The following is a 72,089-nucleotide window of genomic DNA, read 5'->3' as shown; positions in this document are numbered from 1 at the left end:
AAGTAGGCCTGAAAAGTATTTTGTGAACGAGGGCCAGGGAAAGCTTTATTCGGGAACTTCCGAGTCATGGACTAGTATTGAGGGAAAGATCCTGCCATGATTTGAGATCTTCAATGATGTTACCGACTGGGGTAAAGGAAAGGCAAGCTGTTTCATAGAGGAGATCATGATGCTAGATCTGAGTGCTGAGGAGCAGGTCATCACTACAGAGGCAACCGTGGGAGTGGTGGATGAACCAAGCACCTCCAAGGCCCAAGAAAACCCCGAGAAACCCGATGATGACAAGTATATTACCGCTTTGTTTGAATCTGATGATGTACTTGCCAAAACTATCAATGAAATGAATTCTGATTTTGCTTACTTGCTTGATGTTGATTCTGATCATTCCATGCATTCTCATTCATATAACATGTCTACATTTGAAATCAATGCAATAGAAATGTCGAAAATCCTAAACTTATACAAATTGCTCAAGAATTAACTACTGAAGAGAGGAAAGAATTTGAGAGAATAATCAAAAAATACAAAATAGTGTTTGCTTGGACATACGAGGACATGCCAGGAATTGATAAATCCATTGTAGCTCACCGTATTCCCACATACCTCGATGCTAAACCCGTAAAGCAAAAGCTCCGACACATGAGGCCAGAGTGGGCAGATAAGATCGGAGAGGAGGTGAAGAAACAGATAGAGGCAAGTTTCATTGAGGTAATCGACTATCCTCCATGGGTGGAAAATGTAGTGCCAATCGCGAAGAAAGACGACAAGGTGCGGATGTGTGTCGATTATAGAGATCTCAACAAGGCTTGCCCCAAAGATGAGTTTGCATTGCCGCACATCAATGTATTGATTGACAATGCAGCATCGAGCGTCTTACACACGAATGTGGAAGGTTTCATGGGCTACATGCAGGTTCAGATGACCGAGAAGCACAAAGCAAAAACCTCGTTCGCTACTGAATGGGGAACATACTGCTATAGGGTCATGCCATTTGGTTTGAAAAACGCCGGAGCAACTTATCAGCGAATGGCTACGACACTGTTCCACGACATGATACACAAAGAGGTGGAGGTCTATGTGGATGACATGATGGTCAAATCAGATAAAAGAGAGGGGCATTTCGCGGCGCTTGAGAAGTTTTGGCCCGAATCGAAGAGTTCAAGCTAAGGTTGAACCCGAAGAAGTGCTTCTTTGGCGTTTCATCGGGGAAAATCCTAGGCTATGTGAAGGGGATTGAGGTGGATCCCGATAAAGTAAAAGCCATACAGGAAATGCCGGCACTGAAGAATGAGAAAGAAGTGAGAGGGTTCCTGGGGCAGGTTCAGTATATCAGTCAGTTCATAGCACGACTCACCACGATCTGCAAGCCAATCTTTAAACTGTTACGGAAAGATCAACTGACGGTCTGGGACAACAGGTGCCAACAAGCGTTGGAAAGCATCCGGACTTATCTGACTAATCCACTAGTTTTAAGACCACACAAACTCGGAAAACCGCTTCTCCTGTATGTAGTGATCGAGGAGCGATCAATTGGGGAAATATTGGCCCAAGAAGGGGACACAGGGGTAGAGCATGCAGTGTATTATCTGAGTAAAAAGTTCCTGGAATACGAGCTCAAGTATAATATGATCGAAAAGACGTGCGTGGCAGTAGTGTGGCTAACAAAAAAGCTGCGACACTATTTTCAATCTTACAAGGTGATCATCATCTCCTGGATGGACCCCGTGAAATATTTGTACCAAACTCCATCCTTAACCGGAAGCTGGCCCGATGGTTGTTGCTTCTGTCAGAATTCGACATCGAATATGTAACAAAGAAGGTTATCAAAAGGAGAGCCGTAGCAGAATTTCTGGCCAATCAGCCCCTAAGTGCGGAAGAAGAAGAGATAAACAATGATTTCCCCAACGAACACCTGAACGCAATAGAAGTTATACCGTGGAAAATGTTCTTTGATGGAGCGTTTAACTCGAATGGAGCCGGGGTAAGAGTGTTACTTATCTCACCGGAAGGGGAAAGGATCCCCATGGTGAAGAAGTTGTCATTCCCTCTCACCAACAATATGGCCGAGTATGAAGCATGCATCTATGGGTTAGAATCGTTAGCAGCACTTGGAGCATCGTATGTCGAAATCTGGGGCGATTCAAAGTTGATCATCGAACAAGCCCAGGGATATTGGGAAGTAAGAGAAGAAAGGTTGTGCCCATACTTAGACCAGTTAGAAGGGTTGGCACAGAGGTTCAAGGAATGCTGTTTTTATCATATTCCTCGAGTACAGAACCAAGCGGCAGATGCTTTGGCCACTTTAGTGTTGGTATGGGATAATCCTCGGAACCTTGCTTCAAAGCCTCTGGTGTTGAGGAGGTCTCACAAACCATGCTACAAAGATGTGATGTTGTTAGGAGTGGATGAGAAGCCTTGGTACTTCGATATTGTGAATTTCATGAAAAATGGAACTTATTCGGCGAAATCGGAGCTTAGAGATCAGGCCGTGATCAGGAGGTTAGCCCAGCAATTCGTCATCCACAATGACTTGCTCTACAAAAGGCATACTGATCTGTTCACTAAGTTTAATGCAAGAATGTATAGTTTGCTTATTTGTGTGATGTCTCTGATAATGGTATCATTCATGCATTAGAACCACATAATGACATATTTAGCATTCATAACTCATCTTTAATTGAAATAAATCGCGGTATAGAGGACAACCCTAAAAATGTTTCTATATCGAATGACTTAACTTCTAAAGAGGGAGTCGAGATGATCAAGACATTAAAAAAGCATATAAAAGCCTTTGCCCGGTCTTATGATGATATGCCTGGAGTTGATAAAGAGATTACATAACACAGAATTCCAACAGATCCAAAGATCAAGGCAGTTAAACAAAAATTACGACGTCTCCATCCAGAATGGGCTCTAATGGTTATAGAAAAAATTGCCAAGCAGTTTGCAGCCAAGTTCATAGAGGTAGTTCATCAGTCTGATTGGCTAGCCAATATTGTTCCTATAGCAAAGAAGGACGGCAGAGTCCGGATATATGTGAATTTCCGAGATCTAAATAAAGCTTCTCCTAAGGATGACTTCCCTCTACCGTATATTGATGTATTAATTGACACTGCTGCCAGAGCCGCTATGTATTCCTTCATGGATGGATTCTCTGGGTATAATTAGATCCTGATGTACGTCCTAGATATGGTGAAGACGTCTTTCATTACGGAATGGGGGAACTTATTGCTACCGGGTGATGCCTTTCAGTTTAAAGAATGTTGAAGCCACATATCAGCGTGCAGTGACAGCAATCCTCCACAACATGATCCACAAAGAGGTCGAAGTCTACGTCGATGATATGCTCGTTAAGTCCATGGCTAGAGAGGAACATCCAGTCATCTTGGACCAATTTCTAACTCGGATTGAGAAGTAGTTAAACCCAAAGAAATGTGTTTTTGGAGTCACCTCCGGCAAACTGTTAGGGCACATCATCAGCCAGAAGGGTATAGAGATTGATCCAGATAAGATCAAAGCAATCACTAAAATGCCTGCTCCGAACACAAAGAAAGAGGTTCGGTCTTTTCTAGGATCACTTCAGTATGTCAGTAGGTTCATCTCACGCCTCACCATAGTATGTGAGCCTATCTTCAAACTCTTAAAAAAGGAACAACCAGTTGTTTGGAACGAACAGTGTCAGATGGACTTCAAAAAGATTAAGAAGTATCTTACTAATCCTCAAGTGTTGCGACCTCCTATACTGGGCAAACCTCTAATCCTATATGTGGCTGTTGAAGAGACTTCAGTTGGGGCGATGCTAGTCCAAGAACAAGATGACAAGTTCGAACATGCCATTTATTATCTCAGTACGAAGTTGCTTGATTATGAAACCCGCTATAATATAGTAGAAAAGACTTGTGCAGTGATGGTTTGGCTGACGAAGAAGCTTCGCCATTACTTCCAGTCTTACCGAATTCAAGCAGTAGCGAAGATTGATCCAATAAAATACTTGTGTTCAGCTCAAGCTCTAGTTGGGAAATTATCCAGATGGTTACTCTTACTATCTGAGTTCGATATCGAATACCTGACGAGAAAGGCGATAAAAGGAAGAGCAGTAGCAGAATTCCTAACCAATCAACCCATCGAGTCAGATTATGTAGAGAATCTTGATTTTCTAAATGAATAGTTGAACGTCATTGAGATTAAGATATGGACAATGTTCTTCGATGGAGCCGTCAACAAACACGGTGCGGGAATTAGAGTCATTATCGCCACACTTGAAGGAGAAATCATCCCTTTATCCAAGCGTCTAGAATTCTCCATTACCAATAATGGGGCGGGATATGAGGCTTTTCTATTCGGACTGGAGGCATTGATCAAATTAGGTGCACACAATGTCTGTATTATTAGAGATTCCTTACTCATGATCCAGCAAGCCCAAGAGATATGGGAGGTCCGTGAGGAAAGCCTGAAACCATATTCAAAGCTTCTTTGGGATCATAAGGCTATGTTCGGTAGTTGCGAGTTCAACCATATGGCTTGAGAAGACAATCAGATGGCATATGCTTTAGCAACTCTATCCTAGATATGGGAAGGTCTAAGTAAGGCACCAATTGACCCAATCATCACTGGTCATTCTATTGTACCTTGTTTCTCTTTCCTTGAGCTAATGGAGATTACGGCGGAAGAAAAGCCACGGTATTATGACATCTTGAATTTTCTTGAGAAGGGCGAATATCCTAATAATGCAGAATAGACTGATAGGAACACCATACAAAGATTGGTTGTCCAGTTCAGACTTGTAGACGGTCAGTTATACAAACGCACTATTGATGGACTCCTTATATGCTGTTTAAATGAATCAGACGCTAGAAAGGTCATTCAAGAAATTCATTTAGGTCATTGCGGTCCTCACATGAATGGTATGGCTTTATCAAAAAAGATTCTTCGACAGGTTTTCTTCTGGATAACCATGCAGACAGATTGTGTTGAGTGGGTTCGGAAATGTCATGAATGTCAGATTCATGCGGGACATCCTCACTTGCCTCCACTTGAGCTTCAGGATTTAGTCACTCCTTGGCCATTTGCAGTATGGGGGATGGATATCATAGGTGAGATTCGACCACCAGCTTCTAACGGGCACAAGCTCATTATAGTCGCAGTTGATTACTTCTCTAAGTGGGTTGAGGATGAATCATGCGCCAATATCACCGCATAAAAAATGGCCAAGTTCATTAAGAGAAATATTTTTGATAGATATGGCATGCCTCACCGTATCATTTCTGATAATAGAGTCCAATTCCAGGGAGTAAGGAAGGAACTACTTGAACGTCATGGGATAGACCATCACAAGTCTTCCCTTTACCGCCCACAAGCCAATGGGGTTGTAGAAGCAACTAATAAGTCCATCAAGAATATCCTACGGAAAATGGTTGCTACTTACCGTGGCTGGGCCGACAAGTTGCCTTTTGCATTATGGTGTTATCGAACGAGCATTAGGACTCCAACTGGAGACACTCCTTACACCTTAGTATATGGTACGGATGATGTCTTACCAATCGAGGTGGAAGTCAAGTCACTTCGTGTATTGGTGGAAGCTAAACTTCCGGAGGCAAAATGTGTTCGTCTTAGATATGAACAGCTCACAATGATCGATAAGAAACGTTTTCAAGCCTTAGACAGATTGTTGATGTATCAGCAAGGTATGGCCAGGGCCTATAATAAGACAGTTAGACACCAACGTGTTCCCTTGAAAGCCGGTGACTTTATTTTGAAACAGTTGAAACAAACTCACACAGATGTTCGCAAAAAATTCAAACCAGGTTGGGAAGGACCTTATGTCGTTAAACGAGTCTTATCAAAAGGAGTTGTTAAGATTATGGACATGGACAGAATGAGTTCACTTATCCAATCAACCAAGATCATCTGAAGTACTACTATGTATGAGATCTCACTGGCTAGAAGAGCTTCATAGAAGGTCTAAAAAAAGAAATGGTCGTTTCAAAAAAAGAGTCGCCTGTTAGTTCAAAAATCCATATGGACGGGCTAAACAACAGTAGGGCATTGAGTGAAAATCTTCAGTTTGAAAACTTGAAAAGGCAGATTTATAACTAAGGTTCGGTACATTCGATATATTAACAAACCTTTGTACTAAGATCATTTTCATGACAGAGTTATTTTTACTGAATCGCTCATCTAGGTAGCAAACGCATCCATAATACCATATCATATGATGTCATGCATCTATATAAGTTGTGCAATTTCCGGGAATACATGTATCAACATAATAGATGTTTCAGTTTTCTTGCAAATTCGAACAGTTCAAGTCAATAAATCCTAGCTACAAAGTAGATCACGGGTCTTCAGCCGTCGAACTTCAATATCAGCTTCACTCTTCAACATTAAGATCCAAGCCTTGTATCTATCAGTCATTGGAGCGCAGTAGTCCTCCTTAGTGCTCACTGTCAAAGGCTTTAGGTCCTCCACTTCTCAGCTAGATGAGTAGTATATCTATCAGGGATCTATCCAAAACAGAATCCAGTAAGGTATGATGGAATGTCCTGTAGTAAGCCGAACTGTCGACACAGTCGAGTCAGGGAATAGAAGCATGTCTGGTCCAGTCCACATAGTTGTATACAATCAGCATGCATCTTCATCACCATGTGAGTAATCTTCCACCAAGGATACATCCAGCGGATCTACTTATCAGTGATAGTCTTGAACCAGCTATGGAAATCTTCAAGGCTCAATCCAGCAAATGACTTCAAAGATAAGCCTTGGGACAAGAAGTTGTGCGGGCTATACCTTTTTCAAGGGACTTGAGTGTTGAAACACAATTTCCACACTAATTTTGATTATGAAAAAAATATTAGAAGAAATTAATAATCCCATACTTAGTGATACATTAAAATTAAATGTTGATTTATTTGGAATAATGTGTTTGTTGATGATAAGTCCTAAATTTACGTATTTACGCATGGATATTCATGTTTATATTAATGCATTTAGCTTAGTTTTGGATAGGTTTTGGAAAGATTTCACTTGTTTGTTCATGCTTTGTACAGAGATAGGCCTAAAACAGATAAAAACTCAATATGAAGGAATATCAGCAAGAAGCGAGCCAAAGACAAAAGAAATGAGCCAGAATTAAGGCAAAAACATTTGTCACTTTCGTGACCTACCTGTCTCGAATGTGACATGCCCGAAATCAACAATTGACAGAAGAACATCTGTCGCGATCGTGACGCATGTCACGATCGTGACAAACAATCTTGCCAACTTTGCATGGTAAAGCAAAGTCACGAACGTGACACTCCTGTCTCATTCGTGACCAACGTCTTTACTACAAAAAGACATGATTCTTCAGTATAAAGGCATCTCCTTCAACCTGAATCACCATTCTTCTTCACCATGGGTTGTGACTCTCCATAACAACACTTGAAGAGTTATCAACTTGAAAAGGCACAACCCTTCATCCACTATAAAAAGGATGCTCCTCTCTCCAAACAATACAACAAAAAAGAAGATAAAAAGGGAAAAGTACAAAAACAAACCTTGTGGTTACACCTGTTTTCGATGGGCACACTTGTGGTTTAAAAGTTTACAAAATGGTACTTTGAGGTTCATTCCGTTAGCAAACACAGGCCAAATTGACTAACACTGTTAAAAGTCAAAGGGAAAAGAGTTAATTTGGTCCTTATATTTATTTATTTTATAAATTAACCCATTTTATTATCTAATTATCACAACCCCCCCCCAAATAGAAAATAAAAATCAATTACACCATCTCTCTCCTTTCTTCTCTCTTTTATTTTTTTTCTTCTTTCTCTCTCTTCTCTCTCCTCTTTGTTAATTTCTCTCTAGAATCAATTGAATTAACAAGAGAAACTCTTTTTTACCTTTAAGAACAATAATGATACTGCCTGACCTTTTTTAGAATCCTTTCATGGCATTAAGAACTCTTTTTTAGAGTTCTCATAAACAGCTCATCGTTCATATCACTAAGTTGAACTGTTTTGTTATTTCTTTCATGTAGCCTAATCTAATCATATTATTCTTCTTCCCCACTCCAACAATGGGCGATTCCTCTTTTGAAATCGACAACTCTTACTCAGGCCACTCCTCCAGAACCTGCCACCAACAAAACAAGCATACAACTACTCCGACAAGTTCACACTATCCTTCCCAGTCATTCACACACTTCACCTCAACTGAATCATCCCACACTTTCACTCCCTGGAGACCTCGACGTCCTCTCCTTCCAACCACTCCTTTTGCTGCCGATGATGATGTTTCATGGCAGGCTGAGTTATCCTATCAGTTTTAGCCATCTGGGTGGCAAGATAACCGTTATTTAGGTGCAGTTTTTAGCCCATGGACATCCATCATTGTTACTCCGTCGAATAACTCTCGAGTTTTTAGAAGATCGGCGAATGATTTTTATCTAGGGCATACTTATGGAGGATTTAGAAACTTTGTTAATCCATATTTTGACACTTCTAATTCTAGTTTTAGCCGTACAGTTCCTTCTGGCAGGCTTGAGCTTGAAAGCCGAGCTCAAAGAGATAATAATGATCAAAGCTTAGTTGTTCATGTGAAGAACTATGATTCAAATGGTTTTAAAAAGAAATCCCAAATTGGGTTTTCCAAATTGGAAGATAAAAAACAAAGATCCGATCAAAAAATTCCAACCTTTGGCTATATTGGCCTTTGATCATTATAACACAACTGAGGATACTATAAGAGATATTCCAGGAGTGTCTGAAACTGATCATTCTAATCTCCAACAACAATCTCGTTGGCATTCAGTTTCACATGCTTATTCAGATGTTGAGCATGATCATCATCAAAAAAGAGTTTCTTTTGTTAATTAAATTGATTTTAGGGAAAAGTACAAAAATAAACCTTGTGGTTACACCTGTTTTCGAACAACACCCATGTGGTTTAAAAGCTTGCAAAATGGTACCTTGAGATTCATTCCGTTAGCAAACACATACCAAATTGACTAACGGTGTTAAAAGTCAAAGGGAAAAGAGTTAGTTTGGTTAGTTTGGTCCTTATATTTATTTATTTTATAAATTAACCCCCCTTATTATCTAATTATCATAAAAAAAACCCAAAATAAGAAATAAAAATCAATTACACAATCTTCTCCATCTTTCTTTAATTTTTTTATTTTTTTCTTCTTTCTCTCTCCTCTTTGTTAATTTCTCTCTAAAATCATTGAGTTCCACTCATTTTTGCTCCCTTTATGGATATTTCAAGTATCTTAACAAGTGATTAACTAAATTTAGGAAAGGTGGATATACATATAGCTTAAATGATTTTAGAGTTTTAATCAGGTTTAACACCATTTGACTGGAATATTTGGTTCCTACAGGCAGATAAAATAAACTGGAGACCTGTCAATTATGCCCACTGCACCTAAATTTTTGTTTTATGTCCTAGATTCATTGGTTTTACTGACACTGATATATGTCTGAAATGTGTGGAGCCATTTCACTGTCAACAAGTAAACAACAACAAAATCCCTACTTGATCTTCTTCTTTGGCCTCAACAAGAGATTTAAAGTCAAATCAATTGTAAGATATTAAATTCACCAAAAAGAAGTGCACAAATAATAATAGTCATGAATAAAAACAGCTAGCAGATCAAATAAAAAAATCTAATTATAAATGGTACTCTCAATATACAATTAACAAATCTAATAGAGGGAAAGAGAGAAAGAGAATATCATACTTGTGGCATATCAACTTCTCCTGATTGCGATTGTGAGCCAAAGCCATGAGACAAGACAGAGCAAGTGTGGATTCTGAGTAACAAGCAAACCAAGTCCACCTAAGGAACATAATCATAACAGTTTCACTTGTTGAGATACTTGAAATATACAGTGAGTGAAACTCAATGATTTTAGAGAGAAATTAACAAAAAGGAGAGAGGGGAGAGAGAAAGAAGAAAAAAATTAAAGAGAGATGAAGAAGATGATGTAATTGATTTTTATTTTTTATTTTGGTTTTTTTTATGATAATTAGATGATAAGGGGTTTAATTTATAAAATAAATAAATATAAGGACCAAATTAACTCTTTTTCCTTTGACTTTTAACACTTTTAGTCAATTTGGTATGTGTTTGCTAACGGAATGAACCTCAAGATATCATTTTGCAAACTTTTAAACCACATGAGTGTTGTTCGAAAACAGACATAACCACAAGGTTTATTTTTGTACTTTTCCTTTGATTTTAGATAGAGAAATTAACAAAGAGGAGAGATAAGGGAGAGAAAGAAGAAAAAATATAAAAGAGAGAAGAGAGAAGAGAGGAGAGAGATAGTGTAATTGATTTTTATTTTCTATTTTGGGTTTTTTTTGTTATAACTTTTTCCCTTTGACTTTTAGCATCGTTAGTCAATTTGGTCTGTTTTTGCTAACAGAATGAACCTCAAGGTACCATTTTGTAACTTTTAAACCACAAGGATGCCGATTGAAAACAATTGTAACCACAAGGTTTATTTTTGTACTTTTCCCTAAAAACAATATAGATTGATATTCTGCAGAAATTCTCAAGAGAAATTCAAAGATAAATTGAAGATATCAAAATACTATAATTTCTAAAGCTTTTATTTCCAGCATTGAAGGAAGCAAGATCGAGAGATACATTTCCTCGAGATACAAGATATGAGATACAAAAGAAGAAGATGCTCAGAGGCTTGACATCCTGATAGAGACAGTAAAAGGATTCACAACCCCTATATTCTCATATGTTACAGTCTTTATTCTCTATATTCTTTACTTTTGACATATGATTAACTCTGTCAAACACTTTTTTTTATCAAAACCACAATTCAATCCAATGCAAATTATTTTATGTTCATCATCTAATTCTGTTACTGCTTTAATGAATATTCTAGGGAAATCCATTTAAGCAAGACATAGGAATAGTTATCATTTTATGAAGTTAGACGAGATTGAGTTCATAAAAGGATAATTGTGTCACATAATCTACTTGTTTCGTTTTTATTCTTAATTCTAATTCACTACAATAGGTCGAGTAATTGGGATTATCTATATAAAAACGTCTAAGTTATTTAATCCTAGATCGAGAGATTGGATTTAATATTCTTATCTGATACAACTGCAGTAAGATTGAAAAGTATTTGCAGGTTTATATTTATAAAAAATTGTTTGTATCCCGGTCTATGCACGGAATAGAAACTTAAGAAATCTAACTTAAGTATTATTATTATCTTTTAGACAAAACTATTTACAAACTTAATTATTTATTTTCTATAACCAAGAGAAAACGAATTTATAAATTAAATCTGTTATAGTAGTTAATCAGCATTCTTTGTGGGAACGATATCTTATTATTACTACAAGTGGAACCGTGCACTTGCGGAATTCGCCTAGCAGTTGAGTGTATGTTTGATTAAATGTAAATAAGAAAGACATAAATACAAAGGCCTTACGTTTGAATCAAAAGCCCAAAGATCAACTTCAGCCCAATAGCTGGAAGGATCCAGAAGTAGAAGCCATGCCTAAATGGAGTCTGGTTTCGGAAGACAGAAGATCAAGACATTAGAGACAAGATCAAACATTGACTCTGGATCACTAACAATTGCATCACCAAATAAGGAAAGAAGTAGAAGCTCCAAACGGCTTGTCCTCTGGTCAACTTGGAATCTTTGTCTCATTTGGTTAGACAGTTAGACTGCCTCTGTCAAGACTCAGAAGCGTGGCATCTCGAAGACATAACAGAAAAAAGAAGAACAACCATTGGCTGTGTACACTGGCTACTGAGGATGAAAGCGATAGAAGAGCAATTTCCCTCCAACGGTTATTTCAAATTTCAAAATAACCAGCCTCAAAGTGTCCCTATAAAAATCCCATCATTTTCTTCATTTGGACTTGATCATCAATGCTGAAACCTAGAGAGAATCATTTATTGAAGTTCCAAAAGCAAAGCAAAAGGCATTATACACATTTATTGTATTCATTCGTGTAATAGCTCTGAGTTCTTTCATTGTGTTCTGAGTAAGAACAAATTATCAATAGCTTAGAAAAGTTCAGAAGCTTTTCTATTTGCTTCGGTTACAAGTGAACAACAAGAGAGGTAGATAGATAGCTGAGTGTTGAGTGTAAAGGAAGGTACTTTATAGAGCCTCTGTATCTATAGTAAGGGTTTATGATTTACCTGTTGGAAAGAGTTCACTAGTGGATTAAAACCCAGAAAAAGGTATTCTAGGGGTTGGATGTAGACAAGAGGCCGAACCAGTATAAATCATTATGTAACTATTTCTCTAACCCTTTCCTTCTGACATATTTATATTGTTTTCTTCTATGCTTAAAAATATATAACTTGTGCTTATGACTATTGTACTCAATAGCGCGTTTAACAAAGTCACATAGAGGTTACTCCAGTTAAGTGGCCTAGTGTTTTAATGTTCAGAAGTAGAATCAAGCTTTGTTCCTCTTTAACGCAGCAAACAAAGTTTTCCTCTGATTCCGAGTAGCCTTGTGCTATTGAATTAATTGTGTGAGAATTTTATAAAGTATTTAAATTTATCAATAGTTCCATTCACCCCCCCCCCCCCCTTTGGAACTAGATTCTATCTCACAAGGGACCAACAAAGTGGTATAAGAGCTTAAAGCTATGTTTATTAAGATATAACTATCTTAAGTCAGATCCCTAATGTCAGTAAATAGCACACGTTTCCTTCCGGGAAATGAGACAACTCAAATCCTCCCAGAAGGATTGTCAATAACCAGACCCCCATTGTTCTTTAGATCAAACTATACATTCTGGAAAAACAAATTGAAAAAATTCATCCAAGCTCAGAACATGAGTGTCTGGTTGGCAATAGTGAAAGGCCCCTATGAACCTTATGAAACAGTTGAAAGAGTTAAAACTCTGAAAATTAAAGATAAGTGGTCATAGTATGACTTGAAGAAGCTCCAGAATAATGCTTCGGCTATCAATATGCTTCATTGTGCTCTGGATGCTGTAGAGTACAATAAAATCTTAGGATACCAGTTAGCAAAAGAGATATGGGATAAGCTGGAGGTCACCTATGAAGGTACCAGCAATGTTAAAGAGTCAAAGGTCAATTAGAATATGAGACTCTATGAACTCTTTGAGGTGTAAGAAGATGAAGGCATCTAAAGACTTGGAAAAGTTTTCTCAGAGGAGGAGCAAGTTAAAAAGAGTCTTAGAAGCCTTCCGAAGGGTTGGCAGGCAAAGAAGACAGCCATTGAAGAAGCTCAAGACTTAACAAGATATAAGTATGATGAGCTGATTGGATCCCTTCTGACTCACGAAATATCAATGAAGAATTTCAAAGCCAAAGAGAAGTAAGAAGATAAGAAGCAAAAGTCAATAGTGCTTAAAGTTGATTCTTCAGAAAACATCGCTACTGACAACAAACAGATGGCAATGTTCACTCGAAAGATGAAACAGATGTTTCGGAAGAGTGATCAATACAAAAACCATACAAAAGGTTTAAAAGACCAAGAAGAGAACAGGGTGAAAGCAAATCTCGGAAGGACTCTTCCAAACCCATCACCTGTTTTGAATGCCATCAAGTCTAATTGTCCCGTATTGAAGAAGGATTAGAAGTCTCAGAAAAAGGATATGGTAGCCACGTGGAGCGATAGTGATGAGTCTTCCTCCTCAGAAGTTGATGTTGTTGAGATAACACATGTTTGCTTCATGGCTAATGAGACAGAAGAGAAAAGTGCAGATAAAGCAGAACCATCAATTTCCTTTGAGAATGAAACTCAGAATCTTGAGGTAACATCTCTTCATGTATTTAGAAAGGAAATGATAAATGCCCTCTGTGATGTCTATACACTTGTAAAAAAAGTGTAATAAGAAAATCAGGGCACTCAATACAAGATGTGATGAGATTGAGGAAGTCAAACTTTCTGACATCCGACATTTCCTTCAGGACAACACTAGGCAAGATGAGAATTTAAAAATCATGCATAAACTTGTCTTCGGAATGATGTCACATCGATTCAGAGTCACTTGACTCTGAATCAATATACCACCATCTTAGTACTATAGAAGTAACTCTTGTAGTAGGAAAGGATGGAAACCACAAAAGAATGTCCAATGTGTCTTCTGTGAAAAATATGGCCACACCACTAAGGATTGTTGGCATAGAAATGGCTATACAAAACGTGAAGATATCAAACCTGTCAGAACTAACCCTAGAGGACCCAAAAAGACTTGGGTACCTAAGAAACCTTGATATTGATACAAGTTGGCCTAAGATGTGCATATCAGTCGAAAATGATGTATATTGACAGCACATGCTCAAGGCATATGACTAGTGATGAAACTCAATCCATCACACTTGAATGTAAAAGAGGCGGTACTGTAAGTTTTGGAGATGACAAGAAATGAAGGATAATAGGCTCTGGATCCATCAGAACCAATCCTGCTATTAATGAAGTCTCCGTAGTCAAAGGCCATAAGTTAAACTTACTAAGTGTGGCTTAGCTCTGTGACAAAGACAGAAGGGTTATCTTCAATGCCTCTGGATGTCAAATCATAGACAGTAAGACCAACTCTCTAATCCTTACTGCTCCTAGGATAGATAATGTTTTCATGATGAACTTAGAAAACAAGTTTTCAAAAGAAATTTATCTTGTCTCAAAGGAAGAAAATTCTTGGCTATGGCATAGAAGACTTGGTCATGTAAGCATGGACCTTCTGTCCAAATTAGCTAGAAAGCAATTACTCGAAGGACTGCCAACTTTAAAATTTGAAAAGAATCAATTGTGCAATGCTTGTCAAGCTGGAAAGCAAACTAAAAAATCTTTCAAAAATAAAAATCTAGTATCAACCAAACGTCCTCTAGAACTACTACACTTAGATCTTTTTGGGCTCGTACAACCTCTAAGCTTGGGTGGGAAAAGATTCACACTTATACTAATAGATGATTTTTCTCGGTATACATGGGTCATCTTGCTCAGTAGCAAGGATGAAACATTCGAGACATTCTCAACCCTCTGTAACAGGATTGAGAATGAAAAGGACTTACAAATCGCTCATATCAGAAGTGATTCAAAAACCAAATGTTTGATGAATTATGTCATACTAGAGGCATTGACAACAACTTCTCTGCTCCTAGAACTCCTCAACAGAATGGGGTAGTTGAAAGGAAAAACAGAACATTAGTTGAAATAGCTAGGACAATGCTGAGTGAAAATAAGCTTTCGAAGTATTTTTGGGGAGAAGCTGTTAACACTGCATGTTACATTCTCAATAGGGCTTTAGTTACACCTATACTAAAAAAAACTCCCTATGAATTATGGAAAGGGCGAAAGCCTAAGATAGGATACTTCCGACCTTTTGGTTGCAAATGCTTTATTTTAAACACTAAGGATAATCTTGCAAGGTTTGATTCAAATGCTGATAAAGGCCATTTTTCTTGGCTACTCAACAAACAGCAAAAGCTATAGAATTTTCAATAAAAGAACCCATGTACTTGAGGAATCAGTACATATGGAATTCGATGAGACTGGCCCTGCAGGTAGACTCGACAACAAAGATGATGAAGATTTATTCTTAGTACCTACTAAGAACACTCAAGCTACTGAGCTTCCTTCCACTGGAACGTTAGAAGGTAAAATTAAATCTGAGATTATTTTTACAGAGGAATTTTCCCCTGCAGATATTGTTGAAACACCCACAGCTAAAGACAATCCTCTCCCTAGAGAAGTAAGAGTTCCTAAAGCCACTCTGTGGAGAATATCTTAGATAATGTCCCGAACGGAGTGAGAACTAGAAGTCAGCTAAGGCTTCTGAACAATGTGGCCTTTGTGTCAAACATAGAACCAAAGAACTTCCCAGAAGCTGAAGAAGATGAATACTGGATGATTGCTATGCAAGAAGTGTTAGAGCAAGTCAGAAGAAATGATGTATGTGACTTAGTCCTTCTGCCAAAGAACAAGAAAACCGTCGGAACCAGATGGGTCTTCTGAAACAAGTTAGATGAAGAAGGAAAAGAGATAAGGAATAAAGTCAGACTAGTTGCACAAGGATACAGTTAGCAGGAAGGTATTGACTATGGAGAAACTTTTTCTCCAATAGTAAGGTTAGAAGTTATATGAACGTAAAATTTTTTCAAATGGATGTGAAATGTGCATTCCTCAATGGGATTATAAATGAAGAGGTATATGTAAATCAACCTCCTGGTTTTGAAGACCCCAAGCTTCCGAACCATGTTTATAAACTCAAAAAGGCTTTGTATGGATTGAAACAAGCACTATGTGTTTGGTATGAACGCTTAACTAGCTTCCTTCTAACTAGAAACTATATCAGAGGCAAATCTGATACAACCTTATTTATCAAGAGGAAGGGTAAAAATACCGTTTTAGCACAAGTATATGTTGATGATATAATTTTTGGTACTACTTATGAGACACTCTGTAGAGAATTTAGCAAACAAATGCAAACAGAGTTTGAAATGTCCATGATAGGAGAACTTAGCTTCTTTCTTGGACTTCAAATTAAATAAGGGAAGAATGGAATCTTCATTAGCCAGACTAAATATGCTAAGGAGATATTGAAGAAATATTCAAATATGACATGGAAAATTATAAGGCAATCTCAACACCTATGAGTAATGACACCGTACATTCAGTAGATAAGTCAGGTAAGTTAGTAGACAACAAATTATACAAAGGTATGATTGGCTTCATTACTCTATCTAACTGCTAGTAGACCAGATATACAATTCTCAGTGTGCTACTATGCTAGATAGCAGTCTAACCCTAAGGACTCTCACTACATAGGAGTGAAAATAATCCTTAGGTATTTGCAAGGTTCTATATATGCATGTTTATGGTATCCTAATACCTTAGAGTTTACTCTTCTAGGATACACGGATGCTGACTATGGACGGGACAAGCTTGAATGAAAAAGTACCTCTAGAGGATGTCACTTTCTCGGAAGCAGCTTAGTTTCCTGGTTTAGTAAGAAGCAATCCTCAATAGCCCTGTCAACCACAAAAGCTGAGTACATCGTTGTTAGAAGCTGTGTTGCCCAAGTCCTATGGATTAAGCAACATCTATAAGATTTTGGACTCAAAACAAAGATTATTGATGTCATGTGTGACAATAAAAGTGTTATTGATCTATCCAAGAATCCAATCCAGCACAGCAGGATGAAGCATGTCAGCATAAGACATCATTTCATCAGAGATTATGTATTTAAAGGAGAAATCAAATTGATCTATGTACCCTCGCAACAACAACTTTCTGATATCTTCACCAATCCTCTAGCACGAGAGCAATTCTGGACTCTGAGAGAATCAATAGGTATGTTCAATCCTCTTCAGTAGTTATGAGTGCTAAATATGTATGATTTTGAATGATAATTTGCCTATATGATATATGTCTCTTCTGAATGAATGCCACGTCCTCTAGGGTTAGCACGCTTAGTAAGCCTAGTAGCTAGATGACATCACATCCATCATTAACTTTGCCCAAATGCATTCATCGTCATTGCATTAATGTTAGAAACTAGACCATCATTGGCTCTAATTCCGACCTCTAGACTCTAACCTCTCACCTGCCCTAATTCTGCCTATAAAAAGAGGCCAAAATTCCTTTTCGTCTATTTACGTCTGAAATTTCTTGCTCTTACTCTCTCTTTCTATCTTTCTGCAAATATTTCCTTCACTCTCTCTCTAAGTTCTTCCAAGTTTTCTTTGATCAACAATGGGTTTTGAGAACAATAGAACCTCATCCAGTAGTTCTGAGGAACAAGAGCTACTATCCTCCAAAGTGAATTCGTCGTCACCTGAAAGTGAACAGGTGGACTATGAGGATTCTCCTAAACATCAAACTCAGGGAGAAAACCTAACTGAGGAAAGACGAGAACATCCATATAAAGAAGAACATGTGGAAACCCAAGACCAAAACCCAGATGAAAATCAAAACCAAAATCAATATGAGAAAGAAATTGAGGAGCAATCTCAACAACAATATCCCAAGCAAAAAGCTCCAGTCTAATACACCCCTATGACTGTCTACCCAGAACTGCATCTTGTTAAAAATCCATTGATTCACAAATCTCGATGCTTTTCATCTGAATTCCTCAAATATGCTGAACCCTTTTGCACATGGGTAAAGCAGCAAAAGTGGGATAAATTCTTTGCTCTTCCGAGCATAATTTACCCCAACTTTGTGGAAGACTTTTATGTGAACCTTCAAGTCGCAGAAGAAGACTGTGATTATCTGACAACAACCATTAAGGACAAAAAGATAATCATAACTCTAAAACTACTGGCTGAAATTCTAGATCTAAAGAACGAAGGTTTTGAACTCAGAAGGCTTAGTGATAAGAGGAACATAAAAGCTTTTCCCACAAGGTAATGTATGCCAGAGGGTTATACAGGTGAGCTAATTGCCATATTTATGGCACAAATTCCTCATCAAGCCCACTACCTGGTGGTGAATTTTTTGTTTCCAAAGAAAAGTTTAGTAAACTCTGTCTCCAAATTCAAACTGTGCATCATCTGGCACATGATGGAGAACAAGCCTCTAAACTTACCAGTCTTCCTAGTAGCTGCTCTCTAGAGGTGCTCTGTGTAGCTCAGTTTTGGCTCCCTCATCATAGAGATTCTCAAGCATTACAAAATCAAGCTTCGAAACAAGGAATCTTCCTCTAGGAAGGAAATCACTCTGAAAACTCTGAACTCATTAGAGCACAACAAAGTTCAGCAAGCTGCTGAAGATAGCGAGGATACTGCTCCTGTTGAGCCCAAGCAGAAAGGAAAGGGAAGGAAAAGAAAGGCTTATGAGTCTAAGAAAAACCAAACTCCAAAATCTCCTAATAAGATGGGTACAAAGAAAGTGAGGACTAGTTCCTCCAAATCTGACTCCGAATCGAAGCTAATCAATGCTACTGAACAACATGATTCTGAGGCAACTCAAACTGATAATATAAGTAAGCCCTCCAAGAGAATTGGCTCTAAATTTCCTGCTGAGGATCAGCCCTTGAAGAAGAAATCTTCTATCAGAATCAAGTCTATCTCTGCCCTCCACTAAAAATTGCAACTGCTGAAGATGCACACTTCTTTCAGCAGAATAAGAAAGCTGCTGACATTACACCTGTCAGCACGACATCTCCCTCCAGCAATCCCCCAAATGTTATCAATCTATCTAGAAAGGACAAAAGAAAGCAAAAGGAGAAGGACCAAGCTCCGGCAGAAGGAGATCTGACTGTAGAAGAAGCTGCGACTCTAGAAGGAGATCTGACGCATCTTTTTGCAAATGTCATGTCAAACCTCCACCTCCACCATCTTCTATGGCAGCTAATACTCAATCCTCCGAACCTAAGATTGTTAAGCCTTGCAAGCGTTACAAATAGAAAACCCTAAAGGTCAAATTCCAACTTGTGTAGGACACTTCTTCTGATCAAGATATTGAGTTTGATCCCTCCATAATTGACATTCCTTTCCCCTTATTGAGCAAAATCTGGCTTTTGAACCTTCAAAAGAAAAAACAAGCCTATATTCCTGACTCAAAGGAACAAGCCAACTCTGAACATTCTGAACCCAACTTGTGCAAAGACATTGAGACACCGACCTCTGCTTAAAACACTTCCTCCACTACTGAGCAAGCTTCCCAAAACATCTCTCTAATGTTCTTGCTTTTGGTTTGGATGCCACTCTTACATCAAACCTCACCCCACCTCGCTCTCCTTAAACTTCCCAATCCAAACAGCCAGAACAGGCTAAGTCACGTGCCTTTGAGACTTTGATACACCCTGGAGCTGTCGCTCCATAGGACTCACTAAGGGATAAGTGTACCCCGTCGTTATCAAGTAATAATCTGGACAAGTCCAGATATCGAATCCACAGGATTTATACCGCAAATACCAAACTACTAGGCTTCCAATGTTATCTGGGCTATGAGGGGTTTGTGATTGAAGGTTTGTAAGTTAAACTACTCCTAATTAGATCAAAGCTACTCCTAATTAAGTTAAATATACTCCTAAGTGGATCCTTAACAATGTAAATTAACCTGGAATGATATGGGGTGATACGATAAATACCAATTTCAATCCTATTTTATCATTCAATTGTAAAACTAATCTGAGGCACTTGTGCCTAAGGCGATTAACCTTACTTATCCTTCTATGGTTCCTAGCGCGTGATTCCATTGTAAGGCCGAAACTAGCTCTAAGGCTTAGAAATTTGGGCTTAATCTTCCATAAAGTTGTCAATCTTATAGGCTCTGACTAGGTCAGATTCAGCTCGCAATATGTGTCAAGTTAATGTTTGGATTTATGAATGAGTTAATCCAGAAAAGCAAAGCTTAAGACTTAGAATAATAATAACAATCAATTGAAGAAAGTAAAACTTGAATTAATATTAAAGATGGAAAATATTGTCACGAAGATACAATTAACCTAGGATTCATAGAATGGATCAGAGGCAAACAGAATGTAAAAGAGAAAGAAATCCCTTTCAGGGAACCTGTCGACCAATGCAGATGTCTTCCTAGGACTTAAAGGATGGAAGCCTTGAATAATCCTCTAGAGCACGGAGGTTGGTGTTCTTCAATGGTAGATGGAGGAAGGAGGAGGATTCTTTAAGGGTGGAGGCTAGGTTTTCTTTTCAAAGTTAAGAGATATCTAAAAATAAAGATACAATGTTCTACTTATAGTTGTAATTTTGTGTCTAAACCTAATCTAACTTGTTTCCCAATGCAGGTGGAGTCGTGGGGCACGAGTCGTGGAATCGTGGGGCCGGGAATCAGTATTTTTACCGATTCCCATAGGCCAGCTCGCCGAGTTGGCCTGTAGAGGCCAGTTCGACGGGCTGGTAATGCCCAGTTCACTGAGCGACTACTAGGGGTCCCCGAAACGCGATTTCTGCCCAAAATTGACGTCGTTTTAACCTGCACACTAATGCGCCTCAGGGCAGATGCCCAATTGAGACTCACTAAGGGATAAATGTACCCCGTCGTTATCAAGTAATAATCTGGACAAGTCCAGGTATCGAATCCACGAGATTTACTCCTGCAAGTATTGAGCTACTCAGTTTCTAGTGTTATCTAGGCTTTGGGGGGTTTAAGCTTGGTTTTGGTTAAGTTAAACTACTCCTATCTAAGTTATTCTACTCCTAGGTGATCTTTCAATCATGTAATTACCCGAAGGGATATGGAATGATACGATAATGATGAATATAAACTATTTAGACACCAATTAATAACATAATCTAAGTCACTTGTGTTCGAGGCGATTAACCCTACTTATCCTTTTGTGGTTCCTAGTTCATGATTCCCTTATAAGGCCGAAACTAGCTCAAAGGCTCAGAAATTTGGGCTTAATCTTCTATAAGGTCGTCAAACTTATAGTCTCTAACTAGGTCAGATTCAGCTCGCAATATGTGCCAACAAAATATTTAGATTTATGAATGAGTTAAACCAATCAAACAAAGCGTAAGACAAAGATTAAATAGATTAATCAATTGAACAAACAAGAATTATATTGAAATTAAAGATGAAGAAAATTGTCACGGAGATACAATGAGCCTAGGATTCATAGACTGGATCAAGAGATAAACAAGTTGTAAAAGAGTAAGAAAATCCCTTTCAGGGAACCTGTCTACCGCTGCAGGCGTCTTCCTAGGACTTAAGGAGGAACCTTGAATAATCCTTGGAGAATGGAGCTTCAAATGTTCTTCAATGGAGGATGAAGGAGATGGAGGAGTTGGAGAGGATGATTCAAGGGGAAAGCTAGGGTTTTTACAATAAAAGAAAGATTAAAAACTAAAACTAAAAATTGTCTAACAAAAACTGGATTAATTATTCCTAACAAATGGAACTATTTATAATAAAAAAACTAAAAGCTTTCCTAATGAAAGACTAATTAATAAAACTCGTTCCTAATTAAAGACTAATTAATAAAAAGCTTTTCTAATGAAAGACTAATTTAAAAAACTATTCTAATAAAAAACTAACTCTAACATTATCTAATAAAAACTAATTTATCTTTGAGGATAAAAAAATCTAATTATTTAAATACAAAAAACGCAAAGATAATCCGTAAAAATCTGCCAAAATATTCTGTATGATTTTTATTTGAATTTGAACTCTTGAGTGGGTCCTGATTCTGATCCTTAAAAATCTACACCTTTATCTCTGAAAGTCTGCACATAATCTCATAAAATATTATTTAGATAATTCACCCAAAATTAATTAATTATCCTACCAAAAATCATTTTTAATTATCAAGTCAAATTTGATTTATTTTTGGTAGGTTAATTTCTTAATTTTGGGTACAGTAAAGCTCAAAATAACATATAAAGATTAATTCATTAAAAGTGACAAAATACTTGACAAAAGTTAGGAATATTTAATAAAATGATAAAAAGTAATTTAAAAATCTAAAATTGACAAAACAATGATAAATTACTATTAAAGGAAATAAAAATATAATAAAAGATACAAAATAATCCCTAAACCCGTACTAAAATATAGGGGGTTTTGACCCCTATCACACATGCACATAAACTCCAAATAACATTAGTCCAAAGGCTAAATTGACCCACCAGTCGTTAGATTTGAGTAAAAACTCCATTTGGTGTGACCTTTGGTGGATCAATTAGCCGAAATAAAAGAAGTGAAGTTCACATGTGTGCTATTTTAGCAATATTTGCCTGAAAACAAATAGAAAACGGCTAGAAATTACAAAAGTAAATAAAACATATGCTAAAACTAATTAACACATACACATGCATAAAAGTGCGAGAAATGCTCACTTATTTAATAAAAACTAATCAAAACTATCCTAAAAACCGTACCTAAAAACCTCCTCACACTTAAAACTTTACTTGTCCCCAAGTAAACTAAAAACTAAACCCGCAATCACTCGCCAAGCTAGAAAAACCTCCAAGTTTGACTAGGTTCCTGACACAATTTCAAGCATCTGTAATTACATGTATTCGGAAACGCAAAATAGAGATACGATATCCAAAAGCCGTAGTTCAATTATCACAGGTTGTATGTTTAAGAAAAGGATACATGTTCAATTAAACGAGCTTTAGGGGATAGCTAAGTAAAACACCTCACCATTGGTAGTTCACTCAATTCACACAATATTTAGTGGCTCAAGCGTTTAATCTCGGCTTATATTCTTGCTTAGGATTACGGTGAATTTGCACGTTCATCCGAGTACCTCTACTTTGCTACATGACTCCGACAATATCAAAAATAGCCTCGAAATGGGGTTGTAATATGGTTAGAAAAGGTTATAGGTACAACAAAGGGTAAGAATTTTAGCACTAGAAAAACAAGGTCTAAATGGCTTTTAGCAAATATAAAGGGAACAAGCTTTTTATTTCTCTTTTTTTTCAAGACTTTTGATTTTAAGAATCGGGGAATGATGTTTCTCCCTTTTGTTCGTCTCTTTTCTTTTCTAGTGTGGACCATTTGATTGGTCCTTTTCAAGCAATTGTGCTTGTTCACTTCTTAGCCTTTCGGCTTGCTCTTAAAATTCCATAAAAAAGTGCTAAAATAAAACAAAAACTCTATTGGAGTTTTGCAAAAATTTGGGTTAGGAAATAAACTAAGTGATAGTTTGCAAAAAAATAAGGGTTAGGAAAGAAGGAAAATCTATAAACTACAAAAATTAAGGCTCAAAGGGGCTTCCTAAAGTTGATGAAAAAGATGAAAATAAGGTGAAGAAAATGGTTAATTCTAATGAGGCTTATTTCATCGTCTACTATCTCAAATCAGTGCGTGCAGACTCAACTCAGTATTTATTGCAAAATTTGTAATCCTTCACAAATCAAAGCATACACACAAAAATATCAAGAAAAAGAGCTTTTTGATGTTCGCTATTGGGCTCAAATTCAGCTCACAATTCGTTGGGTTTAATTTTTGTGTTCATTAGTTCTCCCCAAACTCAAGTTTAACATCACATGCCTTCGATCCTTAAGTTATCTACCCAAGTAATGATTTTAGCATTTCTTCAAAAGTAGGGTCTAGATGCAATCTTAGCTCATGCGTTTACATATACAAGGATTGTGTCCTACACCTAAACTAGTTAGCATGCAACATTAGATTCGGTTCTCAATCCCTAGGGATAAATAACGAAGTTTAACTTCGAAGGAAGTTGGTTTTTAGGTCCTAAAACATGCAAAACACACAAAAATTACTTAAAACACAAAAAACTAAAAAATTTATACAATTTTTGTAAGTTTGTCTACCCCTTCTCCTCACACTTAAATCTTGCAATAAGTTCTAACATTGCAATTCAAACAATAAAGTGCTCGTGTAAAGAGTTAGAGTGGAGAAGACAACTTACTGATCGACCGGGGGCCAGGGCCACTGCATGTTGTAGCGGGTGTAATAACCCTCCGCTACATACTTAAGTCCGGTTAACCTCTGGTCCATGCTATGCTCAAATGCCGTGAAGCGTCGGTCCATCTATTGAACAGTAGCATAGGTCTGGAGGTTGAGATTTCGCATCTCATTCATCATGTTGTTCATTGATTGCAGTTGAGCCTGAACCGTCAGCCCCTTTTCTTCCTCTTGGTACTCCTCTGCTGCTTCAGCCTCTTCTTCCTCATCATTCTCCTCATTCTCTTCCTCATTCTCTTCCTCTACAACCCTTAGAGGTGGTGGTCTCCTTGCTCGCTTCTTTGGTTGGCTACTTGAACCTGCTTCGGCTTCTGGGTCCCGGTTGAGCACCTTTTGAAAAGTGGACCTTGCCAAGAAAATCTTTGCCAGTAATAGTTGGTGGGTGTGGACCAACCTTATCAAAGGACATGTGTTGCCAATAGTCCTTGACAAAGTTGGTCACTAGGTATCTCAACCCAATAGATCGACGCCTATGGCTAAGCATTTCACGAAAGCAAGTAAAAATAACCTCCACACTGTGAGTTGGGATGCCTTTGGACACACACCACAACATAAAGACCTTAGTGCTAGACACTTTATTGCTCTCTCTTGCCCAACAAGTGATGGGCTATAAACTTGTGGAGCAGATTGAGAAGCGGGTCTCGGAGGGACCTAGGACTAGAAGAGTTGGAAGAATTTTTTTGTCTCCAGTCAGTTCAAACCATGGCTGTTTAGTATTCATGGGTTTCTAAAAAACTTTAAGACACCCACTTTGATTTTCCACACCCATCATGGATGCTATGAACTACTATTTGAGGTGATTGAAAGGTCGCCCTTATAGACAGAAAGAGTAGAGTTCACCATTGGGCAACTCCTCTTTGGTTAGCGTGCTCAAAAATTCCAAGGTTATGCTGTCATAGGCGACTGTTTGCTTGGTGGCTAAGTCGAGCCATCCTTGTACTTTAAGGATTTTTCGAAAAGCCCTATCTAAACCTAAAGACATTAAATGACTCATGTCAATAATGACCCGGGGACTATGGTCTTGTTTGGAAAAATAGTCATATTTATCCCCTTCCACTGCACAAGTCAAACCAAAAGGAGTATTATACTCATCTTGTAGGGAGGCGATGAAGTCGACCTCGGGTGCTTCCTCATTCTCTTCCACGACTTCCTTGCCCTTTCTCTTGCTTCCTTTTCGTCCCACGGTTCCTGAAATTCAGCAGAGTGACCAATTCGGGAAAGTTAGAACCCACACATCTATACAAAATCAATTAATAATAAGAAATTACCCAAAACAAAAAATCCCAAAGCATGATTAATTCAAAGGTTAGACAATTAGAGACTGAATTTCAAGGTTTAGTCCCTAAAAGTTGACACAATTAGTTCCTAGGGCCTAATTAGTGGAAAATTAACGAGCCCCAACGACCTAAACATGTTATGGAAGTAAAACGAAAGCCTATTGACAAGTTTTTGGTTATAACTAACATAGTTGACCCTTGAAGCAAAATTGAGAAAAACACCCAAAATGGAGGGTTTTCCCAAAAATCAAAATTAGGGGTTCAAATCACAACTAAAACATGTAAAAGTAACTAATTAGCAATTGATTTACCAAAAAAACAAGAACAACATGTAGATAAACTAGAAATTAGAAAGTCTAAAAACCTAGGGTTAGCTAAAAACGAATTTAGAGCACCTAAACTAGAAAACTAAGGTTAGAATCATGCATAAAATAAAAAATAGGTAAGAAACCATACCTTAATTGTTGATTTTGGTGAGAGAATAGAGTTTTGGGGGTTAGGGTTGTTTAGAGAGAGAGAGAGAGAAGAAGAAGAAAAAAATGGAAGGGGAGAGAGAAGAAAGAGTTTAGAATGGAAAAGAAGAAGATGGGGGATGAATTTCATCCCCCCAACTTCTATTTTATTTTTTTTAGTTCGGGAATCATTAGATTCCTGAATAGGCCCGAGCCGGCCGAGCTGCCCGGCGAGCTGGGCGGCAGGGCCTAGCTCACCGAGAAGGGGGACAGAATGCTGCCCCCTTGCTCGGTGAACACTGAACTGGCAAAAAATATTTTTTTAGAGAAAAGAATAGGAAAACTAAAAATAGTTCGATTGAAAAATTAATAAAACAATAAAACAAAACCTAAATAAAATGACTAGCAGAAAGAAAAAAACTGAAAGCAAGTAAATTGTTTGTTATTTTATCAAAAAGCCGGAATAACCCGACTTCCTCTCCTACTGCCTACTCCTTTCTCGGAATATTTGAGTTCTTCTCCGTTGTGCTTGGGAGAGAACCCTGCAGCCTTTCCCACATCTCTCTATTTATTTGAGACACCTGATTGCTCAAATCCTTGCAAAAGACTTCATTGTTGGCGAGCCTGGCTGAAATTTCTTCTAGGAGGGTCACCACTTTATCCGGAGAGTTGGAAGGTGGCATAAGAGCTTGAGGTTGTTACTGATGTGGGGCATACCAAGCCCATGCTCTCTGTGCTTATGAATGAATCCACTATGAGGCCTCAACACATTCTGATTAGAGCTCCCATATGATAGATTCGGGTGTTGAGGTCTCCTCCAATTATTGTTGTAGGAGTTGTAGTTGTTAGGGTTTTGATTGTACCTCTGTTGTCCCCCAACAGAGTTGACATTCTCCATCCCATCTCCAGCAAAAGAGTTGCCAGCTTGACAATCCTTCCCATGGTGGTCGCCGCCATAATGCACACAAGTGGGAGGTTGACTAAACTTAACCAACAGAACGTCCATCTTTTTGCTCAGCTCCGTTACAACCAGGTTCTGATCCTGATCTTCCATAGAAAATACTCGTTGTCTCGAGGGACCAGTGAGCTTCTTCTCCTGCCACTGCACACTCTTTCGAGCCAGCTTATTGATCATCCCATATGCCTCAGTCGCTGTTTTCCTGAACAAATCTCCACCTGCAGCGGAGTCTACAGTAGCTCAATTAGCAGGCGTCAAATCGTGATAGAAGACGCTTACCAACTGGTGTTTAGGAATATCATAATGAGGACACATACGCATCATTTTTCTAAATCTGGTCCAAGATGCATGGAGCGCCTCGTGCTCGGGTTGGTGGAATGAAGTGATCTCACTTCTCAACATCACCGTTTTTGAAGGAGGGAAGTAGTAAGAGAAGAACTCCTTTTCTAATCCCGCCCATGTAGTAATCGACCCGGGCTCCAACGACCTTAGCCATTCTAAAGCTTGTCCAGTCAATGAAAATGGGAATAGCTTCAGTTGGATAGCATCCTGAGGGACTCCATTCATCTTTGCAGTATCTACACACATTAGGAAACGATCTAGATGATCATTTGGGCTCTCTTACACCTCACCCCGAACAGTCCCGTTTGTTGGATCAAGTGTATCATTCCTGACTTGATCTTATAGGAGTTGGCTAGAATATTAGGGGCCACGATCCCAGATAGGTAGTGGTGTCAGTGTGGTGCCAGAATTTCACTCATCAGGCGGTTATCAGGGCCAGTCTCAACGTCTGATTCATTGTCTATCATTGTGATTGATGCGAGCAAGGTAGACAAGATTGTGAGGCAGATCATTCATGGAAAAGAGCTACAAAGATTAAAGTTTCCACCAAGAATGGAAGGAAACAGCAAGGAATAACAATTCACAAAGGATCCCTCTTGAACAGCTGCAGAGAAGTGAAAAATCACATGTTCAACAATAGAAACGGGTCGAATAGACATGTTTTGGATAAACATGTGTGTCAAGCAGGACCTAGTGGGAGAGCGAAACGTGGGAGATAGCTTTTTGTGCACCAAGATGAAAGGGACGGTTGTGATGTTATTATCTTTTGTAATTTTGCTTGTGGTACCATTTTTCCCTTACTGTTTAGGGTTAAAACTTCATCCTATAAATAGTTTGCTTTGTGGTATGTGAATGACATTATTACCGGTAGCCACTCTTTTAGTTTTCTTTTCAAGTTTCTGTTTTTAGTTTTATTTTGGGCACGAACATCCTGTTCACTCATGGAAATGAGTGAGTAGTTTACTTGTTGTCGGTCTTGCCAGCCGTAAATGGTGATTGTAAGTATTCCTTTTTAATGAAGCATCTTTATCAATGAATGGATATCAAATGGTATATTGAATGGTTTAGATAATGATTAAGTCTAAATACTAGTGAAAAAGGATGACATGACCGTGCTCCTGATTCATGGAAACAACCATTTGATGCATATTGTTCTGGACGGACACGAATATAACCATATGTTGAGGTTTCATTTATGAATGCTCCTAAATCGTAATGCTGGAATAACTTAGCTCAAGGACACTTGGTTAAGCACTATTCTTAGAATCTATGGAAAAAGGGACACCTGATCTTAGTAATTTAAGAAGGACAAACTCAAGCCAAGAACCTTAAAGATGCCTATATTAATAGATTAGTTATACGAGCAATTGTCGTTCGGCATAGTGCTAGACCAGCAACTATTCTAACCTGATATTTAACTTAATTTATTCCTATTTTCTTGCCTTATTGCATGTTCACTATACCCACTTCAACTTTATTAGATATAGTAATTAAGGTAACTATTCCCGATCTTAACTCAATCCCTATGGAAATGACACTTGGTTTTGCCCAACTACGATCGACCTAGTATACTTGCTAGAGTCCCATTATAAGAGACTAGTGATCGGTTGGATATTATCAATTTGCCTGCTCATGCGAAGAGTAGGTTCAAGTTCAAGGTTAAGAGGGACACAAGGCAACCCCGTCGATCGAGTATGCATAAGCTGAAAAAGGATGAATAAACAGAATTTCAGAAAAGAAAATATAATTACAACAATAAATGTTTATATACAACCATTATCTAATTTACAAGGATGGTATATGATATACAGTTTATACAATTACAATGAATTATTATTTGATATCTAAAACTATTTATAGCAATATAGAAACAAACAATACAAATTTATACAATGTAAGAAAGTATAAATAAAAGTATCAACCATGTAAACAAGTATTAAAAATAACAATGAATAGCTATAAACGAGTAATAAAAATCAAGGTATGAACAATTATACAAAAATACGATGCCTAAAGTAAAAAAATTCGACCGTTGGTTCGATATTGCTGGAAAAAAAATCCCCGGCAACGGAGCCAAAAACTTGATGCGTCCCAGAGCTGTCGCTCCAAAGGACTCACTAAGGGATAAGTGTACCCCGTCGTTATCAAGTAATTAACTGAAGCCCCACTCAACTTCTCACTGAAGAAAGCAATTGGTCGTTTATCCTGCATTAAAACAGCACCAATACCTACGCCAGAGGCATCACACTCAATCTCAAATGCTTTCTCAAAGTTAGGTAATGCAAGGACATGAGTAGAACATAATTTATCTTTCAAGATATTAAAAGCATTCTCCTGTTCTATTTCCCATGAAAATCCTACTGTCTTTTTAATCACCTCGGTGAGGGGAGCAACTAAAGTGTTAAAGTCCGAAACAAATCGTCTGTAGAATGATGCTAAGCCATGGAAGCTTCGCACCTCAGACACACTACTAGGTGTAGGCCAATCGCGGATTGCCTTAACCTTTTCCTCATCTACTTTAATTCCTTTAGCAGACACAATATAACCAAGGAAAATAATTTGGTTTGTGCAAAAGGAACACTTAGACAAGTTAGCATATAATTGTTCTTTTCTAAGCACATCAAAGACACTCCTTAAGTGGCCTAAATGTTCTTCTAAAGACCTACTATATACCAATATATCATCAAAGTAGACTACCACAAACTTGTATATAAATGCACGTAACACATGATTCATTAAGCGCATAAAAGTTGATGGTGCATTAGTCAGGCCAAAAGGCATAACGAGCCATTCATACAATCCGTGTTTAGTTTTAAATGCGGTTTTCTATTCATCCCCTTCTTTCATCCTAATCTGATGGTATCCACCTTTCAAATCTATTTTACTAAACACAGTAGCTCCATGTAATTCATCCAACATATGAACGTGAACTATATAATTCCTTTTGAGGAGATAAATCGAATTGATCAATCAAACAAACAATCGAAAGAGAAAAAGAAAGAGAATAACCTTGGAAGTAGACCTATCCATGGGCCGGGCTGGGCCGGGTTCGGGCCGGGCCTGGCGGGCTTTTGTGTAAAAGTGCTCGTCCTAAGCCCAACCCAGCCCAGTATTAATTTAGGCGGGCTCGGGCCTAAAAATCAAATCCCAAGCCCAACCCATATAAGCCCACCTAAAAAAATATACATAATTTCCAATTATAAAAAATCAAATTTATACTTAAAATAAATATTTAATTATAAATATATAATTTTTTTAATTAATATTAATAAGGCGGGCCGGCCCGTGATATTTTTATATGTCCCAAGCCCGCCCAAAAAATAGGCGGGCTTTAGCGGGCCTGGGCCGGGCTGGGTCTAAGAGTAAATTTCATTGTCCAAGCCCGGCCCAAAGGACACGGGTCTGGGCGGGCCGGGCGAGTACCCGGGCCCGTGGCCAGGTCTACTTGGAAGTAATTAGATGGAAACAGCGGCAGTGTGGAGTAAGAGTAACAATCTTTTGTGTCTAATTAGGTGAGACTGCTGCAGAGATGGAGTTGGAACCGGTCGAAGGCTTATCAATGTAGAGAGATTTTAGAGGTGAATCATATTTGGGTGAGGGAAAAAGAGGCAGTTGAGCGAGAGAAGAAGTTCATGCAGCGGTATCAGAGAGGGATAAGATCGTGAGGTTGAGACGAAATCAGATAAAAGGATGAACAATCCGAATAACTACATCTGACATTTAGTTGAAAGAGTTGCGGAGATTGAGGGAGTGATGATGAGAAGTTGAGGGTATGAGTAGTTCAGAGGAATGAGTAGTTGAAAGGCCAGAGATTGAGGGTGAGAGAGGCGAACTCGACAACGATTGAGGGAGTGAGAGTAAAATTAGAAGAAATAAACTTAAAAATTCCAAAAATTCCTCAAAATGACATGTGAGTTTATTGTTGTCTATAAAAGTGACACAAGCTATTTGACTGACGATTTAGTATATTGTATAGATTACACACAAGTAAATGTTCTATTATTTTGCTACATCAACTAATAAAGACTAGTGTCTATTAACCCTTGTTTGAGATGGTTTAATGAAGATTAATGGAAGTAATGGAATGAAATTTTTTAAATTAACATTTTTCTGAAAGTTTTTTTATTGGGAGTAAATGAAGGTTAATGAGAGTGAACATTTTACTCTCATCAACTCTATATCTTAACCTCCAAAATGAGGGTTAATGGAAGTAACAGAAACTTTTTAATGAAACTAAATTTTTAACTTTCATTTATATTCCAGCAACACTCAAACAAGTTTAAATCTTAACCTTTATTTTCATCGCTTCCTATTCCATTCCATTACCCCTGTAATTCTCACCTCCGTTAACATCTTTTTTATATATACTAATAGATGTAATTTAGCCTTTTATCTTGTATTTTCCGTCTGCGAAGCAAGTGTTGGGTAAAGCCCATAAATTTAAAATAAAAGAAGAAGCAACATGAGCCCACCCAATAAAAATGAAACTTGATGGAGCTATGAAAGGCTAGTTCCACCCAAAATAAGCCCCTTAACGCCACAGGCCACCACTACCTCTGTCCATGGAGGGAAGGAGGAGATTATCTCTGCTACCCACCGGCATTTAACACTCGCCCCTAACCAAAAATCGTCTCCGCAAACTCTCTCTCTCTCTCTCTGCTCTTCATTCTCCGAGGTTCGTCTTTTCTCTTTCGATGCACCATTTTAGTGCTCTTGATAACCCTAACATTTATTGTTGTGTTCATTTCTTTGGTTTTTATTTTTATTTTTTCTCATTCAAATTTGTCATCTTGCAAAATTAGTAGTCGTTCATCTTCTTTCAGCTTGGTTGTTTAGCTATTTTTTTTCCCGATGTTAAACCTATAAGTCCTTCTCAGAGGTTTTTGAGAATCTTCGAATCTTTTCCTTCTTCTCCCTATGCATTGCGTTTGTATTGGTGATTACTAGTCAACTGAGGCTAGTTTTTTCTTGTTGCTTTTGTTTTCGTGGTTACTCTTCTTTTTCTTTCCCATGCCATTTTCATGAGATTCGCGGGAAGTCATGTCCTCTGAATGCTTCATTGTAATACTTCCACCGTATTTCCATCATAACTTGCCTAGTTATGTTTTCAATATCCTTCAAAAATGATGATGCGCGGTGTGAAAATCAAAGTTTTGTCAGAGTGACCTAGAAATTTTAACTTTCTTCTTGATATCTTTTCTGCCTATCGACTTGCTTTTATTTATGTTATGGTATATATGATAGTAAATCTGTCTAGTAGTAAGTTTGTTCCAGGTCTGGGTTTGATTATATACTTATTGCATTTTGTTTGCAGCTTATGATAGGAGTTCTTGTTCTGTAGGACCAGCGACTAGACACTTATAGTTTTTCCGAAATTATGGATGGTAATAGGCGAGATTTTTTTAAAAAATATCAAACAACTCAATTTAAACGAAAAGGAGTCAACAGAAAAGGAAAATGGAAAAATTCTAGCCATGAAGAACCTTCAGGGAATTCACTTCCTGCTGATACTGTCTATCGCATACTTTGTCCTTCGAGAAAAATTGGGGGTGTTATTGGAAAGGGTGGTGGAATAATTAAGGGACTCAGGGAAGAGACTCGAGCAAAAATAACAGTTGCTGATTCATTTCCCGGTTCAGATGAACGAGTAATTATCATTTATAGTTCTCCTGAAAAACTTCCTAGGAATCAGAATAAGGAAGAGGGTTTAACCATGGAGAATGAGAAGAGGTCTATGGAGCCACATTGTGCTGCTCAGGATGCTCTTCTTAAAGTCCATGACCGGATTGTTGAGGAAGATCTCTTTGGTGGGGTGACATCTGATGATGATAATGAAAACAATGTTATTACTGCACGGCTTCTAGTTCCAAATAATATGGTAGGATGCCTTTTGGGCAAAGGAGGAGATGTCATCCAGAGATTGCGAAGTGAGACAGGAGCTAGTATTCGAGTTCTTCCTGCAGACCATCTTCCCACATGTGCTATGGGCACTGATGAATTGGTTCAGGTAATATCTCTAACCTGTTTACTTCTTTTGGTTTTATTTGTAGTAGTGTCACAGAGTAGAAGCGCATCTCTGATTATAACTTCCATTTCACAATATTTGTGTTGCCTTGAAAACCTTCTTCTTAATGAGTTGTATGTAGAAGTGGGAGTTGGCCGTGTTAAAATATGTTAATTGATTCTTATTTGGGAAATATATAGTGGTGAATTTCTTGATGTTTTTATGTAGGTTGTCTATTTTATTTATTTTTTGCATTTGACATATTCCTAATCCTTCGTGAATAAAGTTACGTGTTAATACTCTCTCTTGTTCCACCTTGCTTTTTGCGCCCAAAAACTTGTTTTCTCACAACATTATAAGATCCATAGTCAAGGCTGATGGTTCAACAAAGAACCTAACTTAAATTGTATGAGGTGGTGTATTAATGTGTGAAACTGTCAAACACCAATACAATTCTATGTTGAGAATTCTAAAATGAGGAAAATATCACATGAGAATTGAAATCCTGCTCTTTAAGGCATAAGTACCTTAATTGCATTGTGAAATAACAACACGTGTTTGATTTTGGTGTACATTGTCCTTTTCAAAAATTCTCCTTGCCTTTTAAAAAGGCTAAAAAATGAATGACATTAAATGTGTAAAAGCAATTTTGTTACTCTGAGTAAATGTTATTGTGTTGATTACTTCTGTTATAACAATGAATATTGTTTTTGGCATTTAATTTGTCAATAGAAAAATAAATTGTATATATGGTTGTTGAAATTTCTATTAGAATTTACTAGTTATGGCATACTTCGTTATAGAGATTAGACATATGAATACTTAAGTTCTTGTTCATGTCCAATTACTCTTTGATTCTTGATTGTCAACCAGTCCAGGACCAAGTTTTGAATTCGTAGGTTTTACAGGAGCAACTTATTTTACTTTTTGCATGATGAGAGCATATTTGTCTTCACAAAATTTCTCAATAGATGTAAATGTAAACATTGATGGTTGTCTTTGTATGGAGTATATAACAAAAACTATCTTGTGTAGTAAGGGTAAAACTTTGGAAGTTATCTTGTTGTGTTGCCTAGGCTAGTATTTGGGAATATTGGCTTCCTAGTTTTTGCTTTGATGTTTTAATTAAATGGTTACGTGGCATTGCATATGTATCTCAAAGTGATTGGTTGTGTTTGATATGACTATGTTACCCCTAATGAACCTGCTCTTAAGGGTGGAGGGTGGCATTGGGATAGACAGCTTGAACAAGGAACAACCTTTAATGAATGGTGAGAGGGCTAAGAATGAATTGAATCTTATGCTGAAAATGGAGAAAGAGTTACTTAACTATAATCATGTGTCAAACACAAGCATATGGGTCCAGAATGTGTGAAACCTAAGGTATGGAGACTAGGGCCAAAACAAACATTTCCATTATGTTGGGTCAAGATGTTACATTGGTATTAGAACCAACTTTTCATATATGTTGTTGGTTTGTGGATGAGCTTAGAAGAACTTGATGTGGTTGTAATGATCTTGTCTCTGGCTTGAGCAAGGGGACTTAAGATGGTGATGGGTGTGTAGTAATGAAACGAATCCTATATTGAAAATGTAGAGCGAGTTAATTAGATATATAAGTACGTATGTTTTTTCGAACACTTTTTAAACTTGTGAGGGTTAATGTTTGGGATATGGGTCAATGCGAAAATATCTACATATCGTTGGGTTAGGCTATTAAAATATGACGTGGTCCTAAGGGTGGCGTACAAGTGGCCTAAGCAAGGAGCAGAAATGAATTGAACTCTACATTAAAAATAGAAAGGGGGAGTATCTATATAGTATGTTTTCAACACATATGGATATTCTTTAAATTGTTAGACCCAAGGTATAGGACATGGGTCAAAAGAAACAATACTACATTGAAATGATAGTGACCCTATCAAAGTGGATTTGTGAACATGTGTCAAAAGAAACAATATCTACATTAAAAATGATAGTGACCCTATCAAGCGGATGTGTGATCGTTGTTTGGCATTCTCAGGACCTTCAACATTGAAATCTTTCTAAGGTTGTAAAATGATTGTTTTCTAATAACTAGAGGAGGATTGACTCTTGACCGAGAAGATGTGTTTCCTCTCACATACGTCTTTGTAGGCCTAGTACTTGGGGTGGATGTAGACACAACCTTTTTGCCCTAGTACTATTCCACTCCACTAGCTCTAGCAAACACATCCCATCTCAAATCATCATCCTCGAATACAAAGTCGTCGTCACCACCACCACCCTCTTCTTCCATTGTACCCATCAACCACTCATTACTATCATCAATATCTTTCAAAGAAATAGGATCAATGTGATCCAGTTTATCATATTGACGTCTCAACGCTTGATTATACTTCACATAAACTAAATCATTCAAGCGTGTCTGAGCTAGTCGATTTCTTTTTTTTTTTTTTGCTATGGACATGCAAAATAATAATTAAAAAAATAACAACATTTTTATTAACAACTACACCATAGTCTATCTTAAAACTTAAAGTGATCAAATATGTGAACAAGTATATTTAAAAAACTCACATTCTCAAAGATACTCCAATTTCTCTCACAACCCGATGCACTAGAAAGTGAGACTAAGCACCTTCCAGGCAAATTTTTGTAAGCCTTTAAATATCCTTTTTTAATCTCACCATTTGCATCTAGTGCATCGAAGAATTCTGGATTTAAAAGGAATCCAGCTACATCCAATGGTTGATGGAGTTGCCTATACCATCTATGATCAATGATATCATAACTATCTGCATAACTTTCTTTCTTGTATTGGAAGGCTTTTGCTAAAGGGCCAAATATGATATCCCATTACAAACTTTTTCTCACCATCTACCAATCGAAGCACACGGACTAAAGGGCCAAATATCTTCAAGATATACAAAATGTCTCTCTAAAATGTTGTCATCAAGGCAGTACAAGACATATTTTTCCACTACTTTATTTTGCCCACTTGCCTTTGGTCCACTCATGAGATAAAAACATTCTTCGCAATTGAGCCTTCAACTTATGCATGCGTTGAAGTGTGAGATAAGCAGTGACAAATCTTGTGATACCGGGCCTTACAAGCTCTAGTTGCCTAGTGAAACTTCTCAACAAATTTACTACACATGACGTGTATAAATATAACCGTTCAACTGAATGGCTCTCTTTACCGTTCTACTAACAACTTCCAACTTGCCAATATCTTCCAATATCAAACAATCAATAAAAGGCTGCAAACTAATAAAGTGTTAAGTAAGAAACTTATTAAGAATTAATAATAATAGTACATGCAAGCACATTTGATGCTGCACTATCAGTTTATTCTCCCCAACTTTGAGCACCATCTGATCAAATAATTTATACAATTTCTCACTGGTCTTTGAATACTCAGAAGCATCAACAGATTCAATAAAAACTAAGAAATCAATCAAAGTTCTTTACCTCTTGTGTCCAACCATCCGCCATAATTGAGCACCCATGCTTTGCCCATTCTTCTTCATATGGTTTCATTTCAGCATTCACTTTATTAACTTCTTGTTTCAAAAGAGAGACTCGATGCTAGGCGGCTTGGTTCCAACACCGTACTGTCCAACAGACTCGAGCATCACAACAAAGCTAGGATAAGTTACACCATTGAAATGAAGTGCTGCATCATGCATCCACCTAGCTATATGTGCGCACAAGCTTTTCTCCAAAGCTCTTTTTTTTGCATGCTTCATTGATGGTTGTTTTCTCAACTTTCTATCTTTGAGGGCTTTTTCAGCATCAGGAGTAAAACACACATTCATCGAGCCCTTTGGCTTTGGTTTTTTCGACCTATGCACTGATTTAATACTTCCACTATTAGGCTCTCCAAGATCATCAACCTCAGTCTCATCATCAGCAAAACTATCTAGATTAGTAATATCAATACGCTCCACCAATATGGTGTTTAACTCTAAATATCATTTGAATTCCCTGCCTTGACCTCTTGCACATACTTCCAACAAGGATCTGTTCTTGTTGTAGCTTTCGATGTATTAGAATTACTAATACTCATGTCCAAAAGCTTGCAAAATTTGAAAAATCAGACACTTGTAAGCTACTGTTTCATACACTTCCATACATTTTCACAAACTTTCATACAGTTTCAAACACCTTAGCATTAACTTCGAAGTTCACATAAACTTTCATAACAGAGTAGAAATTTGGTAATAACAAGCTTACACATAGAATTTGGTAATACAAACTTGGCTTAATACATCATTTGCCTCCTAAACTTGTCCAAAAAATTTGATTGGCCTCCTGAACTTTCACAGTGTCCCATAGCCCCTCAACTTGCATAAAATGTCAAGTTAGCCTCTGAACTTGCGTCAAATGTAATCAATTAATCACGAACTTGCGTCAAATGTAATCAATTAATCACGAACTTGCGTCAAATGTAATCAATTAATCACGTTAAACGCGGAAGATGTATTGCACGCTTCTAAAAAAAAGTAAAACGACCAAAGCTAGAATATGCTGTTCTAATATTAGAGACTGCAAGTTTTACAATTGAACAAGTAAGAACTTCATTTTTAATCTATTATGTGAATTATGTAATAACATTTTAAGTCGCGTGCAACACATATTCAACATGCAACTTACTTTTTTTGCAACCGAGTGATTAATTGATTACATTTTATGCAAGTTCAAGGGGCTAATTGAACATTTTATGCAAGTTGAGGAGGCTACCAGGACACTTTGAAAGTTCAGGGCCAATCAAGCTTTTTGGACAATTTAAGGGGGCAAATGATGTATTAAGCCTAAAAACTTTCATATAAACTTGTAATAATAAACTTTCACAACTATGATAAACTTCACATAAACTTGGTAATGAACTTTCACAAACTTTCATAACTTAGTAATAATAACACGGATCACAAAATTTGGGCAGCATAAACTTGAACAAGTCATAATAAAGAGTAGAAATTTGGGAGGATGAAGATGAAGAAAAGAAATGAGAACAGAAGAATAGACAAATGAAGAAAAGAAATGAGAACGGAGAAGAGACAGTACCTGTATGTCGATCGGTGCTGTTCGGTGGAGGAGAGGAAGTGCCTGTGATCGGTGCTGTTGGGTGGACGTGGTGGAGATCGGCAGAACAGGAAGTTTCAGTTGAACACTTAAGGAGAGGGGAAGTACCTGTTTGATCAGCAGAGAGGAACGAAGTATCTGTCTGATATCTTCAACCTACATTATAATTTTCTTTTTTTTTAAAAAAAAAAAATCCCTAACTTCCGCCTAAGTGCAGAAGGCTGCCGCCTCTCACCTGCGGCGGCAAGGCGGTCGCCTTCCGAATAATGCCTGCCTTCCAGTGCAGAAGGCGGGGGCTGGAACGCCTTTGACAACTATGATGCAATGGTTGGGCCAGTTGTTCAGAAGAGGTGGGATGTGTAACATTGGTGTGTAGAGTGCAAGAATAATGACTCAGTGCTAGGAGAGTTTTGAAGGATAAATAGTTCTTATTTTGTGATGTCTCTTGTTGTCCTGTACTATATTTTGTCACTTTTGTTTTGATGTGCTTTTCGTGCCTTTTTATAGAAGGATGGATTTTCTCATTTTCCTGTAAGATTTAGGATGGGTTATTAATGGTTTCAGATTCTTTATTGCTCTCCTTTCACTAAGTCGATTATATAATGAGCTTGAAGTAAGATCATCTACCTAATTGGGAGAATGGGAATTATTGGAAAGTTGCAGCTATTCATTCTGGGGTCATAGCTGGTCTCAAGTTCATTGTGGATTCTCTTGAAGTTGGAATTACTTGATGCTCAAGGAATTTCTCCAAAATTAACACCTTAAAAGAGCTTAGGGCCCGTTTGGTCTGTTTGCTGTTTGCTATTTGTTGTTGGAAAAGCAGGGATTCCAGTTCCCTAACCAAACACCTAAAACTCTCCTTTTTAATATGAAAAGGCAAACATATGAGGAGAAAATGAAGTAAATAAACATGCCCTTAATCAATTCGCAATTTACTGTTAAATGATTTGTCCTTGTCTTCCTTGTTTGACTCATTTTGTGCCTTACTGGTAGTGGTAATTGATCATTTCTGAAGATGTTTATGTACATGCATCCTTTTCAGACTATGATTTGCAACTACTACAATTGTGAAGGTCAATTTCGTTGGTGCATTTATTGGCTGTTGTTTCTTTATTGGTTTTAACAATTATCATGTTTTTCTGTGATAAATGTTATGTTGGATGCGAATCCTTTCTATTCATTTGTTAGTCAAAACCTTGAAAAAATGTACACTTCAGCAATTCTACTAAAAGTATAATTTTGGAAGGTCTTGTTCAGATATCTGCAAAACCAGATGTGGCGAAGAGGGCTCTTTATGAGGTTTCCACCTTATTGCATCAAAATCCACGTAAAGACCAGTCTCCAAGTGTGTCTATGCCTTATGGTGGCCCAAGTTTTCACACTCCTCGTGGTCCCATGGCAGAAATGCTTCCACCAGGAAATCGAGTGCTTTCTCATCGAATCTCTTTTTCCCACAATACCCCGCCCATGCCATTGATGGGGGGATATAGCAATCAGGCTCCAGGATTTGGGCCCGGTGGCTTTTGTAGTGGTCCTCCAGGACATGGAGGGGAGCCTTCAGCTGAGTTTTCTCTGAAAATTTTATGCTCTGATGGGAAAATTGGTGGTGTGATTGGCAAAGGAGGTTCTAATGTAAAACTGGTTCAGCAGGAAACAGGGGCTAGTATTCATGTTCAGGATGCTTCAGCAGAGTCAAATGAGCGTGTTATTCGTATATCTGCTTTTGAGGTTCTGTTTTTTGTTTGTTTGTTTATGTTGATCATTTGATGCTTCCAAAGATTGTTATGCTGCTACTTTACTAAGTCAAATTATTGTGCTGATATTCTCTTAGGCTCTCTGGAATCCGAGATCAGAAACAATTGATGCAATTCTGCAGCTCCAGAATAAAACAAGTGAAGTCTCTGAGAAAGGTACTATTACTACCAGACTTCTTGTTCCATCAAGTAAGGTTGGATGTATCCTTGGACAAGGAGGTCAAATTATTAATGAAATGAGAAGGAGAACTCAAGCAGACATACGTGTCTACTCCAAGGATGAGAAGCCTAAGTGTGCATCTGAAGATGAAGAGCTTGTACAGGTGAGTTGGTCAAATTAAGACTCATATAATCTATATATATATCATTAATTCACTTATTTTACAGGGTGATTTTTGGTAATTTTATTTTCTTTCTTGGAATTTTTTTTTTTTAATTTTAAATTTCTATACTATTGGTCATTTAGATATCTGGGAATTTTATTGTTGCCAAAGATGCTTTGGCCGAGATTGCAACAAGACTAAGAGTAAGAACTCTGCGGGATGCAAATCCTGGAACAGAACCTGGGCCTCTTGGACGTGTCCAGGGATTTGGACCGACGAGAAGCTTGCCAGGCAGAAATCCCCAACTGTCTGATATAATGGGAGCTGGCAGTTCTGGTGGATATGAAGCTTTCAGGGTAATCATCCCCTGCCATTTTACATGCCTTCTGGTTTAAGTACTTTCATCTATTAACTTTATATGCTTATTCTTCTTAACTAACTTGCAACAAGTGCAATACAGCATGCTTCTGATGATTGATTGTATTGCAATACTACACAATATGCACTTGTAGTCTTATATTTTAATTTGTGGTTAGTGGCTCTTTTACATCATTCCTATTTTTTTTTGTATGACTTGCAATGTGTTGGTGCTGTTCTTATTATTCTGTATCATCTCTCTCTCTTGTATGTCTCTATTGAGCACATTACATTTCATACTCATAGATGCATATGCGTGTGAATGCATTAAGCTACACTATATTTTTAGAACTTAATGTATTGTTTCACTGAAAGAAAGAAAAATGCAACTGTTAGTATTTTACAGTCGTTCAAAACAGAAAATTTTATATCTATAAATGGCCTCACTTAACCAGTTATAGTGACAAAAGATGTTGGGATTGGAACTCTGATGAATCTATGTTTCATTTGAAGTGGCTGCTTCCATACCCTATAACCTAAATTGACTCTTGGAATCATTGTGCAATTTTTTGAGTATCAGAGTTTGTATTTATTATGTTTTGCATATGTATGTGAATGCATTAAGCTACACTATATTTTTAGAACTTAATGTATCTATTTCACTGAAAGAAAGAAAAATGCAACTGTTTCACTGAAAGAAAGAAAAATGCAACTGTTAGTATTTTACAGTCGTTCAAAACAGAAAATTTTATATCTATAAATGGCGTCACTTAACCAGTTATGGTGACAAAAAATGTTGGGATTGGAACTCTGATGAATGTATGTTTCATTTGAAGTGGCTGCTTTCATACCCTAAAACCTACATTGACTCTTGGAATCATTGTGCAATTTTTTGAGTATCAGTTTGTATTTATTATGTTTTGCTTCGAAGTTGATAAGGGATTGGAGTAGAAATGCCAATTGAAGTAGATAGATGTTTTCAGGGGATAAAAATCAAGGAAGTTGTAATCTTTGAAGCTTCGAGAAAGGGGTAGTTAAAATAAATCTATAACACTGCCTTTGTTCATGGTCTATTACAAATTGTATTTCTGGAATTTTTAGTAAATTTTTGTGTTTGGACACATGATAGAAGTGTGCATTAGAGCATTTGAGAAGAGGAAAGAACACTGGGATATTATGCTATAGGGGCATGGTTTTTGAAGCATTTGTTTGGGGATTTTTTAGAGTGCAATGCAAGTGTACCTTTGCAATTATTGGCCATTTCTCTTTTCCTTTTAATGAGTTTCTTTGTCAGCAATATATATACCTGACATGTAACATAGTTCAGATTCATTATATTGATATTTCTCTTTGTTGTGATTGTTGATAGAAATGTATATCATATTTACTGTTTCTCTTCCTGTCTCCCTCTCCGTACACACATATGTATGTATATGTTGTTTGTATGTATTCTTTGCGAGGAGTGCATGTAATTTTATCAGTTTCATGATTTATGGAGATGCTTGCAGGTTGTAAGGTGTCTGAATGCATCCTACTGTATTAGATCTCTTGCATTTAGGTTTTGTGGAAAGTTAAAACACCCCATGCATTTTCAAGGAGGCTATTTGTGTGGTTTGAACTTATGATTTTAGGTTAAAATAGAGTAACCTCATTTTTTTTAGAACTTGCGTCTTGTTGAGGCTCTACATTCAGTTGTATATGTCTTCATGTCATCACCAAATTCAGTTGTATATTGCCTTGAATGTAGTGTTGTCTCAACTGTCATTACCCCTTGTTACTTTTGTGCTTGTATTGCCATTTCTGTAACAATTCTTCCTTTTTGTAATGATCTTCTATTTCTATATGAACTTGGTAATTGTATTTATGCTGAAGTCTCAAGAATGCCTGCATTCTAGTATGATACATCAAATAAACGGAATGGGCTGAAATTGTAAAAGGATATTTGTAAAGGTTGATAGTCATATGGTTATTGAGGAAATATTCTTGGTAGACAATTGAGATTTGGTTGAACCTACTGTAGGATTTATCGGCTATAGAATTCACAAGTTGTAATTGGTAGTATAGGTTTATAACATCTGCTGTGCTCTTGTTATTGCAATTCAGTCAGCACCTTGCGAAAAGTGAATTTCATTGTGGGTTTGTAGGCTTTAAACATTTCAGATTCATATCGAGTTGTGCATTCTTCTCATGATTCAGAACGGATTAAATGTAAATCAAGTTAATGATTTGAGGGTTTAAATGCATTAGTCCTGTTCTTGAGTAAATTTGAGTATATTGCATTTAAAATTTCTCTCTTTCTCTCTCTCTCCATCTGTCTATTGCCAAAGGATGATAGCCTCTCTATGTCTTGACAATTATAATGATGTTTTTTCATGAAGGGTGGTGGACTTGATTATGAATCTCAAAGTTATCCGGATCCAACTGCCATTCGGTACTGATGCTTCTATTAGTAAATATGATTAGCAGTGCATGCTTGAGTAATGTGTCTGAATTCCTTTGATTCATCTTCAGTTCTAGGTATCCCAATCCTAGTGGCTCATTGGAGATTAATATTTTAAACAATGGAGTCCATTCTAGAGCAGGAGCTGGAGCTATTTCTGCTATTGGTGAGGTATGTCATTAATGTATATGTCTGTGTAGTGATATGCACCATATTAGTTGGTGGAAGCATGTTTATGTGAGTGTGTGAATGCCTACAATCACATCCTATGTTATCCTGGATTTTTGGTGAACTATCATGAAGTATACTCTATTTGAATTACTTTGCTCCATGAAATTTGCAGTTGGTGTTTTTGAAGTTGTCTCAAAGTTGACATTATGTTCAATTGATGATACATTACATTGATAAATGCCATTCCCAAGCTTTTGTTTGTTTGCTTGTTTGTTTTTGTAGGGGTTACATATTTAGTACATATAAGCATTTCACTATGTTCTGGTGTTTGTTAATGTGGTATGAAGATCAAATAGAAATGAAATGTGAAGCTTTGAAGCAAATTAATAAACAAATAGGATAGGAATGCAATGATTTGGCCAAAGTTCAGGATATATCAGAATATGGGGGCTATATATGGATATATATATAATTTAGTTCATTGATGTTCTGGCCATACATTCAGAATGCTGCTGAATACTGAGGTTTTTGTAATTAGACTCTTGAGTCAACTTTGTTGTGGGAGGATGATGAATTGGAGCTTTTGTGATAAAAGATCCTTGTTTTCTTTGTTGATTTACCTTGAAAAGCATCATTTACAATTCTGAGGAAAACTATGATTGTTCCTCTATTATTATATTTGTATACATTTAGTGTGTTCCTTTTAGCTCGCATATTTGGATAGGTGACAGTTAATGGCTCCTCAGTCCTTTCTGAGTCTCAAACAGATTCAGAAACAAAATTGAATCCTTTGATACACATTTGCCTAAGAATGAACTGAAATGCAGAACCAGTGCTGCAGCAAGAGCTTGGGGCTATAAAATTCAATTACTAGGCTAGAAAAATAGTGGTTTCGGTTTGAACGAGTATAGGTGGAGGAAGGATCCCTGCACTGGACCTGTAAAATTACAGTTCTGTTCTTTGCATCAATCTGGCAAAGTTTGCATATTATGATTATTATAAATTTCAGTCTTTTTGACAATTCTTCAAATTGGTCTGTAACTTTAGGCGCCTGATCCAAGGGTGAAGCTCCAAGATTCTAGATATGGTGTATCTGAAAATTTAGTTGAATTCCGGGGTTCTTCCGACCGTTTGAATGCAGCACAAAACATTCTTCACCCCTTCTCATCTTCTGGGCAGAGCATGAATTCCCAGCAGGGTTCCTACCAAAACATGACTGCTCAACAAAACTCGTACCAGAATACGAGTGGTCGGCAGAACCAGAGCATGTATCAAGGCATGAATACTCAACAAAGTCCCTCTTATAGGAACATGAATGTGCAGCAAAGCCCATATGGAGCAGCGACGGCTCAGCAAGGTGCCTACACAAATATTAGTGCACCGTTGACTGCCTACAATAATATTAGCACACAGCAGGGTACCTATCATTACTGATAGTGACTTTCTGTTTGGAAATTTTTGTATCATAGTTTGCTCAGTCAGGTTATTGTTTTGTTTATTGTAACTGCCTGATCAGTCTACATCAGGATGAGATAGATTTCTATAGGTTGTCACATTATCTTAGGCATATGCAGGCAAGCAATGGAACAACTTCTGCTGTCATATGCTTGTTCAAATTGTAAACTATCTTCTGAGAGTAGAGACTATACAAGATTTTTTTCCCCTTCTAGTACTGGATGTGTAGGGAAATCAAATATTCTTATTCATGACAAACTAAATTGTTACAACTGGCTTGCTTAGGGTTCGCAATTTACTAGTTTTGCTTTATTTAAATTGTGGAAACCATTTGTAATTTGTTTCTTTAAAAAAAGAATCCGTGATTTTACCTTGTACATGTAGAAGTTTGAGTTATTGAAGAGGTGATACTTCACCTGATATCTGGAGTACAATGATTGGATTTAATTAAATAGTGTTGAATTGATGATATAAGAGATCGGCATGGAAGTACCATAGATTGACGTGATCCTCTTAAACTATAGTTTCTAATCCCAAACTGCATACACTGATTAAAATTTTTTCTTGTCGCTTCTTAGTAGCATCATTTATTCCTTTTTGCATTGTAACAAGGATGGAAATTCTTGTACATTTGAAATTGCAGGCATTCTTTTTCATTGAAGCACACAATACGTGCCATAAATGTTACTGTGTTTTTATCTTATAGTGCATGAGAGGTATGTGATTCTAGGAAGTGTTCTATATAAAAAAAATGTCACTCAATTTTCAAATTCTAGGAGTTATAAGGTGAAACTAGGGGTAGTAATTTGGGTTATGGTGACAAAATTGTGTTTTACTGTGCTATATATGTTTATAGATGTAAAATTATGTTAATGGTGTTATAAATTTACAACAGAAGACTGAATAAAAATTAAAATATTGAGGATATAAATTTATTGAGTTTGAGTAGACAATCCATGTTTGAGTAGACAATCCATGGTTGACTTAATACAAAGTGGCAGTCCATTTGTACAAAAGAAGTACAATGCCTGTTGATTGTATATGTTAATGGAAGATGTATCATATTAGACATGAAATGCTGAAATAGATACTTATATTACCAATCCTATCTTCAAAATCAAGTGCATCTTCAACTTGGCCACTTCTATGGAATCAAGGTTGACTTTCTGTTGGAACAATTTCATTTTATTCGCTTTCAAATTCAGTATATATTTTTTTTTTTCCAAAGAACGGATTTTATACAATCCCATAAGTTGATTGAACACTTGAATATTAAGTATAATTGACTTGGATGTCCCCGTGAAGCCATGCATTGAAATTTGTCCGACCAAAGTAAATCAAAGATTTTTTCTTTTTTTATCTCATTTTTCTTATTTTGTCCATGGAGTTATTTAGTGCACATCACCAACACAATTTGCAATTAGTGCGAGTGTTGCCTACTCTATGTTTATATAGAGGTGAAAGTGGTGTCATCATTTCACGTGGTACTTTCTAGAACCTGAACTTCAATCATAAGCAGTGTCTTTTGAAATCTTTGAAAGATAATAAATGGTTCGCACTCTATCTGCCTCCATGAACATCTCCAACTTTAAACTTGTTAATTATCCTATATTACTAGTTAGTTAGGTATTGACAAGTTTTTCACTTTGTTCTGTTATTCACACTAATTAAGTATATAAACACAAAACGTGTAGCCCAAAATCCTTATTCTCCAAGGCTTAAAATACAATAACTCTATTCTCCTCTATTCTCCTATATAGTAATGATCTGCTTGCATAAAATACAAAAACTCTATTAAAAAAGAATATGCATATCTCGCAAGACTCCTATTTAGTCATAAGACTAAATCGTAATACCCCTTCAAGTTGGAGCGTCAATGTCCTGAACACCCAACTCACGAAGAGGAAATTCAAATTTCGCTTTCCCTAAAGCCTTTGGAAATATGTTTGCCCATTGAATCTAGTGGAAACATATGACGAACAAATCATCACATCAGTCACTACATCACGTACAAAATGTCAGACAACCTTTATATGTTTTGTTGTTCTTGGAAAACTGGTTTTTGAGTAATGTACATCGTCGAATGATAACATGGACCGAATATGCAAGATCAGATTTAGTTACAAACAAGATCAGGTTTGGAGGGCTGATTCCCAATTATCCAGATGAAGTTGTTGCATAAACTGAGACAAAATATGAACAAAACATGCAAGACTAGGTCTGGTTACAAACAAGTAAATGAGACACCCTACATGTCCGCAAGTAGGGATGACAACGGGTAATGTATCCGCGGGTACCTTATACTACCAGACCCTAACGGGACTACCAGTACTCTGTTTAAAAGGGTATGAAACGGGTATGAGATCAAATCATTACCTGTTAGGGTAATGAGACAAGTATGGGAATACCCCCTAGGATACCCAGTACCCGTCATAGCTCTTTTATATTAAAAAATATTATTGTTTTTTTAGATGTGAGATATGAAATTTGAACCCCAACCTTTTGGTCTTCAATCATTGAGTGATACCATTAAACTACTTTATTCTTATTGATTAAGGTTCAATCTGTTCAACTTTTAGATGAAAGATTTATTAAATTTATACTTTGTTAAATTTATAATAATTTTTATTATTTATTTATTGATTCTTAACGGGTAAGTGTACCTGCGGGTAAGAGTTTGTGATTAACACTATCCGCAGTGAATTAAATGAGACAAGTATGGGATAATGGGACAAGTACGAGTAATTAAAAAATAAACGGATAAGGGTTTGTGATTGACACTATCTGCAGGTACCCTACCCGTTGCCATCCCTATCCACAATGACTTTTCCCGTAATAAGAGCCAAATTGTGATTTTGTTCCATAGGGAACGCCGCGGGCTTTGCTCCTAATAAGCCTATTTAAAAAGATTATATCAAGTGCGGATTTTCTTTGGCAAAGAAAAATTCTCTCGAGCCCCAAAAAATATTTCAAAGCTCTCAAATCCTTCATATGAAAGCACATGCAAAGATAAGCTCTAAATACAATTAATGCAACTGCATCATTTCTTGCAACAATCAAGTCATCAATATAGACTAATAAGTTGATTTGACTTTTCCCTCGACACATGACGAACAACGAATAATCTGAATAAGATTTCACAAATCTATAAATTTTTAATGTTGTCGACAGCTTTGCAAATGAACAATGAAGTGCTTGTTTCAGATCATACAAAAACTTATTCAACATCCAAAATGTTAGGATTTGAATTCTTAAAGCCCATAGGGGCCTTCATATACACCTCCTCACTTAAGTAATCGTGAATAAAAGCATTATGCACATCCATAATCCATTTGATGCACTTCTCAATTTTTAATATCAATAATGGCAAGAAAAACACGACCCATTACCATTTTTTTTTCCACCAGAGCAAATGTCTCGTTATAGTTAATTCCTTCCACCTAACGATTGACATAGATCATAATTCTCGATTTGAGTCTCTCTACACTACCATCAGTCCGATACTTAATTTTGTATATCCATTAGCTCCCAAGAGCTTTCTTTCCAAGTGGAAGAGGCTCCATTATCCAAGTCTCATTTTTCTCAAGAGATTAGATCTCCTCACTTATTGCATCTCCCCATATCGAGCCTCTCATTACTTCTTTAAAATGTTTTGGTTTATGTCCCACTGAAACAGCTGTAAGAAATTCCTATGTCGCACAGAAAAATGTTCACAATTCACAAAATATGGTATATGATAGGTGAAGGAAAATAGGCAAACACAGGACATCGGAAATATAAATTTTTTTACCTATTTCCTTTAACCAAGATCCGTTAATCGTTATTTCATACAAAGAGAGATAGAATGAAATACCTTAAATGTCGTTCTATCTACAGTTGCAAATGAAGTGCGCACAACTCTTACTCCGAGTTTCACGAGCACAAACAAAACAAACAGTCAAACTGATTAGAATCTCAACCAAAGAATAATAATCAATAAAGATTGTCTCTAATAAATCAACACAAGATCAAAGAGAAGAGAACAGAGATAGAAATTAATCGAATGGAGACGAGTGGAATCAATTCCTTCCTCTAACCGTGTTGGCCGAAATTCAACCATAGGTGGTCAATATGTTATCACCGAAATTCTACATATGGGAGGTTATTTATAGCCTCTTGTATCTAAACCCTAGTTAGGTTACTTAAGTAGAGTTTTATTCTAAATAATACTCTATTAATATTATCTACAACTATATCTAAATATAATAGATAATATTTATTTATTTGATAGGATAATTAATTAGAGATATATAATCACATTAAATCTCCTAACTTATTTATCCTATAATTAATTTAACTATAATTATAATCCAATTATAGTTGTCTCAATAAATTAATATATATGTACATAAATACATATAAATTTCGGCTCCCATATTAGTGTGATTAAAACAATTTTAATCTTCCATTCATTAATTACTATTATGTCCTCTTTTGGTTCCAAGTCTTATGTGTGACCCATTAGATTCTTATTGCTACTAGTTGTATACAACCATTGAATTAATTTCCCAAAATTATATTCAATCTTTGTATATCGGAATGAGTGTGCAGACTGTGAATAGCAGAATCGTAAACATTCCCCAGAGCTATAAGAAGACAGGTTGATTCCGTCGTTGACCTTTCCGTATTAGGTCCAGTATAATTCGATCCTTCATCAACTACATCCTCGAACGAATCTTATGACTATGGATAATGTCAAGTCACATATAGCGAGACGTCCATTTTACTTGTTCAGGTAGAGTTAACTCCGAATAGATAGATTAAGTGAAATCTTCATTTCAACTCTTAATCCATCACCTTGCAAAGAGTCAAGTCTTCCACAAGTGATCCTTGGACATACCTCCCATTTATCAGGAGTGACGAATGCTCAATCCAATATTAACTATTCTGTAATTACTTCGTGTGATACCCAACGCCTGCCCGCACACACCCAGGGTCTTCCCTGTTATGGATCGTGTTTGAACAGAGTCAAAGTATCACATTCCATAATCCAGAATCACTAATTAATATTCCTTTGAGTTTGAGGATTACTTATACCTACTAATACCAATGTGATGAACAAGTGACATAGGATAAATCCATCCATCCTGTTATCTCAAGTCGGGTCCCCAATCCTAATAAAATCCTTCAGTGGATCAATGTAACTATCCAGATATCCACATATCTGAAGCTTGTGAGATCAGCTCTCTGTTCACAACAGAAGATATTATTACATGCAAGTCTCAACGGTATTATGTCAATCCCTATTCAAACATATTACTTGACTTGGGGTGGTTTTAAGTTTATTAGTTTATTATAATGTTTTGTCTCACTTCATGCTTGTATGAACACTTTATAATCACTTTAAATAAACTTAAGGATTTTCTTTTATTAGACTTATTTAGTTCTTAAAAGTAATTGCCTTTATATAGTTGAAAACTATATCTTATTAAAACAAATGATATAAAAGAACAATTCATTTACAGCTGGTTTATATCCTACAACAATTGACTATAGGACACTAAACCCCAACAATAGGGAGTACATGAGGAAGATGAAGCAGGGGATGAATTCTCAAATGAACTTAGTTTCTACATAGTATGAGTAATAAACACATAACCGTGTTGAAAGAGCTTTGGCACATTTTCCTCACCCTAGCTCATCGCTAATTTACCCACCTTGCTCCTCTACCATAGTCTCCAACCCCTCATCGCGTACATTTTCATGTGCCGGTTGCTGCTGCATGGGCTGAATCACAACATTAGGCCCATCCTCAAGGGAAGATGTTTCTTTCAACTCCCCTTGTCAGTGTATGCCCTAGTCTTGAGATATTATCATTTGACTATTTAGTTTATAGAGTATCCAAGTTTAGTTATCAGCTCATTTTTATTAGGTTGAGGACCTATACAAGTGAAACTGTGAGGCAATAAGATAATATTCTAAAACATCCATAGTCTGTTATTGTCATGGCAATGGTAATAAACTAAAGACTAGTATGTGCCTTGATTATTGATGGTCTTTCACTGGACATGGACATTAGATGTCAATGAAGGCGTATGTGCTTATGAAATAATAAGCACTAGATTGATCTGCTTATGAGAACAACACATGGTCATGTCATCGGTATGATTAATGTGATAATGACGATGGACTCCTAGACCCGAAGTCACTATATAGGTTAGATGAGACATAATATACTTAGATCATTAACTTAACGGTATGTTCTGAATCATGATGGTGGATTACTTTCTCTCCTTTGTGAGAGAGGATATCGCCGGCCACTTGATTAGTGAGACTAAGAAGTGTATGGTCGTACCCAAATGAGGTAATGGATTTTATCGCTCATTTGAAACTGGTCAGTTCACATGAGAATCAAGAAATGTTTTAGCAATAAATGAAGGTGACAGAATCGTGCCTTATGCTACACATCGATATTCAATAACAAGGGACCATATAAAGTTACTATTAGGTTCTTGTTATTTACATGTGAGATATTCATCCAGTCTGAGTGGTCATAACAACTTGCTAGAGTCCGTTTATGATTTGTGGGCCAAAGGACGGTTTTGGACCCAGTACCAATTCTATATGAGTCTACTGTGAGCGGTCGCGGAACCCAATTACCCTTTACTCCCGCGAAGGAGGATGGATTTCAGGCAAATTGGATTCCCTTTTTACAGAACACCGTCCGTTTTTAAGGACGACGCTAAGCGTGTCCCTTCCGGTGCATGCATTCTTTTATGTTTTATACTTTAACCTTTTCTCATGTTTTTAGATTAAAGTATTTATGTCAGAGTCGCCACCCGAATTTAATGCTCGGGAACATATTAAAAAACTAGAACGGGCTCATAATATTCTATCTCTTTAGAGTTAGGTTCGAGACTTAAACGTGTAGACTTGTCTTTTTATTAAAATAGCAAATATTTCTATTCCAGATTCAATTATATATCATTTTGATCGTTCGAAAGTGATAAATAAATACTGAAATATAAATTATTACATCATTTCAACAAATGGCACAAATAGTCCCAATACATCAGATCTAGCCTTAGGAATTGAATCTATTAAACCTGCAAGACAACAAACGTTAGTTGTGGGTACTTTGGGACCCGTCTTTCGGATTTAAACTACGACACCGGACTCGATCAAGTAGGACTCATTTATTCCTAAGATCTAACATGTAGCATGCAATTATTCCGAAGCCTAATTTAAATGTCTAGATAGATTTTAATATAAATCCCTAAAATACCCCTATCTCGGGATTGTTTTTATCTTCATTTGCAATGTGGGCAGAATGTATTAAATTTACCGAAAACAGGAAACCTAAACTACCTAGACAAGAAAACAAGTTTCTGCCCAAAAAGTTCCCTGCCACTGATTGGGGATGATCCCCGATCGATGATGGGGATCCCCGATCGAAGAAGGTATCTTCGATCGAGGAAGACCTTTTGGGCAGACCCTCTGTTTTAGTGTCAGAACTAGAAAACAAAGGGAGAAATACATGAATTTAAATAAAAAACGTGCAAATAGTAGGGAACGAGCTTTTAAAACCCTTCAGATGTTACCTCTGAAACGCTTTTCCAGTTTTCGTGTTTAGAAGGCCGATGAACACGTGATTGTGACTTTGAACAGCAACCTAGACCCGTGCATCAAGCAATTTGAAGTGATTAGAATGTGGTATCCTACGAACTTAGACAAAAAAACCACCAATTTGAAGTAGATTTGACCCAAAAGGTCAATTCTGGAAGTGTAATAACTTCAGAATTAACAATTAGTGAAGAACAATTGTGATAAACGTGTTTCTTCGAACTAAAATCTTTGAAATAACATGAGTTTGGGTGTTTGAACCTCTCGAAATGATTCATTTTTTTTGTAGAAATAGTGTAGAAAACCCTCATTTTCACTCACTTTCACTTGATTTCAAATGTTTTCACTCAAAAATCAAACTTTTTATTTTTTTTTTCTTTTCTCAAAACATATATTTCTGAAGTCCTCCTCATCCTGGCAGTTTTTGCCATTTCTTGTAATGGAGACAGGCAAAACCAGAAAATTGATTAAAAACTGCCCAAAACCGTCAAGGATCCTCGATCGAAAACCCTTATCCTTGACCGAGGAACAAGTCTTCGATCGAAGGTCCTTTCGGACTTCGAGTATTTTTTATTTCAAAAATGCTAGATCAAAATAGAATTTGAAACGAACTAAAATGACTTAGAAAATGGGGCCAGGTTCTTAGCTCGTATATCGCACAACGACGCCGTTTGAAGCCCACCTACACCACTGTTAGCTAGAGTGTAACGTAAACTCATCACTAGGGCCGGAAAAAGTCCGTGCTCATAGGCTGCCTCCCAATTAAGCATAATTTTGGAGCCAAGGTGTCAACTAAGAACCCCAGTGAACAAAATCGCTTAATTTTTTTTTATTAAAAGTTGTGCGCAATGCACTTACATTAAAGAAAGGAAGATTAGATTAAAGAGAAAGAAAAAACCCCCACAATCGACCCCACCCATATGATTCGAACCCATGACCTCTACAGTCATAGGTAAGCTCTTAACCAACAAGCTAAGAGCTTCACGATCCTTAATTGAAAAGAGCACGGTGAGAGGGAGGACGAAATCATACTTGAGTAGTTGACTTGACTCTTCTAGACATATTTCGTAGTAATCGCATCGTGCCTCAATCGATTTTTGGGTAAACAAAATATTTTGCCTCCCGATTGAGTATGATGTGGTGTTATGAATATGCCTCCTGCTACACGATCCTCATATGGGAGAGGATATGGGAGGCTTTAACTCGTGATAGAATGAATTTGTGGACTTTATCTTACTCATCCGAGAGGCTCTAAGGACTGGTTGGACTTTATAATACCTCATCCGAGAGGTGCTGAGAACTGATCTTGAATGCCGGGGAACTGCACTTGGGCGAGCGCCTCCGTGGGCTAAATTATACCATCTGATGGCATAAAATGCTGGATCACTGACAACATAACAAGTGAGTTTGTTGGATTACTGCGTATAGGCTAGAATCTCCGAAAGACGGATTATACCGTCTGACGCTATAAAAAGTGGATTTGATGGATTACTGTGCATAGGCTAGAATCTCTGAAGGACTTATTACACCGTCTGATGGCATAAAAAGTGGATTTGTTAGATTACTGCGCATAGGCTAGAATCTCTGAAAGGCTGATTACATATTACCTGCATTAAGAATACAGACAATTCCCTTTTTTCGGAGGTTAATTTTGTCAAGGAATTAATTCCAAAAACAATGAATTGTGACAATAATAATAAAAAGTAATGACTTGTATTGAAAGTCGAAACGTTTTTATTGGAATTAATTACATTTAATCTGATTAAATGATTTTAGTTACTTTATACCAACTTTCACATGTAGGATATGAAAAGGTGGTAACTGTTCAGTGCCCAGGATCGCCGATCGAGCATCAGGATCCTCGATCGAGCATCATCGCGAACCAGCAGTTATAAATATGTCATTTGGGATGCTATTGCTTGTTACACTTCCATAACAGCAACCTTTGGCATCGTAAACACAAAAGCTTAGATTTTTTAGATGATGGAACATAGACAAAGATGACACCACGCTTCAAGGAGCTCGAGTGATGGCTCGAATGATGCTGCTGCAGCTCCTATGCTATTGGAGCAACGTCCCAGGGACCCGGAGTTGGTGCCTTATCTCGCTCATCTAGACTCGACACCTGCTGGGAGTCATCTAGGGATGACGAGCGTGAATGCTTTATATGGAAAGATCATCACAGAGGATGATCCCGTGCCAGTCGTGCTATCCTGGGAGACTCACGCTTCGAAGTTGTCGGTAAATTTTTCAACTACCTTTCACGTGTTAGAACGTTAGTAGACTCGAAATTAGCTTGGGATATGCATATTGATACTTTATGTATGAAAATAATCAATGCATGCTCGGGGATAGCCCGTTTAACGTAGAAAACGACTGTGTTTAAACTTGTTTTCTGCTTATGTCCGATGATAGTCAATCAGGGATGGATTTCTGAAATCTATCCTCGATCGAGGAAAACTTCTCCGAGTGAGTACCGATTGATACTCGATCGGGGATGCCTTAAATAGGGACATGGACTCCCAAAAGGCATAGCCAATACGATGTGATTGGGGATCTTGTCAGGGACATACCCCTTAATTTCGTTTTTTTGTGTGAGTGCGATACTCGGGTTTTTGGAAAAACCCTAAATTGTTTAAAATATACCTGTGTGGTGTTGTAGCTAAGGTTTTTTCTTTCTTTTTACAGGCTCGTCAGTGTAGGTCGACTGGTAACCTGAAGGTGTGCACTAACTAATGGAGGAGCGTGCCTATTGATGTCAGGGAGAGGGTGGAAGCGACTGGTTTCATCCCGTTCTTGGAGATGTTCCATCATTCCAAGACTAACATATCTTCGAAGGTGCTGACGACCTTGATTGACCGGTGGATGGACTCCACTCATACTTTCCATTTGCCCGTGGGAGAGATGACCATCACCCCGCTGGACTTATATGCCATGACTGGGGTGAGATTCTCTTGTACGAGGATCACTTTTGATTGCATGCTGGTCCATCCCACTCTCAAGGATGTAGAGATAGAATGCTTAATCGGCTATCTCTCGAGGAGCACCCATATACAGGCCAATTCTATCATCACCTACTGGCAGGGACATAGGGGGACCCTGGATGCTGTTGCTATGGAGAGGTACGCCAGGTGCTTTGTCCTGGCCCTTCTATCCACTACTTTATTGAGCACAGGCAGCTCTGGTCTGGTGCTGTCTATCTTACCCACGTTGGTGGATTTGGATGTAGTGTCATCCTTTGACTGGGGGAGAGCCGCTTTGGCTCATCTGCACCATGGGTTGAACCTTTGTGCCTAGGATGCGTTGGTGGAGCTCAAAGGCCTTGGCATTCTTGTTCAGGTAAAGAATGCGATTCCTCACTGATTGCTTCCAATTGTTTGACTTAATCTTATGACTTGTGTTTATCTTTATGCATATTTGGGCTTATGAGTACGAGCTGGTGCCATCGCCCATATTGAGCAACCGTTCTGCTGCTCTCCCTGTTCTAGGCGGGTACCTCAGGTCTAACTGGACATGGACGGAGACCTTTACTGTAGATAGTGTTAGGGGCCATCTGGATGCTTTGACCTGGGGTCAGGTACATAGAGAAAAATAATTGTTAGTCTAAAAGATAATTCACTAGTTGGAATATTTACCCTTTTTCTTTGCATTTGGAAGGTGCGTGTGTCTCCTTAGGGAGATTTAGCTATATGGAGTTGGACCGTGCAGAAGCTGTCTTAGTTGAGCATCAATAGGTATGTTGTTGAGTGCCTATTGACTTGGGTATACTATTTGGGAGATAGGGTACGCCGCTGGCAGGAGGGCCTTGTAGGACGCTATATTCCTTTGCCTCCGCCTGGTAAGAGGCTCTACATTGCCTGTTATACTAGAGCTACTGCCTTCTCTGGTCTGATTGTAGGGATGCGGGTCACTGAGCATGCTGAGGGCGACTACCGTGCCTTCATTGATAATTATTTAAGGTGGACCCTAGTGCATCCTAGCGATGTTGGTTATGTTCTAGAGGCACCTCCAATGGTAATTGTGATACCCTTCTGTCTATTGTATTTGTTGTTTAGATAGGTCACTGACATTTGTGCTTTGCAGTCACGAGATAGGACCATGGAAGATCAGTATGCTCAGAGTGCTGGTGCGAAGTCTTCATCTGCCCCGTCCAGTTTGGGAGCCCGTGCTTAGGGAGGAGATTTTGTGATTGGTGAGTTGACTGAGCACCTCTGTACCGGTATGATGCTCTTGTGGCTTGGTGGTTCTTTTGGCACTGTGGAGTATCCCATTGAGGCGTATTTCCACCAGACGTTTGAACCGTCAACGACTACCCATGTAAGCTATTTGCTTGTACTTGGCTTTCAATCTCTGTTTAGTTTGTTTGAGGTGTTTAACTGATATTCCATTATGTAGATCCCTCATGCTACTAGCGTCAGGATGACTCGCCTGATCCATGGGATAGAGTACCAGCTTCATAGCGACTGTGCTCTATTTGCAGTAAGTCTGTTTGACAAATTAGAAATGTATGGATGCCACATGACCTAAAAATGTCTATACGCTAAATGTAGGATGCACTATCCAGGAGAGACGAGGATATGCTGAGCCGTGAGGAGGCACTGAGGGATAGCCAAGCTGAGCTGATGGAGGTGCGGGTGTAGCTTCATAGGTGGCAGAGTAGATATGAGCGGCTCGATGCTGGAGAGGCTATAGACTCCGGTGAGGATAGCCATTAGGACTATGATAGTTGTTGCCTAGTTTTTAGGACGATGAAAACACAAACTCTTTTTAGTACTTTTATTATGATGACAAATAAAAATACATTGAGTGTTTGTTTGCAATATCTCGTTGAATGCCTTGAATCTTGTTATCGTGCATGAAATAAGATCAAACTTGTTGTTGATTTAGATATGCAGGAACTTCAGAAGCGATTCTGTGATCATGTGAAGACTATTCCCAAGGCTGAGTACTGTACTCATATCCCACTTTGTATGAGGAATCTCTGCTGCTATGTACTCATGAAGCTAAATGAGAGCTTTCTGACTGCTGCAATGAGTTACTAGGACGAGACTGCCCATGTGTTCAGGTTTACTACTCAAGGGTTGTGTCCAACCTATGAAGACTTCTGTGCCATATTGGGAGTATCTTCTGCATTAGTGAAGCCTCTGGCTCTACCGACCATTGACTACACGGATGCTGACAGGTTGGCATCTTTTCTGAATACATCGACCGAGCGCACGTTGAGGTTGATTGAAGAATCAGGATCAAGGCATGGCTTGAAGATGAGTGTGATACTAGATCTTTGTATGTCTGTGGAGAGGAAGGATGCCTCCTGGCCAAGACTGATGATACTGTATTATGTGATGCTTTACTTATGTGTCCCTGCAGACTTGGTCTGTGATTACAGGTTGGTGTCTATTGCTGATCATATCCCGAGAGGTTCTTGTCCTGTTGCACTGTCTTTAGTTGAGACATTGATCTGCTTGGATCGACGGCAAATCGGAGTTCAGGATAATTGGTTTGAGCTCTACATTTTGCCTAAACCATCGTTTGAGATTGATTTAGTGAGCTAGCTTGACTTTTGCTTAAATCGCCGTTGCCGGGGAACGCCAAATTTTTTTGTAAAAAAATAAATATTTACATATAATTCATTAATTTTACTAACAATTTTATTTTTCAATCTTTTTTGAAGGTAATTTCAGTTCGTGCGTGTAATTTCAGTTCATGCGCAGTACTCGAAGTTCAGGCATTCAACCGGAATCACTCGATCTAGAAATTGAAAGAACGATTAAGAGAAATAGAAATGAAAAGAAAAACAAAGAGACACAGAATCAAGAACCACAACCAGTAATCATGGAAGTTCCTCCAAGACTTATGGATTTCGATACACCGGGAGTAAATGGTGTAACGAATAGTATAGTTAGACCCCAAATAAATTATATGTTCTTTCGTCCTACATGGTGACCTTGGTGAAAGGCACCAAGATCATCATCACCACATCATACCTGGCCAGATTGCTGGATTTGAAGGCCAAGGGCTCTAAGCTGAGAAGATATCAGATGAAAAGAACATTAAGCATGACGCCAACTACTGTAGGACGAAAGGTTTCATTGGTGAAGTGTCAACCACTTCTCTATCACATCCTCAGCGCTAGGCTCATTATATGCTAACCAATTTCCTCTTCCCCAAAGTCAACTCCACCACATTAGCATCCAATTTCGAGCAATGCTTTATTTGGCACGTGCTGGAGAAGAAGCCACTAAACATGTCTGTCTTCCTGATAGGCACGTTTCAACGAAGTACTGGCCAACTTCAAATGGGCTCCCTAAGAACCGCCATACTCGCTGACCATCAAGTGAGCTTTGACAAGGAACCCAGTCACAAGGGGACTGAGATCATGGCGAAGATACTGAACGGGCTATAGCACAGTGTGCCAATGGTGCTCAAGAACAAAAAAGGTGAAACCCCTCAAACTACTGAGACTGAACAACCCAGTAAGGGTACTAAGCGAAAGGCTGATGAGCCTCAAACAACAGTAAGCAAGTCTCCCAAGCCAGTGACAAAAAATGTCAGAGTCTCATCAAATGACTATGGGCCAAGCCGTGCTAAGCAACCTCAGAAGAGAGCTGCCCTGAAAGCATAGATGAGGATGAGCCTGAGCAACCTCTGAGGAAGAAGACCACATTTAGAGTCAAAATTCTGGAACCCACACCTCTGGATTTTGTTTTCCTTAAGGACTCTTTCTTCTTCCAAGCTCAAGGAGTAACTATTGAGGAACCTCTAGTTACTGCCTCTACAGCAGAACATCAAGTACCAACTGCCTCCTCTATTCCCTCCACTACTGAACGAACCACCGATTCAATCCATGCTGAGGAGGAGATTAAAAGTGAGGGAGTACGAGCCCTTGAGAAGGAAGACTCAGCTGCTGGAGTGCAGTCTGAAGATCAAGGAGCACAAACTCCTGAGAAGGGACTTGAGTCAGTTGCTGAAGAGGTATAAGAGGAAGTTAAGGAAGCCTGAGCTATTTAATCTTGTTGATGACTCTCCTCCTCATCAGGATACTATTGACCTCAACAATCTTGACTTCGCTTTCATCACAAATCCACCTCTTACTGAGCAACAAGTTGCTAAAAAACAAGCCTCTGTTTCTGGCACTCAAGAACATGCCGACTCTGAACCCAACTTGGGCAATCCACCTTCCGACACTACTGCTCCCACTGACCATACTGAGCAAGTGATCGACGCCACCCCTGCTCAACAAATCACTGAGCAAGAAAATGAAACACCTGCTCGGCACCTAGTTGATACTGAGCAAGTGACCAACCTATCTGCTGCTCCATCCACGACAAATACTGAGCAGATAACTCATGATACTACTGCTACTGCTGCTACTGAAACTAATACAACATTAAACTCTGAGCAAGCACGCACTGATGTCCAAACTCCTATCCAGCATACTCCATTTCGAAATCCACTATCGGACATGGACAAGGAAGCGGCCGCTGAGACTTCTTCTGGGCATAATGAAGCTGACCCTCTGTCATTCTTGAATGCCACTGAGTCCGGGCAGAAGGTCCTTTTTTCTGCTTTTGCCCTTGTGAATGATTTGAACAAGTCTCAAGCCAACACTTCTAATGCCCCCTCTGCTGTGCCCTCTCAACTGACCAATGTCATGCACCTGCTCTCTGAAATTAAAAGTCTTAAGGAGCTGATGCATGTACTGACTGCCTTGGTCTCTCAGTAGAAATCGAGGGAATTTCCTGATAGAATGGCTGACTTGCAACTGCACCTGGTCAAGCACATGGATTCCCTTGAAGGGAAAACCAATGCCATTGCAGCTGCCAACTCCAATGCCGCCACATCTACTGAGGTAACTCAACACTTTTAGTAAATGACTACTAAGCTGTCTAAGGCTCAGAATTCTATCACGTCTTCATCTGAGTGCACGGTTAAGCAAGTTGCTGAAGTTGTGCGACTGCTCAGCATCAACCATGAAGAGATGGAGACTGAACACAAAAAGACCTCAGCTATCTACACTTACTCGAAGAATACCTATGAGCATGTCAAATAGTAGACCCAGCAGCGTCATATTTATTTTGCAAAGCTAGTTGTTTATTCACTTTCCACATATTTTCCTTATCCAAACCTGTCCTTAAACCAACATTACAACCCATAAAAGATGTTAGGATCTTGATTCTGACTAGATAAGCACAATGGTAACAACCAGATGACAATGCAAATTCAGCATAGTCAAAGCTAATATAGAGCTTGAGAGACAAAGTTTACACCTAAACACTTGAATGAAATGAGTGACCATTGGCGAGGTACCAAAATAGTTTGCCTTTTGATTTTGTGACATGATTGAAGATACGTCTGCTTGTGTTGGTTTACGAAGAAACGAATAGAATCTTTTAGCATCCAAACCTTTTGTTTTTCATCCAAACTTGTGAAATCGAGATCTATGAATGCCAAGTGAAGTAAATCGTGTTATTGTGTGAATTATTTATAGTGAGTATTCTAGAGTTTGTTTTGAGTCTAAGGCTTGCTTGAGGACAAGCAAGGTTCAAAGTGTGAGGAAGTTGTTATCATGCATTTTCATACAGTTTTTAATATATTTTAATTATATTAATCATACATTTTAAGATAGTTTTTAATATTTTATAATTGTTTTATGTTTAGTTTTGTGTTTTAAGAACTAATGCTTGTTCCATATGTTTTTAGGTATTATTTGGGGTAAAAATGCAATTATGGAATCATTACTCAAGTAAATAAAGTTGCCGGGTCAGAACCTAGTTAGTGACCTTGTAGCAGTTCAAGAATGAAGAATCCATGACTCTTTAAATAAGCTTTTATTGTCATAAATTCCTCAATAACCATCCAAGGAATGTTATGATTATTTAATAATATATTGAAGAGTCTTTTGAATGCTCAATGGGAAGTTGCGCTACTTAATGCTCTCTTTAATTGCATTAAAGTTAAGAAGTTAGAACAAAGAATTCAATCCTCCATTAATCTTCTCTTTAATATGGCATTAAAGTTGGAAGTTACAAGTAATGCAACAAGGAATGTCCAACTATAAATACCTACATTGGGAAGCATGAAAGTAGACCTGGAACAAACATGGAACAAGCCTCACCACACTCTCTTTATCTCTCTCTTTTAGACTTTTTGTAGTTTTTTTTTTCATTTCCTTTCTACCTTTGTAACCGATTCTAGTTTCTATTTCAAAGTTTATTCCCTCTTCATCTTTTCTTCTCTTTACTTTAGTTATGTTTTCTATTAGTTTGCTTTCTATTAAATTTCTTGTTTTGTTTCCATCTACCATGAACTAACTCCTCTATAGCTAGAGCTATGACAGATCCTAATCGAAGTATATGATTTACTTGCAATCTGATTTCAAGTTCATAATTTATTAAATAGAGAATTAAACAATGGAGCTTAATTTCCTAGTTATATATCTGGCCACTATTTAGCTAAATTACAATTAATTATTTTGATTGACCGACACTAAAATAATTAATGGAACTGCATAGTTTAGACATGTGTCTATGCGGTGCGGTTTTTCGGGGTTTAGTTTCACGACTTAACTTTGGAGTTATTTCAAAGAACTTAATGCTTTCATTATACCTTTATTCTTGACTGGACCAAAGCTAGGATAATTGTATGTGAAATAGGGTTAATCTTGACTGGACCAAAGCTAGGTTAATTACTTTAGGAAATAATCACCGTCTCTAGATTAAAACTTAAGAACTTGGATAGGATTGTTGTGTGGATTATATATATATATATATATATATATATATATATATATATATTAGGTCAGTTGAAACCTTGCTCTAGTGACTTACATCATATTTAAATTCATTTGTTTCCTTCTTCGATTACTTTATTTAATTGTTTTAAATTCATTAGTTTAGTATCTCAAACAATTCAAGTTTCAATTGCTTAGATAATAGAAATTCAAAGAAATCAATAGATATAAACACAATCCTCGTGGGAACGATACTTTACTTACTACTTATTACTTGATCACAATAAGGTGCACTTGCCTTTAGGTTGCTAGTTACATATTTCGAGCACCAAGTTTTTGGCGCCGTTATCGGGGATTGTTTGTTTTATAATTTTGATTTAGTTGAAATTCTATTAATTTAAGCATTTTTTTTATATTTTGTTCCTTTTCATTTTTTTTCTTTTATGTTTATTTTGCAAGGTGATGGACCAAAATGGTTATCCATGGTGGTTGAATGCTCCAACATTCAACAACCATTTACAGATGCAAGCTCAAGCTAGTGAGGATAAATTTTTGATGTTTATGAAGGATAACTTTCCAGATGTCTCTCTTCGCGATGCGGCATGTTCAATTTGCGGGGGTTTACATGATGAACTGGATTGTCAATATCAAGATTCAAATCTTTATACACATTCTTTCTATATGAATGATCAATATGAGCTGCCTAGAGAAGAAATTTCAAGCACATTTTTCCCATATTGGGAGAATGGTTATAGGTGTCACCAAGATTCTCAAACCTTATCACCAAATTTTGAGCATGAGGAGGATCCACAATGGAATGAAATAATCGAAATTGTTGAGCAGATAAATAATAAATTCTCTTCATTCGAGACTTTTACCAAAACTATTGCTGCTTCTCAGAGAAATATAATGCAAACTTTAAATGATATGACTGCAATTACGTCAACTAACGAACTATATTCTTATTTTTCAAATGAAGCACATAACCTGATTGAACCTCAACATGAAGAAGTCCTTGCGGGATTTTCAGAAATATATTTGGTGATATGCTATGAAGATAAATCAATAGAAGAAAAAGAGCTGGAAATTTCAAATCAAGTGGATAGTTCCATAACCCAAATAGATGAGAAGAGCACACCCAAACTTGTGGTGCAAAAGTCCATGACTGAAGAATTTTACGTATTATATGACTTACCAAAAGAGTCAAAAAGGGAGACATCTAAACTCTTGCATAACTTTTATAAATTTATGTCATGGATTTTGTTGATTTATTTTGAAGCTAAAAATCCAATTTGCATTCATGGAATATTTATTAAAGAATTTGGATTCCTCATAATGCTTCATTCATTTACATAAAAGGAAGGTTTATAGTCGAGCTAAACGACTATAATCTTAGCGCTTTCGGGAGGCAACCCAAGTTTTTTTTTCTCTTAGTTTATCTTTTATTTACAATATTTCTTTAAGTAAGTTTTATTTAATTGTTTATTTATTTTGCAGGTGAACTAAAAAAACAAAAAAAACTAAACAAATTGGCCCAACAGTTGAATTGAACTATCTCATCTCCTCTAACACATTCGGTTTAAGGGAGTTTTGCTTTAACCCTTTTTTTTCCACTTTATCTTTTATCGCATTTTTTAAAGTAAATGCTTGCTCTAAAGTGTGAGGAAGGGTAAAATGGTTTTATCTATCTTAGTTCAAGTTTTTATTATTTATTGTTTATGTTTGTGTTTATTGTTTTTAGGATAATTTCATTTAGTTGCATGCTTCCTTACATGTTATAATCATTGTCTTTGCTTTTCAAGGATTTGAGATGGACTTAGAAAGAAAACTCGTAAACAATTGACCTTTAATAGGATGAAACTTCACCATTGCAGTCATAAATTTTGAAATTACATTTTTTTATATAGAATTACGAAACTGAGGAACTTTGGATTAAAATGGGAGTTCCGGAGACTACACTTGTGGACTGAAAATAAGCATTGAACTTTTCATTTGGTTGAACTTTTTGGTACAAATATTAACCCGAACATATGTGAGATTTTGAGACCAACTATTTGAGCATTTTATTACACATTGCTCGGTTTATCTTTTTTCTTAAGTGTGCTCATACTTTCTATTGTCTATAGAATTTGCATCAAATGCTAGTCGAAACTTTGTGCATCCAGTTGGAACTTGGCGTGATCAAGGCAATTAAGTGTAGCCCTTTGTTAATGTTAGAACTTATTTTTCATTGTTTAAACCCAAAACCCTTTTACATCGTGTTTAGTTAAGCCCCATTGAAGCCTATGTATACCATTTTCTCACTATGAATTTACAATTATTGTGCACAAATAAGAATGTTTTAGGGAGGTCAAGATTTGTTGAAAATAGGAAGCCGAGAATTATTTTTGCTACTTTATATGCTTTTGCAAAGAAAAAAAAGAAGAAAACAAAAATAAAAAGCTCAAGAAAGGAAAAAAAATCAAAACAAAAGAAAAAAAAGTAAAAAAAAAGAAGCAATGGTTGAGTCATTTAGATCGAGGTGGAGATTCCAACACGATCAATCTTAGAAAATTCATTTGAAGCAAAGAACTGTAATATGTAATCATAAGTTAAGAATAAGGATAAACGAATGAATACTCAACATTGTGAGACTGGTTGCAGTCTTGGAGATAGGAGTTCGTAAGAAAAGAAAAAAAATGTTTTCTCATGAGTAGCACATCTTATGTTTCTCGGTTAATCTTTAAAGAGCTTTGAGTCTTATTGTACTTATTTTGCACAACTAGTTGTTTATTCACTTTCCACATATTTTCCTTATCCAAACATGTCCTTAAACCAACATTACAACCCGTAAAAGACATTGGAATCTTGTTTCTGACTAGATAAGCACAATGGTAACAACCAGATGACAATGCAAATTCAGCATAGTCAAAGCTAGTATAGAGCTTGAGAGACAAAGTTTACATCTAAACACTTGAGTGAAATGAGTGACCACTGGCGAGGTACCAAAATAGTTTGCCTTTTGATTTTGTGACATGATTGAAGATACGTCTGCTTGTGTTGGTTTGTGGAGAAACGATTAGAATCTTTTAGCATCCAAACCTTTTGTTTTTCATCCAAACTTGTGAAATCGAGATCTATGAATGCCAAGTGAAGTAAATCGTGTTATTGTGTGAATTATTTATAGTGAGTATTCTAGAGTTTGTTTTGAGTCTAAGGATTGCTTGAGGACAAGCAATGTTCAAAGTGTGAGGAAGTTGTTATCTTCCATTTTCATACAGTTTTTAATATATTTTAATTATATTAATCATACATTTTAAGATAGTTTTTAATATTTTATAATTGTTTTATGTTTAGTTTTGTGTTTTAAAAACTAATGCTTGTTCCATATGTTTTTAGGTATTATTTGGGGCAAAAATGCAATTTTGAAATCATTACTCAAGTAAATAAAGTTGCCCGGTCAGAACCCCCTCTAGTTAGTGACCTCGTAGCAGTTCAAGAATGAAGAATCCATGACTCTTTAAGTAAGCTTTTATTGTCATAAATTCCTTAATAACCATCCATGGAATGTTATGATTATTTAATAATATATTGAAGAGTCTTTTGAATGCTCAATGGGAAGTTGCGCTACTTGATGCTCTCTTTAATTGCATTAAAGTTAAGAAGTTAGAACAAAGAATTCAATCTTCCATTAATCTTCTCTTTAATGGCATTAAAGTTGGAAGTTACAAGTAATGCAAGAAGGAATGTGCAACTATAAATACCTACATTGGGAAGCATGAAAGTAGACCTGGAACAAACATGGAACAGGCCTCACCACACTCTCTCTATCTCTCTCTTTTAGACTTTTTGTAGTTTTCTTTTTGCTCATTTCCTTTCTACCTTTGTAACCGATTCTAGTTTCTATTTCAAAGTTTATTCTCTCTTCATCTTTTCTTCTCTTTACTTTAGTTATGTTTTCTATTAGTTTGCTTTCTATTAAATTTCTTGCTTTATTTCCATCTACCATGAACTAACTCCTCCATAGCTAGAGCTATGGCAGATCCTAATCGGAGTATATGATTTACTTGCAATCTGATTTCAAGTTCATAATTTATTAAATAGAGAATTAAACTATGGAGCTTAATTTCCTAGTTAGATATCTGGCCACTATTTAGCTAAATTACAATTAATTATTTTGGTTGACCGACACTAAGATAATTAATGGAACTACATAGTTTAGACCTGTGTCTATGCGGTGCAGTTTTTCGGTGTTTAGTTTCACGACTTAACTTTGGGGTTATTTCAAAGAACTTAATGCTTTCATTATATCTTTATTCTTGACTGGACCAAAGCTAGGATAATTGTATGTGAAATAGGGTTAATCTTGACTGGAACAAAGCTAGGATAATTACTTTTGGAAATAATCACCGTCTCTAGATTAAAACTTAATAACGTGGATAGGATTGTTGTGTGGATTATATATATATATTAGGTTAGGTGAAACCTTGCTCTAGTGACTTACATCATATTTAAATTCATTTTGTTTCGTTCTTCGTTTACTTTATTTAATTGTTTTAAATTCATTAGTTTAGTATCTCAAACAATTCAAGTTTCGGTTATTTAGATAATAGAAATTCATAGAAATCAATAGATATAAACACAATCCTCGTGGGAACGATACTTTACTTACTACTTACTACTTGATCACGATAAGGTGCACTTGCCTTTAGGTTGCTAGTTACATATTTCGAGCACCAAGTTTTTGGTGCTGTTGTCGGGGATTGTTTGTTTTATAATTTTGATTTAGTTGAAATTCTATTAATTTAAGCGTTTTTTTATATTTTGTTCCTTTTCATTTTTTTTCTTTTATGTTTATTTTGCAAGGTGATGGACCAAAATGGTTATCCATGGTGGTTGAATGCTCCAACATTCAACAACAACTTACAGATGCAAGCTCAAGCCAGTGAGGATAAATTTTGGATGTTTATGAAGGATAAATTTCCAGATGTCTTTCTTCGCGATGCAGCATGTTCAATTTGCGGGGGTTTACATTATGAACTGGATTGTCAATATCAAGATTCAAATCTTTATACACATTCTTTCTATATGGATGATCAATATGAGCTGCCTAGAGAAGAAATTTCAAGCACATTTTTCCCATATTGGGAGAATGGTTATAGGTATCACCAAGATTCTCAAACCTTATCACCAAATTTTGAGCATGAGGAGGATCCACAATGGAATGAAATAATCGAAATTGTTGAGCAGATAAATAATAAATTCTCTTCATTCGAGACTTCTACCAAAAATATTGATGCTTTTCAGAGAAATATAATGCAAACTTTAAATTATGATTGCAATTACGTCAACTGAAGAACTATATTCATATTTTTCAAATGAAGCACATAACCTGATTGAACCTCAATATGAAGAAGTCCTTGCGGGATTTGCAGAAATATGTTTGGTGATAAGCTAAGTAGTAAATCAACAGAAGAAAAAGAGCTGGAAATTTCAAATCAAGTGGATAGTTCCATAACCCAAATAGATGAGAAGAGCACACCCAAACTTGTGGTGCAAAAGTCCATGACTGAAGAGTTTGAAACAACCGTGACTGAAGAATTTTACGTATTATATGACTTACCAAAAGAGTCAAAAAGGGAGACATCTAAACTCTTGCATAACTTTTATAAATTTATGTCATGGATTTTGTTGATTTATTTTGAAGCTAAAAATCCAATTTGCATTCATGGAATATTTATTAAAGAATTTGGATTCCTCATAATGCTTCATTCATTTACATAAAAGGAAGGTTTATAGTCGAGCTAAATGACTATAATCTTAGTGCTTTCGGAGGCAACCCAAGTTTTTTTTTTCTCTTAGTTTATCTTTTATTTACAATATTTCTTTAAGTAAGTTTTATTTAATTGTTTATTTATTTTGCAGGTGAACTAAAAAAACAAAAAAAACTAAACAAATTGGCCCAACAGTTGAATTGAACTATCTCATCTCCTCTAACACATTCGGTTTAAAGGAGTTTTTCTTTAACCATTTTTTTCCACTTTATCTTTTATCGCATTTTTGGGAGTAAATGCTTGCTCTAAAGTGTGAGGAAGGATAAAAAGGGTTTTATCTATCTTAGTTCAAGTTTTTATTATTTATTGTTTATGTTTGTGTTTATTGTTTTTAGGATAATTTCATTTAGTTGCATACTTCCTTACATGTTATAATCATTGTCTTTGCTTTTCAAGGATTTGAGATGGACTTAGGAAGAAAACTCGTAAACAATTGACCTTTAATAGGATGAAACTTCACCATGGCAGTCGTAAATTTCAAAATTACATTTTTTTATATAGAATTACGAAACTGAGGAACTTTGGATTAAAATGGGAGTTCCGGAGACTACACTTGTGGACTGAAAATAAGCATTGAACTTTTCATTTGGTTGAACTTTTTGGTACAAATATTAACCCGAACATATGTGAGATTTTGAGACCAACTATTTGAGCATTTTATTACACATTGCTCGGTTTATCTTTTTTCTTGAGTGTGCTCATACTTGCTATTGTCTATAGAATTTGCATCAAATGCTAGTCGAAACCTCGTTCATCCAGTTGGAACTTGGCGTGATCAAGGCAATTAAGTGTAGCCCTTTGTTAATGTTAGAACTTATTTTTTATTGTTTAAACCCAAACCCTTTTACATCGTGTTTAGTTAAGCCCCATTGAAGCCTATGTATACCATTTTCTCACCGTGAATTTACAATTATTGTGCACAAATAAGAATGTTTTAGGGAGCTCAAGATTTGTTGAAAATAGGAAGCCGAGAATTATTTTTTTCTACTTTATATGCTTTTGCAAAGTAAAAAATAAAAAAAATAAAAAGCTCAAGAAAGGAAAAAAATAAAACAAAAGAAAAAAAAGTAAAAAAAAAAGAAGCAATGGTTGAGTCATTTAGATCGAGGTGGAGATTCCAGCACGATCAATCTTAGAAAATTCATTTGAAGCAAAGAACTGTAATATGTAATCATAAGTTAAGAATAAGGATAAACGGATGAATACTCAACATTGTGAGACCGGTTGCAGTCTTGGAGATAGAAGTTCGTAAGAAAAGAAAAAAAAATGTTTTCTTATGAGTAGCACATCTTATGTTTCTCGGTTAATCTTTAAAGAGCTCTGAGTCTTATTGTATTTATTTTGCACAGCTAGTTGTTTATTCACTTTCTACATATTTTCCTTATCCAAACCTGTCCTTAAACCAACATTACAACCCGTAAAAGACCTTGGGATCTTGTTTCTGACTAGATAAGCACAATGGTAACAACCAGATGACAATGCAAATTCAGCATAGTCAAAGCTAGTATAAAGCTTGAGAGACAAAGTTTACATCTAAACACTTGGGTGAAATGAGTGACCACTAACGAGGTACCAAAACAGTTTGCCTTTTGATTTTGTGACTTGATTGAAGACACGTCTGCTTGTGTTGGTTTGTGGAGAAACGATTAGAATCTTTTAGCATCCAAACCTTTTGTTTTTCATCCAAACTTGTGAAATCGAGATCTATGAATGCCAAGTGAAGTAAATCGTGTTATTGTGTGAATTATTTATAGTGAGTATTCTAGAGTTTGTTTTGAGTCTAAGGCTTGCTTGAGGACAAGCAATGTTCAAAGTGTGAGGAAGTTGTTATCTTCCATTTTCATACAGTTTTTAATATATTTTAATTATATTAATCATACATTTTAAGATAGTTTTTAATATTTTATAATTGTTTTATGTTTAGTTTTGTGTTTTAAAAACTAATGCTTGTTCCATATGTTTTTAGGTATTATTTGGGGCAAAAATGCAATTTTGAAATCATTACTCAAGTAAATAAAGTTGCCTGGTCAGAACCCCCTCTAGTCAGTGACGTCGTAGCAGTTCAAGAATGAAGAATCCATGACTCTTTAAGTAAGCTTTTATTGTCATAAATTCCTTAATAACCATCCAAGGAATGTTATGATTATTTAATAATATATTGAAGAGTCTTTTGAATGCTCAATGGGAAGTTGCGCTACTTAATGCTCTCTTTAATTGCATTAAAGTTAAGAAGTTAGAACAAAGAATTCAATCTTCCATTAATCTTCTCTTTAATGGCATTAAAGTTGGAAGTTACAAGTAATGCAAGAAGGAATGTGCAACTATAAATACCTACATTGGGAAGCATGAAAGTAGACCTGGAACAAATATGGAACTGGCCTCACCACACTCTCTCTATCTCTCTCTTTTAGACTTTTTTTGTAGTTTTCTTTTTGTTCATTTCCTTTCTACCTTTGTAACTGATTCTAGTTTCTATTTCAAAGTTTATTCTCTCTTCATCTTTTCTTCTCTTTACTTTAGTTATGTTTGCTATTAGTTTGCTTTCTATTAAATTTCTTGCTTTATTTCCATCTACCATGAACTAACTCGTCCATAGCTAGAGCTATGGCAGATCCTAATCGAAGTATATGATTTACTTGCAACCTGATTTCAAGTTCATAATTTATTAAATAGAGAATTAAACTATGGAGCTTAATTTCCTAGTTAGATATCTGGCCACTATTTAGCTAAATTACAGTTAATTATTTTGGTTGACCGACACTAAGATAATTAATGGAACTACATAGTTTAGATCTGTGTCTATGCGGTGCGGTTTTTCGGGGTTTAGTTTCACGACTTAACTTTCGGGTTATTTCAAAGAACTTAATGCTTTCATTATACCTTTATTCTTGACTGGACCAAAGCTAGGATAATTGTATGTGAAATATGGTTAATCTTGACTGGACCAAAGCTAGGTTAATAACTTTAGGAAATAATCACTGTCTCTAGATTAAAACTTAAGAACTTGGATAGGATTGTTGTGTGGATTATATATATATTAGGTTAGGTGAAACCTTGCTCAAGACTGACATCATATTTAAATTCATTTTGTTTCCTTCTTCGTTTACTCTATTTAATTGTTTTAAATTCATTAGTTTAGTATCTCAAACAATTCAAGTTTCGGTTGCTTAGATAATAGAAATTTATAGAAATCAATAGATATAAACACAATCCTCGTGGGAACGATACTTTACTTACTACTTATTACTTGATCACGATAAGGTGCACTTGCCTTTAGGTTGCTAGTTACATATTTCGAGCACCAGATAGTACGAGTAATCTTCAACTCTTTTCAACAAAATTGACTCGTGTTGTTAACGCTGGTCAATTCTATGCTTCCTCTCCTCAACCCAGTGATGTTGGCAAAAAGTGGGAGAACAAAGAGAAACATAAGGGTAAGCAAACAGAAGACCAAGCAACCCAACAACAACAAGGAACCTCACAGCCAGCTCAGCCACCACGACAAACTAACCAAGTCGAAATCAACACAAAATAGATAGACTGTTTATTTTGTTATGTTCTTGTGTTAATACTTTCTTCTGATGTGTTCTTTGTTTGCTATGATTATATAAGAACGTATCTTCCACACACTTTGTCTATATTTAATTGCTTATGTTTTTGAACTGCTGTGTTGAACTTATTCTGACCCTTCTCATAATGTCTCTTACTTTAAAATCTATTGAACAAACAACTAAACATATGAACATAAAATTTATACAAGTATTGGCCACTGAGTAACACTACTCAGCAACCACTGACTTACTCGGTAACTGTTCAACTCTGATAATTGGACCATCCTTCCACACAACAAGTATCAGAACTGAGTAAAGTAAATATGTTCTAAGTGCTGACCTACTTCTGACCTTGATCTTAGACTTACTTGATTAAACCTTGAAATGTTTAAAGTAAAGCTAAGTCAGTGATTCAACCCTTATGGGG

The 72,089-nt window shown here is 36.9% G+C and overlaps 1 protein-coding gene across 2 annotated transcripts; it reads left to right on the top strand.

The window, feature by feature from the left end:
* Positions 1–31,911: 31,911 nt before the first annotated feature.
* LOC136201413 (RNA-binding KH domain-containing protein RCF3-like) lies at positions 31,912–45,238 on the top strand. 2 transcript variants are annotated; one of them, XM_065992079.1, is made up of 8 exons: positions 31,912–32,070; positions 32,710–33,402; positions 39,724–40,194; positions 40,298–40,543; positions 40,687–40,899; positions 43,279–43,331; positions 43,412–43,511; positions 44,559–45,238. In XM_065992079.1, the coding sequence occupies exons 2-8, from the start codon at positions 32,773–32,775 to the stop codon at positions 44,943–44,945; spliced, it is 2,100 nt and encodes a 699-aa protein (XP_065848151.1). In that variant the 5' UTR covers positions 31,912–32,070; positions 32,710–32,772; the 3' UTR covers positions 44,946–45,238. The 2 variants fall into 2 exon arrangements, with proteins under 2 accessions (XP_065848151.1, XP_065848158.1); XM_065992086.1 differs by having other exon boundaries at positions 31,914–32,070; positions 32,737–33,402.
* The last annotated feature ends 26,851 nt before the right edge of the window (positions 45,239–72,089 follow it).

Source organism: Euphorbia lathyris, chromosome 1, assembly GCF_963576675.1.
Source record: "Euphorbia lathyris chromosome 1, ddEupLath1.1, whole genome shotgun sequence".
NCBI lineage: Eukaryota > Viridiplantae > Streptophyta > Magnoliopsida > Malpighiales > Euphorbiaceae > Euphorbia > Euphorbia lathyris.
The sequence above is the reverse complement of the archived record's forward strand: the minus strand, read 5'-3'. Positions and strand labels throughout refer to the sequence as shown.

Coding starts and splice junctions, on each gene's coding strand:
- LOC136201413 (XM_065992079.1), top strand. CDS start 32,773: ATGGATGGTAATAGGCGAGATTTTTTTAAAAAATATCAAACAACTCAA. Junction 40,195..40,297: donor TTCGTATATCTGCTTTTGAG/GTTCTGTTTTTT, acceptor ATATTCTCTTAG/GCTCTCTGGAATCCGAGATC. Junction 40,900..43,278: donor GTGGATATGAAGCTTTCAGG/GTAATCATCCCC, acceptor TTTTTCATGAAG/GGTGGTGGACTTGATTATGA.